Source organism: Cryptomeria japonica, chromosome 5 (assembly GCF_030272615.1).
Source record: "Cryptomeria japonica chromosome 5, Sugi_1.0, whole genome shotgun sequence".
Taxonomy (NCBI): Eukaryota; Viridiplantae; Streptophyta; class Pinopsida; order Cupressales; family Cupressaceae; genus Cryptomeria; species Cryptomeria japonica.
In genome coordinates this window covers 127,534,194-127,606,282 of record NC_081409.1, presented here as the reverse complement: position 1 = coordinate 127,606,282, position 72,089 = coordinate 127,534,194, and the positions used below count along the sequence as shown (strand labels likewise).

The 72,089-nt window shown below is 36.1% G+C and overlaps 1 protein-coding gene across 1 annotated transcript; it reads left to right on the top strand.

Moving 5' to 3' along the window:
• Positions 1-42,321: 42,321 nt before the first annotated feature.
• Positions 42,322-45,754, top strand: LOC131076633 (wall-associated receptor kinase 2). Its single transcript, XM_058013932.2, has 3 exons — positions 42,322-43,901; positions 44,005-44,193; positions 44,320-45,754. Exons 1-3 carry the CDS (start codon positions 43,013-43,015, stop codon positions 45,522-45,524), a joined length of 2,283 nt encoding a protein of 760 aa, XP_057869915.2. The 5' UTR covers positions 42,322-43,012; the 3' UTR covers positions 45,525-45,754.
• The last annotated feature ends 26,335 nt before the right edge of the window (positions 45,755-72,089 follow it).

Sequence of the window (72,089 nt, the reverse complement as noted above, 5' to 3'; positions counted from 1 at the left end):
CAAACTGCTTGGATTTGTTGCAGGAAATTTTTTGTGCAAGTTTGGAAGACCATCAAAAATCTCCAGTAAAAATTTTAGATTTTTTGGATCGATTTTGCATTTTATATGAATTTTTTATGATTTTTCATAAAAAATTAATTTTTGGAGAAAATTAAATTTTTTTTTGGATTTTCTTACATTTCTGGAAATCTCTTAAAATTTTACAGGTGGTCTTTTTTTATGATGAATCAGGTCTTTGAATTGGTCAACAAAACGCATTGTTGAAGGCACCTAGTTCACAAAGTCTTTTGGATCTAAAATTTACCTAACTTGTGTGCTTGCAGGAAGGGGTGATCATTTGAAACAATCCAAACTACTAATAAATCTTTGTTGCAGGTCCTTGGCAAGGGTTTTTGGATTTTTATTGTGTGCCTTGTTTTCATAGACTAGCAAACACTTCAATTGGTGCACTAAAATTGAATCATTATCTTTTGTGTCTTGAGCAATAGGCTCTTTTTGTTTAATCTTTAGAGGGCCTGTCTTCCCGTGTGGTCATTAGGACTACTAGTGAGAAGAGAACGACCCAAGTGGTAGCGAGGAAAACCCACCTCATCCAAACCACTATAATCAAATGTATTCACGGTGAAAACTATGAATAACGTGTGCTGATTAGTTCATACCGACACTATGTCTCCCCATAAACCCGTTTGATCAAATTTATTTGATCATTTGTAGGGCGTAACCCCTACCCGCTGGGAGCCTTCTGTATTTACAGAGCTGAAAGTGCCGCATGTATGGCCACACGAGCGGATGCCCTTACTAGCACCTCTTTGTTTTAGATGCCCAAATCCTTCTAGTTGTTGAGGCAGGAGGTCGGACCTCTGGTAGCGGCCCACACACATACGGTTCTTAGTAGAGATACAAAGTTCGCCATGGGGAGTTTTCATGGGGACTGATGTTTGGCTGACCCGAGAAGTGAGTGCCGAGGTTGGAGCCAGTGAGGTCAAGCATCTAAGTATCCGCTCTGAATAGCGTAGCCTCGGGGGTAAAACCCCATGTGGGATCAACAACTATTGTCTTGGCCAGCCATAAGAATTGTGCTTGACTTATGTTAAACATTCAAACAATCAAGACCAAACAGCAAAACATTGTGTCTTTTGTGTCTTCAAGTGTATGCAAAACAATTTTACATCAAACAACACACTTTTCTTGGAGTCATTGTCAGTCTAAACACTTGCAAACACTGAGTCCTCATCAACATTGTGTCCTCTTGTCACGAAAAATAGTCAAACATTCAGATTTGGTCACCACCAAAAACTTCACAAATTGGAAAAATTTTACAGTCCAACAAACAAAAGAAATCAGTTTCGGCATACTTGAGCTTCCTAGGTTGTCTCTTCAGATTTCATCTAGCATTCAGCCTGTTCTAAGGTCTCACATAGTCCATCATTGCTTCACATCTCATTTTACATTCATACTTGTCTAAACTTGAGTCAAAAGGTCACTTGCTTGTCCTCATCATACTTTGTCAACACACTACATACAACTACACTTTGCTAAGTGGTCCCTCATCAAGGTTTCTTACCTTTGGGTCTCATTTGGTCTTACTTAGAGTCAAGGTCAGCTTACCTCATCAAGAGAAACTATCCTCTCTTTGGAAGTCACACCTACTCTACTACTTACATACTTGGTCTTACACTTTGGACATTGCAAGTACACCTAAGATTCATTTACACTCCATACAACTCTTGGTCTTCCATACTCTTTTCATTTTTCATCTAGTCTCTCACATCTTGGTCTAACACCTAGTTCATGGTTGAAACCCGCCTTCAAAAATCTAGGAGAATAGCTAAAGAAGCTCAAGAATCCATAAACATGAGTTCTTATGAGTATGACAATGATCTATTCTACAATCCTGAGCACACTACATTACCAGACATGAATGTTTATAGAAACAATCCAAATGTGGAAAGCGCAAACGCTATAAACAACAATACTACACACAATGACAATGTTGACAACTCTTCAATACTATCAGCAGACATACAAGAATCCATAATGGATCCTCAATTCAATAGATTGGTTGAAGAGATAATGAAGAGAGATCGTCAATACTTTTTAAACATGATGGCACAAAGTGGAGCTAAAATACCGCATGATTTTGACTTATCTCAACTTATGGAAAGTCGACCCTCACAGCAAACTCAACCCAACGTGGATCAAAGGAGACCAAATAGTGGAGGAAATAGAGGACCGAATATGATGCCTGAGTCACCATCAGTTTTGCTTCAAAAACCAGCAATCCCACATACACAAGCTCAAACATATGATACTTACATTCAAAGACCATCATGGAGGCCTTATGCTCAAACACATGCTCAAGGTATGGATCAATCAAGACAAGTGGATACTCAAGGACATCCTCAAAATTTTGACACAAGGAGACCTCATGTCAAAATTGGGGGCCACACAATGGAAAATGAAAGACCTGTTGAATATGGTTTATACACACAAAATAGATATGGGGTCCCTCAACATGAAGTTATGCCAAGTGCTCCATATATATCGCATCAATATAGACCTCCATATGGACATGTCTACGATCAGTATCATCCATACATGCAACAAGCTCCTCCTCAAATGGGTGTTTCAAACATGGGGTATGCTACAAGAAATCAATCTCCTCCCAAAAATAATTTGGAGCAACAAATTAGAGATCTACAAAAGAAAGTGGAGGACATGAGTACATCCAAACCTACATACACTATGAGAGATATATGCCCTTATCCCTTCGATAAGAGCATTCCAATGCCTCCATTTCCTCCACACTTTGTAACACCAAAATTTGACAAATATAGAGGGAGAGGAGACCCCAAGGCACACATAAGACAATTCTTCACAGCTTGCATTGAGGTAGCGGCAGAAGAAACATACTTGATGAGGTTGTTCCCACAGAGCTTAGGCGACCAAGCTATGGAATGGTTTTCTCAATTACCTCCCGGTATTAAGTCATGGGGCGACTTAGCAGAGGCATTCATTCAGCATTTCTCTTACAACATTGAAACAGATGTCTCAGTTACTACCTTGTGCAATACGAAACAAAAGGAAGGAGAATCTTTCGCAACATTTTTACAGAGATGGAGAAACCTAGCTAGCCGATGCTCTTGTGAAATCCCGCAAAAACAGATGATGGAGATGTTCACACAAAACGTTAATAAAGCTATTGGCTATGATCTCAGAAAAGCTTGTTTGTCTACATTCAAGGATGTCATTGAAAAGGGCCTAGCAACAGAAAGAGTCTTAATTGAACAAGGAGTTATCAGACTATTCAAAGAAAACAAAGAGGACTTCAAAGGAAAGGACAAACCAAAATTTTGGAACAAGAATAAGAACACAGTTAATGATGGTGTTGTTGATGCCAACACAGTGAGACCCAAGGTCGTCTTTTCTGGATCAAGTTCTACCAACAATCAAGTGAACAATCAAACAACTTCTAAACCACGAAGGAAGTACACTCCATTGGGAGAACCACTTGAATCAGTATTCAAAAAGATTGTAGCAAACAAAGCGATCACGGTCCCAGATTTTCCTCCATATGAACCAAAGGTAAAACCGAATTGGTGGAATGATGATGAATATTGTGAGTTTCATAAGAGCAAGGGTCACAAGACAGGTAATTGCCATCGATTGAAAAACATTGTGCAAGATCTCATTGACAGAGGAGATATTGAGATTGAGGGACATTCATCTAACCAAGAGCATGAGGTGTTTAAGGAACCATTCCCAAAACATGACAAGGGAAAAGGCAAAGTCACAGATGATCAAGCCAATTATACTAGAGCACCTTACAATTATGATTCTACTATCAATCACATCTCAATGGACAATCATATCTCTACCATTACTATCAAAAATAAAAATCCTGAGAATCCTCCTCAACGACCTAAAATTGTCCTAAAGGGTGTGGGATCTTCATCCGAAGCTACCTCCGAATGTCATGTTACAACCCGTCGAGGTAAGATTACATTGCCAGGTGCCTCCACTAAGAATACCAATCCTTTATCAATCAAGCCTGAGTACGACCTTGTAGAACAGTTAGGGAAGACACCCGCGCTCATCTCCATTCTTGAGCTCTTACGTATATCCCCTGCACATAAAGCCATCCTTGACAAAATCTTGAGAGACACTGCTGTCCCTACTGATCTGAACGTGGACCAGTTTCAAGCCATGGTGGGATACCTATCCGTTCCACATTCCCTCACATTCACAGAAGCCGATGATGCCTCCATAAGTCAGCCTCATAATGCACCTTTACACGTTGAAGCCTTCATACATAAACACCGAATAAAACGAGTCCTGATAGATGGAGGAGCAGGTCTTAATATTTGTACATTGAGCACCATAAGACAATTGGGATATTCTGACAAAGCTGTGAATTCTACAAACCAAATCACCATTAAGGCCTATGATGACGAAGAGCGTTCGTCCAAGGGCACGGTCACCTTACCATTAAGAATAGGGCTAGTTACAAAGGATGTGGTTTGTCAAGTACTTGATCTGGATCTCACATACAACATATTGCTAGGGCGTCCATGGATTCATGAGATGAGAGCAATACCTTCTACATATCATCGATGTATCAAGTTTCCACACAATGGAGTTGAAGTGACCGTCAAAGCGGATCCAAATCCATTCATATATTGCAACAATCTACAACCTCGATCAGAAATAACAATCCCAGTCAATTGCGAAGCTATTCCTTCATCGGCATATGTGGATCCTGAATCCTTGAAAGCTTCTACAACCAAACAAGCAGAGATCAAGGAAAAATTCAAGTTTAAAGACATGGGATGTGGTGAGTATATCTTTCATGTTGATCAACTCCCACTATCTGCTAAGGTATTAAGTCAACAAGAACAATCTACAAACAATTTACAAGGAATTGGGTGTGAACCACCTATTGTTGTGGCTACTAAGTCTGAATGCAAATCTCCTTTAGTGGTGCAAGCAACTCTTGATATCAATAGTCCTAAGAGTGGTTCCAACAAAGAATCTATTGAGCATATCACCAACCCTCTTGAGAACTCACATAGCCTTACCATATCATCCACTCATTCCATTTCCACTCCACTTCTAGACTTGGATCAACAAGAATCACAAAAGCCCTTACTTATTGGGGATCAAAAATCAAGCTTTGAAAAGAAAAATCTAAAAGTCAAAAATAAAGAGAAGTCCTTTAGTCCAAATCAAAATCAAAAGCTATTGGACTCTGCAAAAATCAAAGTCAAGGATAAAAATCCTATGAAGCAAAAAGAGCAAGAGTTGATCTCCCCTAACACCAAAATAACTGGGGGCAAAAGTTCTACAATTTTAAGTCAAAAAGCATACTTGTTGATCCTAAGTCTCCATCATGCTATCGTACTTTCACTTCTTTTCACAATCATAAGCCTTCATAACTCTTCCACTTGTTCCACACATCCATCCCCTTCTAGCAATACATCATGGACTTTTAATGGAGCTTCCTCGAAGGACTTTGTTATCAGGGATGCCCAAACTTCTTCAGGTGACACGCATATGGGCCTGTGTAGTCCACACACTAGTAATCTTATCTCAGTTCCTTTATCAAGGAAGACAGACACTCAAGCTACACATCATTCAGTCAAGAAACAATGCAACTACAATCACAAAGTCAAGCCTCGCACATTTGAGGTAGGTGACTTGGTTCTCTGAGAAAACCCCAAGAATCAGCAAGACAGAGAGAAGAAGGGCAAGTTTGAACCAAACTGGCTTGGTCCTTACATTATTACAGCAGTATATGGCTCTGGGGCATATCAACTCTCAACTACAGAAGGTGAACCTTTGGAGGATCCTATCAAAAGCATGCACCTTTGTAGGTTTTATACATAGCTCTTCAGAGTATCCTAATTCAAAAAATACAAAAAAAATCAAAAATTTCAAAAATACAAAAAAATTATAAAACAAAAAAAATTGTTACTTGGTGAAAACCTGGCAAACAGGCGCCTTGTGATACAAAAAACATTGAAAAAATCGAAAAAAAAGTAAAGAGAAATAATTTCGTCCAACGGTGAAAACCATTTCGGTGGCGCCCTGGGCAAGTACCATGGTGAAAACTGGGTCACCAGCGCCATGCGTAGAGACATTGCTCCTCCCTCCTTCAGGATTCACTTTCATCATTTCACTTTGCACACACTCACAACCTATTCGTTCATAATAAACTTACCCATTCCCATCATGGCTTGTTATTGATCTACCCAAGATTGGTTAGCCATTCATAATAAACCTCCCTTTTCACCTCCCTTTCCATCCATAATAAATCAGATCCTATCTGTGACTACGGCCAAATCCTACGTCTAGTGATGGGTGTGGAACTGAGAACATCACATGTTTCGAGGAGTACAGTTTCTTCCAGCTTCCTTCAAGTCTATCCACGCACAATCCGCAATAAAGCAACATCTGCATCACAGATCCGCAATAAAGTTTCGTCTTCTCCACAATAAAGTATCAGTTTCATGGATTCAGTTAGTTTCAGATGAGACACAGCAGCAACAATGAGCTTCAACAAAATCAAATCTTTCAACAGACTCAGACAACATATGGTTCAGTGCTATCTATCCTTTTTGTGAAAGTAAACATTGTGACCATAATCAAATAAGACTTATACAAGTGACAAGAGACACTAAACTTGAGGACTACAGTGGATGTTGGTGTCGAGTCTTGGTTTTCTTTTGATTTTATCTTTTTTGGTGACATGTCTTTTAGCTTTTCCAGGATGTCTTTGACTAGAGATTCTATCTCCAGGATGTCTTTGACTAGAAAGGCGAGGATGGGGTATCGTCACCTATTTGCATTTGCTGTCTGTCGATTGTCTTTTAGTAATGCTATGACTTGTCCAAGGATATGAGGACACTGTGAGTCTAGTATGAACTGGGACATTCCTTGTTTGTGACTGTCTTATCTCCATGGAAACAGGTACAATGACTTTCTGGGCCGAACAAATGCCTCGATTGTCATAACCTATTCTGCCATAATAAAGCTCAATGATGATAACGCACAAGAAGCTCTTTCACGTTCATATCTTCTGTCTTCCATCCCCCTTTCTTGATTGACTTCCATTGTCCTTCTCGAGTCTGTGTAGCCCGCTATCACATGACTGAGTATAATGACACACCAAAAACATTTGCATTTCATGTAGCTACACCTACATTACCACATATAAGCATTTCATACATACATATAGATATCACAACTGCATCACATCCTGCACACAACACCTATTAGCACAATTTACATTTGCATTATCATATTCATCTGCATTACATACATTCACATTTGCATCATGCATCACATATACAACATAAAAGAACAAAAATATTGCATTGCATCATGTACATATTTGCATCATATAAGCATCCATATCATAAAACATGTATCACATAAGAACATTTCATCACATAAGGTACACATGCATATAGCTGCCGCAAAAATGGATCATCTCTCATATATAATCAAAAGTGTCATGATACAATGATGTTAAAAGAATCATATGGCTACAAAATCACCCGCAGGTGTCTACAATACAAAAATGGTACAATACTGATACATAGGGAGCCCTCTAAGGCTATGATGAACTCCCTCCCTCGGAGCCGCTTGGCCTCGATGGAGTTTGAGCCCTAGAAGGACCCACCCCAAGATCAACTCTCCTGGCCCCTGTGTCCCCTGCAGTCACCCCTCATGTCGTCCTATCCAGACAGAGGAACCCACTGATAACTCCTGTCAACACTGTTGGTAGTGCTAATCCTATCCATGTCATGGTATCCCATGCCACATGTCCCACCCTCATCCCTAGTCTTGGATCCTAGAACACTCGTCTCAGTGCATCCCTATCTCCGTCTCGATCATAGGGTACTAACTCCCCATCGATCGGTATCCGTAGAATCCTATATACATCCTCCAATGTCACTGTCATTTCACCCATCGGCAGGTGAAACGTGCACGTCTCCGAGTGCCATCTCTTGGCCAACGCAGTCAGCAACCCCATGTTTGCCCGAAACTCAGGCACATAGAGCACATGTGTGAGACCCATCTCCTCAATGGAAATCATGTCCTGGATCGACAACTCTGGTCGCAGTCTCTGAGTCGACGGGAATCTCTCCCGTGACTCTAACATCGACAAATACTCCTGCAGTCACACAATCAATCTTGTCAGTTATCGTGGCATTCACTGTTTATCACAAAATGCTACTTGCTACCTAAATGCATCTGGTTATCTATCCTAGTGACACTCACTGTTCATCACAAAGTGTTGCTATCTACCCTAAGTAGTGCTCCCTGTTCATCACAAAGTACTACGTGTGTGACATTCCCTGTTCATCACAAAGTGTCACTCACATTCGCACTCCCTGTTCATCACAAAGTGCTGCCTATCTTGGTGCTCCCTGTTCATCACAAAGTGCCTTGATCTATCCTAATCTTCCTAGAGGACCTGCTTGAGTGTATCCTCTTAGCAGCTTATCCAATCGACAGCGTATGTTCATCACAGAACTGCCGATTTGACCTAAAAGACTAAAACCATGCATTTAAACACACAAACGCACTTTTAACACACACACGCGCTTTTAACTCATAAACGCGCTTATAGACTGCACAAACGCGCTTCTGCGACACAGACGCATTTTCTGAACACAAACGTGCCTATGCCAGACACAAACGCGACCAGGGAACACAGACGTTCCTACATTACATAAACGCTCTTATAAAGCACAGACGCTGCTACATTTCACAAATGCGTCCGCATTCAACACAAACGCGGTTCCAGGCACAGACGCGCCTGGACCCGACACAGATGCGCCTGCCCGACACAGACGCGCTTGGCACTGACACAGACGCGGTTGCGCATTTTTGCACTTTTCAACTATCCTATTCCTAGCGCATTTATTGCTCCTAAACATGCATTTATGACAAAACTCGAAATGCGTGAAAATACGAGGAGGTTTTGGGGTACTTACCGGCTCTCATGCATCGGCTGGTCGCTGGAATCGGCGAACACGATCGAATCTATGAATGAATGCCATCGCTGCTGACTGCTGCTGCTCTTTTCTCGCTCTGCACTGTGATCTTCTAAGGGTGTGGATGACAATGAGGATGTCTTTTGCCCGTGGCCTATATTATAGCCTACCCTAGCCCTCGCCCTCATTTCCCGAGTCAGTATTCTTCATCCCGTGACTTTGTCACTCTATCCGATCAACCCATTCTATCTCATCTTTCTTATCAAGAGATTGTCTGCAATCTTTTCAGACATTTTCATCCAATCTCTCGAGGGGGCATATAATTCCTTATCCTGGGGCAACTTTGTATCAGTTCATCTTATCTTCTTTGAAACAACGCGACAAGCCGCATTGTCTCAAAGAGGGGCAAAATGTAGACACTCAAAATTGTCATGTCTAATTAAATAAATATTTTATTTATTTAATTATCTAAGCCTAATTCTTCTATTAATTAAATAAATCTTTATTTATTTAATTAATTCATTTATCCTCTTCTAGCCTTATTTCTCATTTAAATAAATACATTTATTTATTTAAATTATCCCTTTCCTAAATTAAATAAATATTTTATTTATTTAATTGTCCTACTTCTTCTATTAATTAAATAAATCTTTATTTATTTAATTAATTCATTAGCCTTTTCTACACATGACACATGTCATTCATCTCTTAATTCATACACTACCTACCCCTTACATTATTTTGGTATTTCTTTTACCTACCCTCTAATCCTAGCCGACCTCTCTTTTTACACCTCTCAATCTTAACCCTCCATTTCTTATTGTGTCTTCTATTTAAGAAGATGCTTTCTTCATTGTCAAACCCTAATGCCTAATGACACATCCTAATGATCTTTCATGCAACTTGGCTACACTACAATTCCACTTGCAACCACATTCCGTTCTTTATTGAGCTCTTGTGCATACAAAAATCTGAGAGCAAGCATATCAAACAAGATCAATGGAGATAGGAAGAATGGAGATCAAAACCCTATTGGACATGTGATGGTATAATCTTTATGATTTTGAGTTATTTTGCATTGTCTTAGGTTATCTTCATATGTTATGGTGGATCTTTGTTGTTGTTAGGCTAGGGTTTGGTGGTTGAATCCATTTTAGTCTTTCAATATTGTTATTATTGTATCCATTTTCACCATATACATTTTTAATAACAATAATAACAAAATTGAAAGACTAAATGAATCCAACCACTAAACCGTAGCCTAACAATGAACAAAGATCCACCATAACATATGAAGATTACCTAAGACAATGCAAATAACTCAAAATCACAAAGATTATACCATCACATGTCCAATAGGGTTTTGATCTCCATTCTTCCTATCTCCATTGATCTTGCTTGATATACTTGCTCTCAGATTTTTATATGCACAAGAGCTCAACAAAGAACGGAATGTGGTTGCAAGTGGAATTGTAGTGTAGCCAAGTACTCCAAAATCAGTCATTAGGGTTTGTCATTAGGGGTGACAATGAAGAAAGCATCTCCTTAAATAGAAGACACAATAAGAAATGGAGGGTTAAGATTGAGAGGTGTAAAAAGAGAGGTCGGCTAGGATTAGAGGGTAGGTAAAAGAAATAATAAAACAATGAAAGAGGTAGGTAGTGTAGGAATTAAGAGATGAATGACATGTGTCATGTGTAGAAAAAGATATTGAATTAATTAAATAAATAAAGATTTATTTAATTAATAGAAGAAGTAGGACAATTAAATAAATAAAATATTTATTTAATTTAGGAAAGGGATAATTTAAATAAATAAATGTATTTATTTAAATGAGAAATAAGGCTAGAAGAGGATAAATGAATTAATTAAATAAATAAGGATTTATTTAATTAATAGAAGAATTAGGCTTAGATAATTAAATAAATAAAATATTTATTTAATTAGACATGACAATTTTAAGTGTCTACATTTTGCCCCTCTTTGAGACAATGCGGCTTGTCGCGTTGTTTCAAAGAAGATAAGATGAACTGATACAGAGTTGCCCCAAGATGGGAATTATATGCCCCCTCGAGAGATTGGATGAAAATGTCTGAAAAGATTGCAGACAATCTCTCGATAAGAAAGACGGGATAGAATGGACTGATCGGATAAAGTGACAAAGTCACGGGATAAGGAAGACTGACTCGGGAAATGAGAGCTAGGGCAATCTATAAGATAGACCATGGGGGAAAATACATCCTCATTGTCATCTACACCGTCACAAGAGCATAGTGCAAAGCGAAAATAAAGCAGCAACAGTCAGCAGCGATGGCTTTTGTTCACAGATTCGACCGTGTTCGCCGATTCTAGAGGCCAACGGAGGTAGGAGAGCCAGTGAGTACCACAAAACCTCCTCGTACTTTGATGCATTTATTATTGTCATTAATGCATACTAGGTAATGTAATAAATGCGTATTTATGTCTTCCAGGTCAAATCGGCAGTTCTGTGATGAACATATGCTGTCGATTGGATAAGCTGCTGAGAGGATACACTCAAGAAGGTCCTCTAGGAAGACTAGGATAGATCAAGGCACTTTGTGATGAACAGTGAGTACCAAGATAGAGTACTTTGTGATGAACAAGGAGTACTAAAATATGAGTAGCACTTTGTGATGAACAGGGAGTGCAAATGTGAGTAACACTTTGTGATGAACAGTGAGTGTCACACATGTAGTACTTTGTGATGAACAGGGAGTACTACTAGGATAGATAGCAACACTTTGTGATGAACAGTGAGTGTCACTAGGATAAATAGCTATGTGCATTTAGATAGCGAGTAGCATTTTGTGATAAATAGTGAATGCCACGATAACTGACATGATTGAGTTGCTTGACTGCAGGAGTATTTGCCGATGCTAGAGTCAGGGGAGAGATTCCTGTTGACCCAGAGGTTGCGACCGGAGTTGTCGTTCCAGGATATGATTTCTATTGAGGAGATGGGTCTCACACATGTGCTCTATGTGCCTGAGTTTCGGGCAAACATGGGGTTGTTGACTGCACTGGCTGAGAGATGGCACTCAGAGACTTGTAGTTTGCATTTGCCGATGGGTGAGATGACAGTCACCTTGGAGGATGTATATAGGATTCTATGGATACTGATCGATGGGGAGTTAGTACCCTATGATCAAGACGGAGATAGGGATGCACTGAGATGAGTGTTCTAGGATCCAGGACTAGGGATGAGGGTGGGACATGTGGCATGGGATACCATGACATGGACAGGATTAGCACTACCAATAGTGTTGACAGGAGTTGAAGCCTTATTTCTCATTTAAATAAATACAATTATTTATTTAAATTATCCCTTTCCTAAATTAAATAAATATCTTATTTATTTAATTGTCCTACTTCTTCTATTAATTAAATAAATCTTTATTTATTTAATTAATTGATTATCTTTTTCTACACATGACACATGTCATTCATCTCTTATTTCCTACACTACCTACCTCTTTCATTATTTTGGTATTTCTTTTACCTACCCTCTAATCCTAGCCGACCTCTCTTTTTACACCTCTCAATCTTAACCCTCCATTTCTTATTGTGTCTTCTATTTAAGGAGATGTTTTCTTCATTATCAAACCCTAATGACATATCCTAATGACACATGCTAATGACTGATTTTGGAGTACTTGGCTACACTACAATTCCACTTGCAACCACATTCTGTTCTTTGTTGAGTTCTTGTGCATATAAAAATCTGAGAGCAAGTATATCAAGCAAGATCAATGGAGATAGGAAGAATGGAGATCAAAACCCTATTGGACATGTGATGGTATAATCTTTATGATTTTGAGTTATTTTGCATTGTCTTAGGTTATCTTCATATGTTATGGTGGATCTTTGTTCATTGTTAGGCTAGGGTTTAGTGGTTGAATTCATTTAGCCTTTCAATATTGTTGTTTATTGTTATCCATTTTCACCATAAACATTTTGGCACGTCCCGTGGGACATGGATTTTTCTTAGATCTATGTTTTTTTTGCAGATTTTTCTAACCCTATATTGCTATTTTGTAAAACAATTTGGAGAATAACCTTGTGCAGCTAGGGTTTTGGACACAAAATCAAGATCTTGGAGAGATTCGATCATATCTCATAAACGGCTTGGAAATTTTGCACCAAATTTTTTTTGCAGGTTGAAGAAAGTATCAGGAGATCTCAATCCAAAATTCAGAAATTTTGGAGCAAATTTTCAATTTTTAAGAATTTTTTATGATTTTTCATAAAAAAATTATTTTGAGAGCAAATGAGAGAATTTTTCAGATTTTCTTACATTTTTGGAAATATCTCATAATTATACATAGGATCTGTTCTTTGTGAATTTAATTTTGATGCAAAATATTTCCCTAAAAATCAGATCTTTAAAAATTAGGGTTTTTATTTATTTTGATCAGATCTCACAAACGGATTTGAATTTTTCCATAAAATTTTTTGCACAGGTCAAGAAAAGTATCAGAAAAATTCCATAAAAATTTCAGATTTTTTGAATCTATTTTTCATTTTATATGAATTTTTTATGATTTTTCATAAAAAATTAATCTTGAGAGCAAATTAGCGAATTTTTTGGATTTTCTTACATTTTTGGAAATCTCTCAGAATTATACATAGGATATATTCTTTGTGATTTTAAATTTGATGCAAAATCATTCTTCAAAAATTAGATCTTTGAAAATTAGGGTTTTGTATTATTTTACTCATATCTCACAAACTGCTTGGATTTGTTGCAGGAAATTTTTTGTGCAAGTTTGGAAGACCATAAAGACTCTCCAGTAAAAATTTCAGATTTTTTTGATTGATTTTTCATTTTATATGAATTTTTTATGATTTTTCATAAAAAATTAATTTTTGGAGCAAATTAACAAATTTTTTGGATTTTCTTACATTTCTGGAAATACCTTGAAATTTTACAGGTGGTCTTTTTTTATGATGAATCAGGTCTTTTAATTGGTCAACAAAACGCATTGTTGAAGGCCCCTATTTCACAAAGTCTTTTGGATCTAAAATTTACCTAACTTGTGTGCTTGCAGGAAGGGGTGATCATTTGAAACAATCCAAACTACTAATAAATCTTTGTTGCAGGTCCTTGTCAATGGTTTTTGGATTTTTATTGTGTGCCTTGTTTTCATAGACTAGCAAACACTTCAATTGGTGCACTAAAATTGAATCATTGTCTTTTGTGTCTTGAGCAATAGGCTCTTTTTGTTTAATCTTTAGAGGGCCTATCTTCCCGTGTGGTCATTAGGACTACTAGTGAGAAGAGAACGACCCAAGTGGTAGCGAGAAAAACCCACCTCATCCAAACCACTATAATCAAATGTATTCATGGTGAAAACTATGAATAACGTGTGCTGATTAGTTCATACCGACACTATGTCTCCCCATAAACCCGTTTGATCAAATTTATTTGATCATTTGTAGGGCGTAACTCCTACCGGCTGGGAGCCTTCTGTATTTACAGAGCTGAAAGTGCCGCATGTATGGCCACACGAGCAGATGCCCTTACTAGCACCTCTTTGTTTTAGATGCCCAAATCCTTCTAGTTGTTGAGGCAGGAGGTCGGACCTCTGGTAGCGGCCCACACACATACGGTTCTTAGTAGAGATACAAAGTTCGCCATGGGGAGTTTTCATGGGGACTGATGCTTGGCTGACCCGAGAAGTGAGTGCCGAGGTTGGAGCCAGTGAGGTCAAGCATCTAAGTATCCGCTCTGAATAGCGTAGCCTCGGGGGTAAAACCCCATGTGGGATCAACAACTATTGTCTTGGCCAGCCATAAGAATTGTGCTTGACTTATGTTAAACATTCAAACAATCAAGACCAAACAGCAAAACATTGTGTCTTTTGTGTCTTCAAGTGTATGCAAAACAATTTTACATCAAACAACACACTTTTCTTGGAGTCATTGTCAGTCTAAACACTTGCAAACACTGAGTCCTCATCAACATTGTGTCCTCTTGTCACGAAAAATAGTCAAACATTCAGATTTGGTCACCACCAAAAACTTCACAAATTGGAAAAATTTTACAGTCCAACAAACAAAAGAAATCAGTTTCGGCATACTTGAGCTTCCTAGGTTGTCTCTTCAGATTTCATCTAGCATTCAACCTGTTCTAAGGTCTCACATAGTCCATCATTGCTTCACATCTCATTTTACATTCACAATTGTCTAAACTTGAGTCAAAAGGTCACTTGCTTGTCCTCATCATACTTTGTCAACACACTACATACAACTACACTTTGCTAAGTGGTCCCTCATCAAGGTTTCTTACCTTTGGGTCTCATTTGGTCTTACTTAGAGTCAAGGTCAACTTACCTCATCAAGAGAAACTATCCTCTCTTTGGAAGTCACACCTACTCTACTACTTACATACTTGGTCTTACACTTTGGACATTGCAAGTACACCTAAGATTCATTTACACTCCATACAACTCTTGGTCTTCCATACTCTTTTCATTTTTTCTAGTCTCTCACATCTTGGTCTAACACCTAGTTCATGGTTGAAACCCGCCTTCAAAAATCTAGGAGAATAGCTAAAGAAGTTCAAGAATCCGTAAACATGAGTTCTTATGAGTATGACAATGATCTATTCTACAATCCTGAGCATACTACATTACCAGACATGAATGTTTATAGAAACAATCCAAATGTGGAAAGCGCAAACGCTATAAAAAACAATACTACACACAATGACAATGTTGACAACTCTTCAATACTATCAGCAGACATACAAGAATCCATAATGGATCCTCAATTCAATAGATTGGTTGAAGAGATAATGAAGAGAGATCGTCAATACTTTTTAAACATGATGGCACAAAGTGGAGCTAAAATACCGCATGATTTTGACTTATCTCAACTTATGGAAAGTCGACCCTCACAACAAGCTCAACCCAACATGGATCAAAGGAGACCAAATAGTGGAGGAAATAGAGGACCGAATATGATGCTTGAGTCACCATCAGTTCTGCTTCAAAAACCGGCAATCCCACATACACAAGCTCAAACATATGATACTTACATTCAAAGACCATCATGGAGGCCCTATGCTCAAACACATGCTCAAGATATGGGTCAATCAAGACAAGTGGATACTCAAGGACATCCTCAAAATTTTGACACAAGGAGACCTCATGTCAAAATTGGGGGCAACACAATGGAAAATGAAAGACCTGTTGAATATGGTTTATACACACAAAACAGATATGGAGTCCCTCAACAAGAAGTTATGCCAAGTGCTCCATACATGTCGCAACAATATAGACCTCCATATGGACATGTCTACGATCAGTATCATCCATACATGCAACAAGCTCCTCCTCAAATGGGTGTTTCAAACATGGGGTATGCTACAAGAAATCAATCTCCTCCCAAAAATAATTTGGAGCAACAAATTAGAGATCTACAAAAGAAAGTGGAGGACATGATTACATCCAAACCTACATACACTATGAGAGATATATGCCCTTATCCCTTCGATAAGAGCATTCCAATGCCTCCATTTCCTCCACATTTTGTGACACCAAAATTTGACAAATATAGAGGGAGAGGAGACCCCAAGGCACACATAAGACAATTCTTCACAGCTTGCATTGAGGTAGCGGCAGAAGAAACATACTTAATGACGTTATTCCCACAGAGCTTAGGAGATCAAGCGATGGAATGGTTTTCTCAATTACCTCCCGGTATTAAGTCATGGGGCGACTTAGCAGAGGCATTCATTCAGCATTTCTCTTACAACATTGAAACAGATGTCTCAGTTACTACCTTGTGCAATACGAAACAAAAGGAAGGAGAATCTTTCGCAACATTTTTACAGAGATGGAGAAACTTAGCTAGCAGATGCTCTTGTGAGATCCCGCAAAAACAAATGGTGGAGATGTTCACACAAAACGTTGATAAAACTATTGGCTATGATCTCAGAAAAGCTTGTTTGTCTACATTCAAGGATGTCATTGAAAAGGGCCTAGCAACAGAAAAAGTCTTAATTGAACAAGGAGTTATCAAGCTATTCAAAGAAAACAAAGAGGACTTCAAAGGAAAGGACAAACCAAAATTTTGGAACAAGAACAAGAATACAGTTAATGATGGTGTTGTTGATGCCAACACAGTGAGACCAAAGTTCGTCTTTTCTGGATCAAATTCTACCAACAATCAAGTGAACAATCAAACAACTTCAAAACCATGAAGGAAGTACACTCCATTGGGAGAACCACTTGAATCTGTATTCAAAAAGCTTGTAGCAAACAAAGTGATCACAGTTCCATATTTTCCTCCATATGAACCAAAGGTCAAACCAAATTGGTGGAATGATGATGAATATTGTGAGTTTCATAAGAGCAAGGGTCACAAGACAGGTAATTGCCATCGATTGAAAAACATTGTGCAAGATCTCATTGACAGAGGAGATATAGAGATTGAGGGACATTCATCTAACCAAGAGCATGAGGTGTTTAAGGAACCATTCCCAAAACATGACAAGGGAAAAGGCAAACTCACAGATGATCAAGCCAATTATACTAGAGCACCTTACAATTATGATTCTACTATCAATCACATCTCAATGGACAATCATATCTCTACTATTACTATCAAGAACAAAAATCCTGAGAATCCTTCTCAGCGACCTAAAATTGTCCTAAAGGGTGTGGGATCTTCATCCGAAGCTACCTCCGAATGTCATGTTACAACCCGTCGAGGTAAGATTACATTGCCAGGTGCCTCCACTAAGAATACCAATCCTTTATCTACCAAGCCTGAGTACGATCTTGTAGAACAGTTAGGGAAGACACCCGCGCTCATCTCCATTCTTGAGCTCTTACGCATATCCCCCGCTCATAAAGCCATCCTCGACAAAATCTTGAGAGACACTGCTGTCCCTACTGATCTGAACGTGGACCAGTTTCAAGCCATGGTGGGATACCTATCCGTTCCACATTCCCTCACATTCACAGAAGCGGATGATGCCTCCATAAGTCAGCCTCATAATGCACCTTTACACGTTGAAGCCTTCATACATAAACACCGAATAAAACGAGTCCTGATAGATGGAGGAGCAGGTCTTAACATTTGTACCTTGAGTACCATAAGACAATTGGGATATTCTGACAAAGCTGTGAATTCTACAAACCAAATCACCATTAAGGCCTATGATGATGAAGAGCGTTCGTCCAAGGGCACGGTCACCTTACCATTAAGAATAGGGCCAGTTACAAAGGATGTGGTTTGTCAAGTACTTGATCTGGATCTCACATACAACATATTGCTAGGGCGTCCATGGATTCATGAGATGAGAGCAATACCATCTACATATCATCGATGTATCAAGTTTCCACACAATGGAGCTGAAGTGACTGTCAAAGCGGATCCAAATCCATTCATCTATTGCAACAATCTGCGACCTAGATCAGAAATAACAATTCCAGCTAATCGAGAAGCTATTCCATCTTCAACATATGTGGATCCTGAATCCTTAAAAGCTTCTACATCAAAACAGGCAGAGCTAAAAGAAGACAAGTTCAAGATTAAAGACATGGGATGTGGTGAGTATATCTTTCATGTTGATCAACTCCCACAGTCTCCTAAGACATTCAATCGACAAGAACAATCTACAAGCAATATGCAAGACCAAGGAATTGTGTGTGAACCACCTAGTGTTGTGGCTACTAAGTCCGAATGCAAATCTCCTCCAGCGGTGCAAGCAGCTCTTGATATCAATAGTCCTAAGAGTGGTTCCAGTGAAGAATCTATTGAGCATATCGCCAACCCTCTTGAGAACTCACATAGCCTTACCATTTCATCCACTCATTCCATTTCCACTTCGCTCCCAAACTTGGATCAACAAGAATTACAAAAGCCCTTACTCATTGGGGATCACAAATCAAGCTTTGAAAAGAAAAATCTAAAAGTAAAAACTAAAGAAAAGTCCTTTAGTCCAAATCAAAATCAAAAGCTATTGGACTCTGCAAAAATCAAATTCAAGGATAAAAATCCTATGAAAGAAAAAGAGCAAGAGTTGATATCCCCTAATATCAAAATAACTGGGGGCAAAAATTCTACAATTGCTAGTCAAAAAGCATACTTGTTGATCCTAAGTCTCCATCATGCTATCCTACTTTCACTTCTTTTCACAATCATAAGCCTTCATAACTCATCCACTTGTTCCACACATCCTTTTCCTTCTGTTGATACATCATGGACCTTTAATGGAGCTTCCTCAAAGGACTTTGCTATCAGTGATGCCCAAACTTCTTTAGGTGACACGCATATGGGCCTGTGTAGTCCACACACTAGTAATTCTATCTCAGTTCCTTTATCAAGGAAGACAGTCACTCAAGCTACACATCATTCAGTCAAGGAACAATGCAGCTACAATCACAAAGTCAAGCCTCGCGCATTTGAGGTAGGTGACTTAGTACTCAGAGAGAACCCCAAGAATCAGCAAGACAGAGATAAGAAGGGCAAGTTCGAACCAAACTGGCTTGGTCCTTACATCATCACAGCGGTATATGGATCTGGGGCATATCAGCTCTCAACTACAGAAGGTGAACCCTTGGAGGATCCTATCAACAGCATGCACCTTCGCAGGTTCTACACATAAGCTCTTCGGAACATCCTAATTCAAAAATACAAAAAAAAAAAATCAAAAAATTTCAAAAATACAAAAAAAAATTATAAAACAAAAAAATCGTTACTTGGTGAAAACCTGGCAAACAGGCGCCTTGTGACAACAAAAAAATTGAAAAATCGAAAAAAAGTAAAGAAAAATAATTTCGTCCAACGGTGAAAACCACTTCGGTGGCGCCCTGGGCAAGTACCATGGTGAAAACTGGGTCACCAGCGCCATGCGTAGAGACATTGCTCCTCTCTCCTTCAGGATTCTCTTTCATCCTTTCACTTTGCACACACTCACAACCTATTCACTCACAATAAACTTACCCATTCCCATCATGGCTTGTTATTGATCTACCTAAGATTGGTTAGCCATCCATAACCCTCCCTTTTCACTCCCTTTCCATCCATAATAAATCGGCTCCTATCTGTGACTAAGGCAATTCCTACGTCTAGTGATGGGTGTGGAACTAAGAACATCACATGTTTCGAGGAGTACAGTTTTGCTAGCTTCCTTCAGTCTATCTATGCATAATCCGCAATAAAGCAGCATTTGCATCACAGATCCGCAATAAAGTTCCATCTTCTCCGCAATAAAGTATCAGTTTCATGGATTCAGTCAGTTTCAGATGAGACACAGTAGCAACAATGAGCTTCAACAAAATCAAATCTTTCAACAGACTCAGACAACATATGGTTCAGCGCTATCTATCCTTTTTGTGAAAGTGAACATTGTGACCACAATCGAATAAGACTTAAACAAGTGATAAGAGACACTAAACTTGAGGACTACAATGGATGTTGGTGTCGAGTCTTGGTTTTCTTTTGATTTTATCTTTTGGTGACATGTCTTTTAGCTTTTCCAGGATGTCTTTGACTAGAGATTCTATCTCCAGGATGTCTTTGACTAGAAAGGCGAGGATGGGGTATCGTCACCTATTTGCATTTGCTATCTGTGGATTGTCTTTTAGTAATGCTATGACTTGTCCAAGGATATGAGGACAGTGTGAGTCTAGTATGAACTGGGGCATTCCTTGTTTGTGACTGTCTTATCTCCATGCAAATAGGTACAATGACTTTCTGGGCCGAACAAATGCCTCGATTGTCATAACCTATTCTGCCATAATAAAGCTCAATGATGATAACGCACAAGAAGCTCTTTCACGTTCATATCTTCTGTCTTCCATCCCCCTTTCTTGATTGACTTCCATTGTCCTTCTCGAGTTCGCGTAGCCTGCTATCACATGACTGAGTATAATGACACACCAAAAACATTTGCATTTCATATAGTTACACCTACATCACCACATATAAGCATTTCATACATACATATAGATATCACAATTGCATCACATCCTGCATACAACACATATTAGCACATCTCACATTTTCATTATGTAAATAATCATTTGCATTATCATATTCATTTGCATTACATACATTCACATTTGCATCATGCATCACATATACAACATAAAAGAACAAAAATATATTGCATTGCATCATATAAGCATCCATATCATAAAACATGTATCACATAAGAACATTTCATCACATAAGGTACACATGCATATAGCTGCCGCAAAAATGGATCATCTCTCATATATAATCAAAAGTGTCATGATACAATGATGTCAAAAGAATCATATGGCTACAATCACCCGCAGGTGTCTACAATACAAAAATGGTACAATACTGATACATAGGGAGCCCTCTACGGCTATGATGAACTCCCTCCCTCGGAGCCGCCTGGCCTCGACGGAGTTTGAGCCCTAGAAGGACCCACCCCAAGATCAACTCTCCTGGCCCCTGTGTCCCCTGCAGCCACCCCTCGTGTCGTCCTATCCAGACAGAGGAACCCACTGATAACTCCTGCCAACACTATTGGTAGTGCTAATCCTGTCCATGTCATGGTATCCCATGCCACATGTCCCACCCTCATCCCTAGTCCTGGATCCTAGAACACTCATCTCAGTGCATCCCTATCTCCGTCTTGATCATAGGGTACTAACTCCCCATCGATCGGTATCCGTAGAATCCTATATACATCCTCCAAGGTGACTGTCATCTCACCCATCGGCAAATGCAAACTACAAGTCTCTGAGTGCCATCTCTCAGCCAGTGCAGTCAACAATCCCATGTTCACCCAAAACTCAGGCACATACAAAATGTATCTCAATCCCATAACCTCAATCGCAGCTCAGTCCTCGACTGTCAACTCAGGTCGCAACCTCTGAGTCGATGGGAATCTCTCCCGTGACTCCAGCATCGGCAAGTACTCCTGCAGTCAAGCAACTCAATCATGTCAGTTATCGTGGCATTCACTGTTTATCACAAAATGCTACTTGCTATCTAAATGCATACGCTTACCTATCCTAGTGACACTCACTGTTCATCACAAAGTGTTGCTATCTATCCTAGTAGTACTCCCTGTTCATCACAAAGTACTACGTGTGTGACACTCACTGTTCATCACAAAGTGTTACTCACATTTGCACTCTCTGTTCATCACAAAGTGCTGCTCATATTTCAGTACTTCCTGTTCATCACAAAGTACTACATGTGTGACACTCACTGTTCATCACAAAGTGTTACTCACATTTGCACTCCCTGTTCATCACAAAGTGCTGCTCATATTTTAGTACTCCCTGTTCATCACAAAGTACTCTATCTTGGTACTCACTGTTCATCACAAAGTGCCTTGATCTATCTTAGTCTTCCCTAGAGGACTTTCTTGAGTGTATCCTCTCAGCAGCTTATCCAATCGACAGCGTATGTTCATCACAGAACTGCCGATTTGACCTGGAAGACACAAATTCGCATTTTTGGACACAAACACATTTTCTTGACATAAATGCACATTTATTACATTACCTAGTATGAATTAATGACAACAATAAATGCATCAAAGTACGAGGAGGTTTTGTGGTACTCACTGGCTCTCCTGCCTCCGCTGGCCTCTAGAATCGGCGAACACGGTCAAATCTATGAACCAAAGCCATTGCTGCTGACTGCTGCTGCTCTTTTCTCACTCTGCACTGTGATCTCGTAAGGGTGTGGATGACAATGAGGATGTCTTTTCCCCCGTGGTCTATCTTATAGATTGCTCTAGCTCTCATTTCCCGAGTCAGTCTTCCTTATCCCGTGACTTTGTCACTTTATCTGATCAGTCCATTCTATCCCGTCTTTCTTATCGAGAGATTGTCTGCAATCTTTTCAGACATTTTCATCCAATCTCTCGAGGGGGCATATAACTCCCATCTTGGGGCAACTTTGTATCAGTTCATCTTATCTTCTTTGAAACAACGCGACAAGCCGCATTGTCTCAAAGAGGGGCAAAATGTAGACACCCAAAATTGTCATGTCTAATTAAATAAATATTTTATTTATTTAATTATCTAAGCCTAATTCTTCTATTAATTAAATAAATTTTTATTTATTTAATTAATTCATTTATCCTCTTCTAGCCTTATTTCTCATTTAAATAAATACAATTATTTATTTAAATTATCCCTTTCCTAAATTAAATAAATATCTTATTTATTTAATTGTCCTACTTCTTCTATTAATTAAATAAATCTTTATTTATTTAATTAATTCATTATCTTTTTCTACACATGACACATGTCATTCATCTCTTATTTCCTATACTACCTACCTCTTTCATTATTTTGTTATTTCTTTTACCTACCCTCTAATCCTAGCCGACCTCTCTTTTTACACCTCTCAATCTTAACCCTCCATTTCTTATTGTGTCTTCTATTTAAGGAGATGCTTTCTTCATTGTCAAACCCTAATGACATATCCTAATGACACATGCTAATGACTGATTTTGGAGTACTTGGCTACACTACAATTCCACTTGCAACCACATTCCGTTCTTTGTTGAGCTCTTGTGCATATAAAAATCTGAGAGCAAGTATATCAAGCAAGATCAATGGAGATAGGAAGAATGGAGATCAAAACCCTATTGGACATGTGATGGTATAATCTTTATGATTTTGAGTTATTTTGCATTGTCTTAGGTTATCTTCATATGTTATGGTGGATCTTTGTTCATTGTTAGGCTAGGGTTTAGTGGTTGAATTCATTTAGCCTTTCAATATTGTTGTTTATTGTTATCCATTTTCACCATAAACAGTTTCAAGCACCTTGCATCAAAGATGAATTATATATGTACCTTGGATCCAAAAAAATGTATGCCATCATTGTCAAAAACCTCCCTTGCAATCAAGTCATATGAGTTACTCATTAGGAATTCTCATAGAGCACAAGTCATCAATATACTATCATCCTTGTATTAATAGGATATTAATAATATATAAATGTAAGATTCAAAGGTTATCAATTCTTATGGATATAAAGGTGGATAAGATATCAGCACTTTATAGTCAACAAGAAACCATAACAAGAATATGACAAGTGCATATTTCCATATAATAATCAGTCATATATAATATGAGCATTGAAAAATCACTTTGACAAATACCATATGAAATAATAATCTGTTGATAGTATCACTGTGAGTGAGAATGAATGTTCATATGCCTCATCAGATATGCAAGTATTATGTCAAGGTAAAGAAAATATCACAAACACCATCATCAACGTCTTGATATAGGAACATACCAATGCAAACATCAATGTCCTATATAACTTGTACTTGTATCCCATCAATATAAAAAAGGTATACCAAAAATAATGTCTCTAAAACAAAATCAAGCCAAGTGCTAGAGATATAATCCCAAAATAGTAAAAACCCTTCTATACTACACAAACCCTTCTATACTACAACAGATAAACTAAAACTGCTAAAGCATGGAAATACTAAAAATATGGCCACAAATAAGTGCTGCAACAATGGAAGTACGATATACATTGTAGCGTCGTAAATTGTACGCACTTGCTAGGGTGGTACAATTTCACACCTAGTTTAGCACCCGCCTTGGCGCATTTTGCATTTTGCATTGCATTTCCCCTTTAGCACTTAATTAATTAAATTAATTAGGTCTAAGGTCCTATTTTATCATCTCCCATATCATAAAGTTGGGCCCTTTCATTAAAGTGTGCCCCTTTCATTTTATTCTTCCAATACATCATTTAATCAAAAACCCTAATTAGGTCCTATTTTGAACTTGGGGGCTAGATTTCGGGGGTCAAAACATCTCGAAATCACCTGTAACTTCGGGATTCTCTCTAAAATCATCATATCTGACGGCCCTGAAAATTTGGTGAAAAGTTGTCGGGACCATGGCGCCCGTGCAACATGGTCCCGGACATTTTTCCTGAAATTTTGGGAGCACGATCCAATCATAAAATAAAGCTTAACCCCAAGAAATTGGCGGGACATTCAATCTCTAGGTCGGCCAAAATACGAATTTACAACCTAGGGTTTCATACATAAAAGCTCTCTTTCCTCATTGGAAAGGATCCGATTTTGGATTTTCAGGAACTTCATATGCAGCGAAAGAGCAGATCTTTGAAGACTTCAACAACATTCAACATCCTTCTATCAAGAATCTATCAATTTCATTCCTTCACTTAGGGCTTGGAAGACATTGAAGAACAATAGGAGACTACCGACTGAAGATTGGCTTGTGCTCCTCCCTTGAGGGTTGGGTATGATTTCATGTTGTTTTCATGTCTTTGCATAAGCTTCAATATATCATTTATTCATACTTTAGATCACTTTGCATCTTGATTTAGAGCATTTACATTATCATTTACAAGCAATTAGGGTTTACTTTCTAGGTTGCTCTAGTTTGCTTTCTTGCATTTAAGGACCTTGCACACACACTAGGTCTGCACACACAATACATTTTACAATACAACTTGGCTATTCGTGGAGGTGGAAATCACCGAAGCGGGGGTTTGACTAAGGCAAAACCCTATATAGCCGCCCAAACACCTTTTCAGATATAAGTGCAGGTTTCGGGACTCGGACGACGCCGCAGGTTGCAGATCCGGGAGAAGCAGACTGAGACTGACCTTCCCACCAAATTTCAGAGAAAGAGACCAGGACAGGGGCGTGGGGCGCCTTGGTCCTGCCAGGACAGGGGCGCTGGGCGCCCTGGTCCCTTCTGGGTGCCCTGGTCCCTACTGGGCGCCCTGGTCCCTGGGACAGGGGCGCTGGGCGCCCTGGTCCGACAGCATTTTCAGCATTTTTGACAGCTTTTTCCAAAGTGCAAAAACAGCAGTTTCTGGAGCAGTTTCAGGGGCAGAATCAGGACAGTGGCACCCGCGCCCCCGTCCCGAACATTTTCAGTCAGATTTTAACTCCGGGTACGCATTTTCATTCTTGTCTTATCCTTGTGTTTACAAATTTCCATCATTTAAGTTCAATTCTGCAATCTTGTCATTAGTTCCTACTTGCATTTTGAGGTTAGGGATTGAACTTGCATCATTTTATCTTTCAATTTCAACAAGGGAATAGAAATCCTAATAGATATCCCGTGGCTCTCTCTTTCACAAAAAGAAGTAGCCAATTGTGCGATATCTCTAGGCTCTTTCGTATTCCGTAATGTGTGTCAAAAGGTAGGATTAGGGCATGTTAACCTAGTCTCGCTTTTTCCCCTACACATACACATGAGTTCATAAGCACCAAGAAGAAAGTACATGCTGAAACAGGCATATATACTGAGTCTACAAACGTCCAAAAGATCTTGTAGCAACAAATGTCTCTTAGAGTATATAACCCTGCTATACATCAAAGCATGAAAGGTAACAATTGACTATTGAAATTGTAAATTCTCTGCATCATGAAGACTGAACTAATCAGCTATATATACAAGAGAACAATAACTCAAGGGTCTTAAGATGTCCATTGAAAAGCAAAGAGCATAGATAAGCATGAAGAGCTTTAGCTTCCCTTGACTGGATGATCAAGAGTAAATTACTGAAGATTAATTCTAGAATAACTGCAACAAACCACACTGAAAATATACTGACTAGAATATCAAAGATATAGTAAAAAGAATCACATTGATAATGCATAGCAGTAATCAAATGTACCAAAGATGCCTATTAATTCACCAACTATTCGAATATGCAATCCCTGATTCAATGTCTGTGTAATTGCAAATGCAATATATAATGAATCACTGTCAAATGTATGTTCAGAAATGAAATCACCAAAGTGACATTAGATATGTCAAGGCATTGACAAAACTAAATATCTATGTTTCTCTCAAAATCACCCAATATTGTAAGAGGAGCATCAACCACTATTAGAACACCGTCAACCACATCTTTATAGTCCAAGATTTTAGTAAGAGCTCACTATCATTTTTGACATGGAAAGTTGGAAACATTAACTTCACTCAAACACATATGAATATGAGTACCAGTCATTTGACTTTTAAAATAACTATCCTCGTGCAATCATAAATCAATTCTACTATTTGAGCAACTATCAAGCAATCATTAGCAATGCATAGAGCATACCCACTATTCCCCCAATGTGAAATGACGAGTTCAAGATTCACATGACTACTCAAGCCATCTACTTGCTACTGTTATACTTGTAAGTGTAGATCTTGAATTGTAGCAAATTCTTGTTCATATTCATACTACTCAAGCCATTTTCTGAGATCTATGTTGGAAAATCAAAGTGAGAGACTGAGATATCATTCCAATACAAGCCTAAAAAGAATCTTAAGAATATCTACTCTGAAAGACACTGATCTCAGAGTCAATATACTACATTTTGAAGGACCATAATATACTGACAAATATTCCTGTTAACGTGAGTGTGATTTAAAGGCAATGACAAGATATTCTCAACACATTGAATGTTTCTACCAACTTATGAACCTATCAAATATATATCTCAAACTAAGGATATCCGATAGATACATTGTACTCCTCTTGATTGTATACCAATCTATGCTTTTACTTAAGTTTCTGGTGCAATATGCACAAGATTAGGTTCTTGTTTTTTTTGTTGAGATTTCTTTCTCCAAAACTTCCTAGGTTCTTTCTTTTGCTTTCTCAAAGTATCTTTTTGCTTACGTGATTTCAACAATTTACTTCTATAAAATTTGGGTCTATGTCGAAAACCATTACATCTATCTAGCACATGACTTTTAGTAGTTCTCCTACATCATCAATATGAAAACCATTGAATTTTCAGATGGGTTCTAAATTCATAGGCCCTATATAATGGACCATAATAATTTATCAATATTATTCATTATGAATATTCAAAATTGATTTTACATTTTATAGAATTATTCATTAGTCAGAGAGTTTTTTTTTATTTTGTAAAGGTGATTTACTTCTATTGTCACATGGTAGAAACATTCTTTGGGTGAATAAGAAAATAAATAATGATATTCTATTTTGTTTAATTACTTGATTTTAAGTTTTGTGAATTTTATTAAATTTTTGCCATTAAACATATGTTGAAAATGAGAGTAATCATATTACAACACTTTATTTGAAATATATTTCACTATTTTCTTAGGGATCACATGCTATCAATTGTAATTAGTTCACTAAAATAGAAAAACATGTAATTATTTCTATATTAAATAGAATTCTAATTCATTAACCTTAAATGAAATTGATTTATATGAATAAAGATTGTTTTATCTAAGATAAATTAACCTATCTATAACTACATTATCTTACCTTTCTTGATACCTTGTTTAATAACACACATATGTCCCTTTTGTTTGTTTTCAAACGGGAAGCTAATTGTCTTTTACTTGTTTTGAGATGAGGAGCTAATAATTCCTATATAATCCTTGGTGCATCTTACTAAGCCTGTCCTTCAACCTTTCCAAGTCTCCTCTTTTTTTTTTTCCCTTAAGATAGGGATTCTAGCTATAACATGGCTCTTGTTTATGGACTATTCACATGTTTTAGAACACATTTCATAGAATATATATATGTTATTTTGGACATACATTATATATATGGACAACATTATGTGGACTAGATGTATATGTGTTTTTGGAAGTTACATTATGTGAAATATATATAATTTGATAAGAATATATATGACATGTATATGTTGCTACCCTTTATGAAAATATAGTGTGAAATTAAATATAATTTAATAAGATGCATGCAATCTTTTTAATAAGTCTTTGAAAATGAATTTAATAAACTTAATTAATTTAATGATTCAACTTAATGAACATAATGAGTCATGTTATCATCTTGATGAGCTGAATAGCAAATGAACAAAATTTAAACTTAATCGAACATATAATGAGTTGAATGCTACGATCTTAATGAACATAATGTACTTAATTGAACATAATGAGTTGCATGTTACCATCTGAATTCAAACATAATAAGCTTAATTGAACATAATGTACACAATAAATTAATCTAAGAAATCTATTGGTCATTCATTAGTCACAACTTCATAAAATATTAAAGAGACACATTAGTCACATTTACCATGAATTAATATAAAAGATCCATTATATTTAACAATATATGCATATTGAAAAATGAATCATTCTTTTTTATGATTATGAAGCATATCAGACAAAAAATGGAGATATAGTGGTCATCATGACCAAAAGCCTATCAACTCACATAAAGAGTTAAAAATATGTGTTCAATAAGATATTATCATGACGAAAAGACTATCAAGCCTATCAATTAGATATTACATAAAGAGTTAAATCCTATCATGACCCAAAGCCTATCAAGCCTATCTATAATCATTGGGATATTCTTGTAAGAGACCTACAAAAAACTTACATTTTTTGAAATAAGTTATCATAACTCTAGATCATGTGCAAGAAAATTATAATTATTAAAATAAAGTGAGACAATTGGATCCTACCATCTTAGGGAAATAATTATTTATTGTATATCATTGAATGCAAAAACATTAGTAGTCATTGATTCCATCTAGATGTGGGAGACTTGAAACAAAAGTGATCCGATTAGCTTAAATTATAATTAGGATCTATCCCTCAAAATACAACATAAAGTATGCATCATGACTTAAAGGGAGATGGCTTAACTCTAGATCATGTGCAAGGAAATTGGATTTATTAAAATAAAGTTAGACAATTGGACCTTTTCATGTTAGACAAATAATTCTTTATTGTATATCCTTGAATTCACAAACAGTATCAGCCCCTGATGCCTTCTAGTTGTCGTAGACCTGAAACAAAAATGATTTTCTTAGCTTTTATAATTAGGATCTATAAATTAAAATGAAATATAAAGTATACATCATGGCTTAAAGGGAGATGGCTTAAAGGTAAAAAATTACAAGTTACTTGTATTTATTGTATATCCTTGAATGCACAAACAATAGTAGTCACCCATGCCTTCTAATTGTGGGAGACATGAAACAAAAATGATCTGATTAGCTTTTATAATTAGGATCTATGAAGTTTAAAATGCAACATAAAGTATACATTATGACTTAAAGGGAGATGGATTAAGGGTACAAAATTGTAACTTAACTGTATTTATTCATTTTGGTGTACCATTTGCATCCTCTATCTTTTGCAGTGCATCTATGATTGTCTCGTGTTCTTCCATAGAGAGTGTCCATAACTTATTATTAGTAGGCCTCCCACGATATCTATAAAATTTAATATTAGTTGCCACTACCAAATGCAAGTAGTGTATAATCTTATTCTTTCATAATCTTCAAATGCATGCAAGCCATTCTTTCTTATTAGATACTTGCATAGCTAGGTGCCAACAATAACGAGAAACAAGGGACCGTGAATAAGGAGAATTAAGGTGATAAAAAGGGGGAGAAGGTGTTGGAAGACTTGATTTTGGAGGTCACTAGGGGCCAGGAGATTTGCTGGAAGTGGGTGGATAAGGAAATTGGAACCCCGAAAGGTGGGATTAAGGGAATAGTTGAAACTTTCACGGAATCCCCTGGACCTAGTAAAACTAAGAAAATCATGAGCATGATTCAGAAGATATCTCAGGATGTTGAAACTATGAAGATCTTCCACGAGTGCAAAATTGAAAAGATGGAAGAGTATGTGAATTACATCAAAGATAGCCTGAATAATCTGGTGGAAATTAGCATGGAGGTGATGAGTAATAGTGTTGAAGGTTTGGAGAAAATCAATGCCATGATGACCTACTATAGAACTAGACCCATAGCCAATGATCCTCCCTTGGGGGAAAAATAGAAAAAGAATACTTTAGAGGGTGGCCAGAGTGCTGTTGGAGGGAAGACTAGTTCGGGTCCCAGTACTAGGACCAGTAGCCAGAGCGAAGACCAGACCTCCAGATTCATCGTGGAGGATCTGGAGAAAATCAACAAGAAGATTATTCAGAGGAATACTGAATTGGTGCACTCTCTCAATTGAGTGCCTTTTCCTATTTTTTTAGAGACTTTTCATTTTGTTTTTTGGTGTTGGGTCTTTGTGGGGTTTATCCCCTGTTTCACTTATGTTTAATGTCTTTTTGGTTGCTGGCCTTGGTCTGTAAAACTTTGGGTTTCAAGTCCCTGTAAAACCTATTTATCTTTATCAAAAACAACCATAGATCATGTTGGATTGTCATAGCCATCATCATCTACTTGAGAATGAGTTAACATATGTTTTGGTTCTACACATTGAGCCAACCAATACTCTATCCCCTCTTCATTGTCCTCAGGTGCAACAACAACATACATAGGTCCTGCAAACCAAGTACAATTAAATGTTTAGTGAGAAATAAAATTCACATATACACACAAGCATTCATATACATATTGTTTAATAAACTAAACTAAATTGAATTAAATTACCTTCTTGTATGAGATCTGAAACGAGGTCATAATCATCTGATGCTAACATATTATCATTGTCTTCATTTGTTATTTCATGTTGATCATGTCTTTGTGTGGGTGTCAATGATCTTTGTTGCCATTCCTCAACCCATTTTGCATTGCCACATACTTCCCAATCACCGACAACACAAAAATGGAAAAAAACAAGCAAGCTCCCTTGTCCATATAGTCCATGTTTTTGAATTAAAACTCTTAAACGAATGCCATTGAGATGTCTACAAACCTAAAGTTTACATTGATGAAGTTTATTAGAATTTTTATCTCTAGTGATTTGTTGCATATTCTCTAGTAGACCCAAGCTCTTGTATATAACATGATTCATCAATAGTTTGTAAGTTTATGCTGAAATTCTTGTTTCATGTCCAAAGGTGTGAGTCACAAGCCTAGAATTTTTATTTTGAAAGAGCAACAAGAAGCCTCACCTTCAATAGAAAATGCAAGTTTTTACAGATAAAATAACTGACATTAGACAAACGACATTTTAATTCAAATTTCATTGATTTTTTAAACAAATTTAAAAAATCATAATAATAACAATATACTTCAATTTCTTTTTCAATACCTTTTGCATAATATACTATAATTAAATTTTTTTAAAAATTGTATTTGTTTAATTTTTAAGTTTAATTTGTTAAAATATGTACTAAATGTATTTATCTATTGACATGCTCATTGCACATCAAGATGTTAACCATACCTTGTCTTAACATTTGATGGGCAACTTTAAATGCATAGGTACCATGAACATATTTATCCTCTCATAGCATTCACGATGGCGAGAAGAAAAGGATAGTGCCTAGAAACTCGTTTGTTTCAGATTCTCAAAAGATTAGGCGGGAAAGAAAAGCATGTCGATGGCCTACCATTGTGAGCATAAAGCAGTTCAGTGTCCACCCTTAATTGACTCAACATAGACTTTCATCAGAAAAATAGAACTACTGCAGGTCCACATGACCCCCATTATCACAACAGTCTTTCTAATTTCCGTTGGGATGAGGAAAAAAGTGAGTCTTTGGCGAAAAGTTTATTCGTCCTACCAAAAAAAGTGTACGTTCTTACAGAGTAAAAGATATGGAAATTTGCGCGCATATCATTCTACTTCTTTTATATTGAACAATGCTCATAAGATCTGAACTTAAGACCCTTTATCGCATTCAGTAAGGTGATTCCAAAGTAGACTATACTAACATTTAATTTCTTTTAGTACAACGGATTGTATAGGAAGCTATTTTTTTTTTTAGGGAAATGGTAAAATAATAAAAAAATACAAATTTGCATAATACAATTATTTTTCATTAGTTTTTTTGCATTTTTAAAGTATTGAAAAGGGAGATTAAGGGGAGTGAACCAATAGAAATTGTGTAAAAATCCATTGTGATTTGGAAATTTTCTGTTTTTTCGGGTGTTGTTTTGTATGGAGAATAGCCATCTCCATTTTTTAAGGGATGGTCTTGTAGCGTCGTAAATTGTACGCACTCGCTAGGGTGGTACAATTTCACACCTAGTTTAGCACCCGCCTTAGTGCATTTTGCATTCTGCATTGCATTTCTCCTTAAGCACTTAATTAATCAAATTAATTAGGTCTAAGGTCCTATTTCATCATTCTCTACATCATAAAGTTGGGCCCTTTTACTAAAGCGCGGCCTTCGCATGTTATTCCTCTAATACACCACTTAATCAAAAACCCTAATTAGGTCCTATTCTGAGCTTGGGGGCTTAATTTCGGGGGTCATAACATCTCGAAATCACCTGCAACTTCGGGATTCTCTCTAAAATCATCATATCCGACGACCCTGAAAATTTGGTGAAAATTTGTCGGGACCGTGGCGCCCGGTGCACATGGTCCCGGACATTTTTCCCGAAATTTTAGGAGCACGATCCAATCATAAAATAAGGCTTAACCCCAAGAAATTGGCGGGATATTCAATCTCTAGGTCGGCCAAAATACAAATTTACGACCTAGGGTTTCATACATAAAAGCTCTCTTTCCTCATTTGAAGGGATCCGATTTTTGTTTCCAGGAACTTCATATGCAGCGAAAGAGTAGATCTTTGAGGACTTCAACAACATTCAACATCATTCTATCAAGCATCTATCAAATTCATTCATCCACTTAGGGCTTGGAAGACATTGAAGAACAATAGGAGATTACCGACTGAAGATTGGCTTGTACTCCTCCCTTGAGGGTTGGGTATGATTTCGTATTGTTTTCATGTCTTTGCATAAGCTTTGATACATCATTTATTCACGCTTTAGATCAAATTGCATCTTGATTTAGAGCATTTACATTATCGTTTACAAGCAATTAGGGTTTACTTTCTAGGTTGCTCTAGTTTGCTTTCTTGCATTTTGGACCTTGCACACACACTAGGTATGCACACACAATACATTTTACAAAACAACTTGGCTATTCGTGGAGGTGGAAATCACCGAAGCGGGGGTTTGACTAAGGCAAAACCCTATATAGCCGCCCCTCCCCTTTTCAGATATTATTGCAGGTTTCGGGATTCGGACGATGCCACGGGATACAGATCCGGAGAGAGAAGGTTGGAACAACACTCTGTGTGAAATTGCAGAGCAGGAGACTGGGACAGGGGCGCTAGGCGCCCTGGTCCTGCCAGGACAGGGGCGCTAGGCGCCCTGGTCCCTGGGACAGAGGCGCTGGGCGCCCTGGTCCTCCGGACAGATAGTTTACAGACAGTTTCCAGACAGTGTTTCAGAGTGCAGAACAATGGTTTCCGGTGCAGTTTTCAGGACAGTGGCGCTCGTGCCCCCGTCCCGAACATTTTTAGTCCGATTTTGACTCCGGGTACATATCTGCATTCTTATTTCATCCTTGTACTTACAGCTGTTCATTGTTTAATCTCAATTCTGCAATCTTGTTATTAGTTCATACTTGCATTTTGAGATTAGGGTTTGAACTTGCATTACTTGATCTTACAATTTCAACAAGGGAATATGAATCCTAATAGATATCCCGTGGCTCTCTCTTTTACAAAAAGAAGTAGCCAATTGTGCGATATCTCTAGGCTCTTTCGTATTCCGTAATGTGTGTCAAAAGGTAGGATTAGGGCATGATAACCTAGTCTCGCTTTTTCCCCCCCACAGGTCTAAAAATTGGAGAGAAGGACAAATGAGAATTATCATTGTGTGTTGGAAGTGCAAAGTTGGTGGAATACATTTTTGAGTTAAAGAATGAGGATGGGGATGTTTTGGTTTCATATTTGCTAGGGTTTGAATATCTTATTGAATTTATTATAATGATAGGTTTTTATCTACAATATTACCTTACATCTTTGAGGGCCAATTTCACTCTCGATGGCATTAGGAAGAGACAAAATTTTGAATTTATAAAATAGTTAACTAGGAGAATTCTATCATACTAGAATTTAGCAAATGAGTTCACAAAGGTTCAAGGAAATAAATTACATAAGGCCATGAGGGAAACATTTAAGATTTTCAAGATGACTTACCCGAGAAGAACGCCTTAAAGAGATGAGGGTAAAGAATGGGATAAATTGATTCTAACCTATCTCTATGCTTCTTTGCAACCTCCTTTTTGATGTAGAAAACTCATAGCTCTTGTTGTTGCATGTTTGAGATGGAAAATAAATTAGAAACATGATGAGTATTTTAAAGATTAAGACATTAAATGCATTTAATTATGCGGCTAAGGTATTGCAACTTCCCTTGAAAATTGTGCTAACATGCTTCTTATGTCTTTTATCGGCTGGCCATAAATGAACTGAACTAGCTGATATCATGAAAAGAAAACACCTCAAGAGTTGAAAATGCTTTGAGTTGAGTTGTTGAAAAAATGTTGAATTACTGAACTAGGTTAACGAAGGGTGCACGGGTTCCAAAATTTCCCAATTGAATTACTACAAGATACACCATGGGGAACGATAATGTTTTAAGAAGAGTCATATGGTCGAGGATTCTCTAAACTTGCGAACCCAAAGGAAAGGTTCAAAGACTTATTTACTTTATGACTGGCTCAAAATCTTAATGAAGATTCGGCTGCAAACAAAGCTTGGCAACATTAAGTAACCTGTTAAGACAAAGAGTGACTTTTGAATCAAGATTTTAAGCCTAGGGTAGGAAAATTAAATTTTCAAAAATTAAGGCAATAGATCTTATCCCGTTTCTAAACAATTTGGGCTGAATTGTTAGAATTAGGGTGGCAGGTCACCATAGTCTTGTAACTATTGGATAGACAAGTGGGATCTTTTCTAGATCATGGATATACATCGAATCCATTGTTAGAAGACCAAGAAAAATTCTCAAGACCAGGGTGGTAGTTCACCTTGGTCCTTTTCTTTTCACTCCTTCAAAGTCTAAATTTATTCATTATCGTCAAGTCTGTCAAAAATCTTCAATCATAGCTCTCGAGTCAATTTATAGCACATAGAGAGAGAGAATAGGGGTTGTTGATAGGGGTTTGCCTTGGGTCAAACCCCGATTTAGGAATTAACCTTGAAATTGAAATGATAATTGAAATGAAAATAGAATTGAATCGCAATGATATGCTTTCCTTTTGAGGGAATGGTTAGATTTGAAATTGAATTCTTGTAATTGAATTTCATACCTTGATGAAGCTTTCTTTAATACACACACAAGGGTTTTAGGATATTATATAGAATGTCTTCATAGAAGTTTGATCATGGATGCCATCTTGAATGCTTGAACTTGAATTCACTTCTTCCTCAATGCTAGATGATGCTTGATTGCTTAATCAAATGAATTGAATTTGCTAGAGTGTAATTGAATTTGCTAGAGTGTAATTTGTACAAATCCAAATTCTTTTCTTAATCTAAGATATATTAAAAAGGTAACTCATTGAACACTAAACATTTTATAAATATATAAGCAAAAATGAATTTACAACCATATCTCACATGTTGTCTAAAAAAACATGTATCCTACTTTCTACCTCTAACAACCTTTGGATTTGTCATTATCTGCTCTAAAATTGCAATAATTCAATAGCTATTTCAATTTTATGTATTAAGTATTCTGAATTCATTTAACTAAAAATAAATATTATTGCCAGGTATTATTTTCACATTTTAATTCTTTGATGGACTTCACTACTAAAAAGAATGACCTTGAAATGAATACCTGCCTTTAAATATTAAATACTAAGACCCAAAGCTAAATGGAATTTAGCTACGTATGACAATTTCACCATTACAACAATAAAATCCTATCGTCCAAATTTGTTAATAAACTAGCGCTTGCATCTAATTGAGGTGCAATGATAATGCCGATAGTAATTTATATCATGTCTATAAGAGCAATACCAATTACAATATTTGACAAAACTTCCACTTCTATTAAGCTTTGCTGGTGTGTGAAGCAAATATATATACATGCAAAAATATCATAATTAAGCTACTAACAGTGATCCATACCAAATTCATTGGTGTGCTCAACAAGTGGACTTCGCAGGGAAGCCACCTTTATTCTCCTACTTAATGAAAATTCAAAAGCATTTTAGCAAATGCAATGTTAGCAGTTTACGTAGATTGTAGGATTATTGTTTCTAGTCTTATTCACAACTTGAGAGTTGTGTATAGATAAAGCAAAAATCTAATCATCCAATTTTTGGAGAACAATATATCATATAAATGAATTGATTTTGAAATGTGGAAAACTAAGCATGAATGAATGCAAATTAATTTAAATCCCTAAATTACATTAAATATTTTTATAATACATTTTTTTCATGATTTTGATAGGTGTAAAGAAAATAGCCCAATAATCAACAATAAATGTATTTAATGTAATTAAATTTGTAAAGTTAATCATTTTCATAGATTGTACACCTTGAAATCAATCCCTAGAATCAATGGTGGTTTCTGACTTTTCATGGTGGAGGGTAAAAAATCATAAAATGTAAAAATTGTATTTATTAGTGGTAATAATTTGTAATATAATTAATTTGATTTTAAAAAATTAAAATTTTGATATTTTACTTGCCGTAGTTTCAATGAGATTTGTATTCACACAATCAATCAATTTTTGTTTTATTTTATTTAATTCAAAAACTATTCCATTATTAGATGTTAAATGAAGATATTGGTTCTATGATTGTATCTACAAAAACAATTTACTCATTTTAATGTTGTTTCCTAGTTGGTGTAAGATTTTTCTTTCCCAATTTGTTGGACTCTTATGAAAAAGACAAATGGAAATTAGAAATAAAAATAATGGAGACCAAGAAAAATGATAGGGCGAATGACCACTAGAAATTTGTGAAAGGGATTGACAAATGTTGTGATATATTTAGGTGTAGTTTACAATTGAAGTTATCATAAATTCTAAATAATAGATAATATACAATGTTAACATCACTTCCAAAATTAAATTCACGTATCTATCATACTTAATTTTTAAATAATTATTTTAATTATTCAAATATACTTGATCTATTTCTTTTTTTCTTTTTTTGACGACATTTATTTAATTAGCCTTGATCATCATGTCATTAAGACAATTCCATTCACTCCACTGTCAAGATGCAAAACAATCGATAAATAGTCTTACAAATTTCCTAAGCATGTCCAAGACAAAAATTAGAATATTTTTTATTGACTAATTAAAATGAATTTATATATTTATATTTAAAAAAAAAAAAAATTATAAATATTTTTCAAATATAAAAAACATAATCCAAATAAAACAAACATATTATCTAATACTTTAAATAAATTAGATTACTTTTCAATATAAACATAAATAGAATTATTATAATTATTTATTATACATTTATATATAATGTTATAAAACAATTTGAAATTAATTGAAAAATTATAAAATATAACTATATACCTTAATTTTATTAATAATTATAGTTATAATGTATAATGCAAATAAGGTTAGCAATATTAATAAAATATAATTATAAAATTTAAAAAGTTTAAAGAGTGAAAGTTTTGAGCTCTCGAAAACAAGGCAATGGCTACACAACAGACAAAATGGCCCGCCCCATGCCATGCCTTCTCCATGCCCCTCATGTCTGATGCCAATCACCATGCCCTATGTAGCTATAATCATCTAATCAAACCGCACACGTCCTGTGCTGATAAGTTGATCGTGGTGGATTTGTCCGTTATATCTGCCATCTTAATTTGTTTTTTCTATTTATTATTGTTTTTATTTTTTGAAAGTTACAATGAGTAAAATAATAAATGTTATAAATTATTAATAAATTATATATTCAATTTTTTTTAATAATATTTATATTATAATAAATGTAAGATATATATTATATATACATTTTAATAATATTATTTTTTTAACTTTTTAAATATATATAAGAATAATAGTTTATTTTATATAAAAATGTTTTCTTTTTAAATTAAAATAATTAAGTCATTTTAATATCAGAAATAACTAAATTATTTATATATTGGAAAAGGGAATTGAGGTTTACATTTTTTTTTTTTTAATTTGATCTAATCAATTTTTTTTGTGAGTTTTAAAGATGCAAAGTGAGGAAATTTTATATTCACTTCGTTATTTCTCATGTTAAGTAATTTTTTATTTTCTATGTTAAGTAATTTTTATTTTTTATGTTAAGTAATTTTTATATTCTATGTTAAAACCACTTAATTATTCTTAGGTTAAAATCAATATATTTATTTTGATAATATTTTTTGTTTAAATAACTATATGTATATTTCTAAAGTTCAATATTTACTTAGTATATTTTCTTTGAATGTTTTTAAGTTTTTATAGTTTGAATTAACTTTTTACTTAAAGAATGACATCTTGTAAAGTTCAATCTTCTTTCATTCTTAATATTTTTAGAATAATTAAACATATAATATATGATACATAAGTAAAAATTGCACATAAGTAAAAATTTAATTCAAACTATAACTTATTGCTCAAATTTACAAAATAAAAAGTATATAAAAATTAAATTCAAACTATGTAAATATTGTATCTAGATTGACAATTTAAAATATATTTATTCAAAATTTCATTTGATAGGTGTATTTTTTTTTTATATTAAAAATTGAGGGAGAACAGTACAAAAAGATAGCTGTCATCGCCACATGACAACAGAAACAAAAGCTATACTAGGATGAGAGTCTAAGATTGCGCCATAGTGCATGACCCCAAAAAGATAAAAAGGTCGAAAGTATACAACAGGGAGAATATAAGAGAGACAGGCTGCCATCTAGAACAGGATGCCATCAATGGCCTCCACCCAAGCCATCCACCCCTGCGGTCCTTCCATCCAGACAATGTTCTTATGGCTCAGGGTGTGAGATAGAATTGCCACCTAGTCGTAGGAGGGCTTCCTGTTGTCTCTAACTTCATTGTTCAACCTCTTGAGCACCTCTTCGAAGGATGAGAGGTTGTCCATGTTGCGTCTCCATTCGTACCCATCTTTCATTTCATACACGAACATGGTTGCGTGCCGATCTTTCAGGAATCTCAACAGCTTATTCCTTTCAATGTTCATGGTAAGAGTAACTTGCATAGCAATTTTAAAAAAAGTGAGTCTTCGGAAAGATTCAGTAAGGGCCCTGGTTTGAGCTTCAAACCTGTCAGCATTCCTAACCTTCCATAAATACTAGAGGATATTAGCAGATAGAATAAACCAGAAAATATTAGCATCTTTTTTTGAGCCATGAATATAACCAGAGATAACTTCCATCGTGTTTATAAGGTCAGGGATAGAAAAACCAAACATTAACCACATCTCCCTAGCAATGGAGCAGTCAAAGAAGATATGCCTTCTAGTATCAGGGAGTTTACAAATAGAACAAAGCTCAAAATCATCACAACTCCTTTTTAAAGGAAGCCTATTCAGCAGCAACAACCATTTAAAGCACTTGAGTTTGGGCTCAATTGGACTTTTCCAAAGCCTGCTAAAGATTTTCTGCCACTATAGATCAGAGAGGTCAGAGTACCATAACATATTAGCATGAATGATAATAAAGGAATCAAAGTTCAGCTTAGCATATACATTTTGTGCCTTAATTTTAGACAAAGGAATATCATCAACCCATTTAAATGAAAGGAAACTATGCGAGTCCACACAACACTCCTTAGGTAATCCAAGATCCGCACAAGCCCGCTTAATCAAGTGGTAGGTTCTTTTTTGAGAGGGAGGAAGGTTGAATTTCAAGCTGAGTTCTTCCCACGACGGAATATTCCCATGCTCCAGAAGATCAATGAAGAGCTTAATGCCTTTGCTGGCCTAGGCCCTAGCCGAGCACCCCTGTGTGAGAGCCAGAGGCTTGCCCGCATGATAAAGGTTCCACCAAATAGACCTCTCACCATGGATAAGGTCACCACTACTGGCACTAGTGTTTCCTAAAAATCCTCTAACATGTTCCCAGGCCTTCCAAATAGACCTAAACACACAGGAGCCTTGGACAGAGATAGGGAAATTATCGGCCACGAGATCGGCAAAAGGTAACCCTTTCCAGGTGTTGGCCTTCTTCGGAACAACCCTCTCAATGTTGCTTTTGATTAGAACTTTCCAGGGCTCCTGCCCTTCCAAGGCATGGAAGATCCACTTAGCCGCGAGAGCAATACCTTGGGTCCTAAGATCTTTTAACCCAAGGCCACCAAGAGTTTTCTCAGTGTGACACCACTTCCAATTAACATGTAATTTCTTATTGCCTTTACCATCTGACCAGAGAAACCGTCTAATAGCCTTTTGAATATCGAGGATCTGGTAATTGCTAAACATCCAAGTAGGGGAATAGTAGATATTATAAGATGAGAGGATTTTTTGGCAAACTTGAACTCTACTAGCTAGGGAGAGGAATCTATTGTTCCATTTGTTCAATTTCTTTTCAATTTTCTCTTTAGCCCAGAGCCACATATCCTTCAGGGAGGGGGATACAGAAAAAGGAGCACCAAGGTATCTAACAAGCTTGGATGGGCCACCCCATTGATATTCAAAGTTCTCAAACCAGTCCGGGGGACACTCCTTCCAACTAAGGAATGCTGATAAATTTAAATACACCTATATTTAAATTTAATTTAAATATAGGTGTATTTTAGATTAATGTTTAATATCGCATATCAAAAAAATTGTTAAAATATTTGATTAAATTTATATATTATTAGATTAAATAATAATAATAATAATAATAATAATAATAATAAACATACAAAGAAAATATACTAAGTAAATTTTATTAATTAAATTACAAAAATTTAAATAAATAAACAATTAATAAAACTTAAAAACATTATAACTTAATAATGTAGGTTAAAAAGATTAAAAATTAATAATAAAACTTAATAAACTTAATAATTTATAATGTTTTTAACTTAAAATTTAATATTATAATTAACTATTAATTTATTTTATTTATTATTTCACAAATATAACTTAAAAAATTGAAAAAATATAATAAATAAAAAATTATGAAAAAATATTAAAATAAATTATTTCAATTTTAAAAATATAATCAAACATAAAAGAAAACAATAACTTATTATTTAAAAACTTTAAATACATTATTAATTATTAATTTATTATTTTACAAATATAACTAAAAAATAAAAAATTATAAGAACATATTAAATTAAATTATTTCAATTTAAAAAATATAATCATACATTTAAAAAAATAAAATAAAAAGTAAATTGATTATAAGAAAGTTTTTTTTTTTACATTTAAAATATAATCATACTTCAAAAAAAAAAAAGAAAAAACGAAAAAAAGAAAAAAAGAAAAAAAGTCCGGAAAGGACTGGAGATGGCACAGAGGGTTTGATTGGACGTCATCGCATGGGGCATGGTATGGCATGGGGTGGGCCGTTTTGTCCGCTGCGTAGCCATTGTCCGAAAACAATAGGTAGAGAGTAAAAGGAAAGAGTAGGTTTTAAATAACATTAAAATAAAAATGATTCATCATGAGTCCTTCGAAAAACGAGAAAAAAAATGGCAGAAATAAATGGCGCTCTGTGGCAACGACGGGCAATGGCACCGCAGGGTTAGAAACAGAATAAATGGTGTTTTGCCCCTCCTATCGTATGTTTTTCAATAGAAATAGTATTTATTGAAGCCTTGACGAAATAAAAAATTGTTGACAAAAATGAATAGTCAAGATATGAAACGCCTTACGTTTTAAGTGAAAGGTTTGGGCTAAGTCACGTTTCCTTTACTCAAGTTTCGAGATTATCAGAATGAGCCACGAAATAGGAGGGATGGAAATCGGTGAACCGAAAAAATTAAATTTAATGTGTGTTTAAGACAGTTTAAACTCGAAAGCAATTTTTTTTGTCTCGGAAAGTTCATCTCCGTTTATTGCAATTCTCTTTCTTAATTTACAGTCTTTGCAAAAGCTACTTTAACATGAAATCGTTACGAAGCTACTTTAATATCGTGAAGTTCGTATGTTTGTAGTAAATTACTTTAGTACAGATTTTACACTTCACAAATCTATTTCCTTCTTAATTAATCATCTTGAAAGACCTGTCAGCGTTGAGGGGTAGGTATTTGGCAAATTCTTCTGATGTGTTGCTATTTATGTTCAGGCGCCTTTTCATTTGTTTTTAATGTTGTGACGATTGAGTAGCAGAGTTTGCAGAAACAGAAAATGTCGGTGCAAATGCAAATGCATTGCAGAGTTGTGATTCGATTTCTAATTTGTGTCTGTTTGGTGGGCTTGACTACTGCTAAATGTGTTCCTGAAAAGTGTGGTTCCATGAATGTGAGTTATCCCTTTTGGATTAATTCTTCAAAATGTGGATACCCTGAAAATGATTTTCAGATCACATGCAAGGAGGACGAAGATACTGGGATGCTCACTCCGTTCTTTAGAGCTGCTGTACTTAATTCTTCAGATGGGTTTCTTTATAGCCACTATTTCAAGATTATGAAGATCGATTATGAGGGTCATCTCATCATAAACTCTTCTTCTCTAAGGGCCAATTCGTGTGATACACAGACTACTAAGAGAAATTTATTTTGGCCATATTGGTCTTTCACTCTTTCCAAGTCCAATAGATTGGTAGTTGTTGGCTGCGAAACAGTTGGCACCTACAGTTATGGGGATATGGGAGAGGCTAGATGTGTATCAATATGTGCTTCTCAAAGCGATCAACCATACTGCCGCCATGGCTGTTGTGAAATTAACGTTCCAGATAATTGGTCATTTATAAATTTCACGGGCGGAGGTGGTGTGTTTAATTTGACCGACTATAACGAATCCGTGTGTGGCTTCTCCACCATAATGGACCCGTCCACCTTCACCATTGTGGACAATAAAACAAACCTCTTTTGGGGAAAAGGCAGGAAAGCTTATTACGGTCTCCGCCTTAATTGGGGTATTGGCAGTCAGAGTTGTTCAACAGTTAAACCAACGGCCAATTATTCTTGCTCCATCAAAGCAGAATGCATTGAATCACCCTCAGGAGATGGGCACGTATGCAGATGCCTTCCTGGATATCAAGGAAATGGTTACTACAATGGCACTGATTGCACAGGTAAGACCTCGCCACTTCTCTTAACTGTAATCATGTTTAATGCTTTATAATCATTACTCTTTGAAATCTCAAGATCCTAATGACAATGATGATAAATCTTCAGACATAAACGAATGTACCAGTTATACAAACCGGAGTATGTGCATTGAAACAGAGAAAGGGGGAATATGCCATAATTTGGCAGGTTCCTACAATTGTTCATGTGCTAAAGGTTATGTGGGAGATGGCTTTAGAAACGGGACAAGATGCATGCGCACACATTCAAATCGGGTTGTCTTTCCTGCAATCATAGGTAACGAAATATCAAATATACTGCGTGCGTTTGTGTTATTTTAATTGTTTGCTTTAAACATATTCGAAAATAGGTAGAACATAAACTATATTTTGTTTTCAACGTCTGATCTGGTAAAATACACAGGATCCGTCTCTTCGTTTGGGGCTGTCTGTTTAGCAGCGTGTCTTTTGGTTTGGTGGCTAAGGAAACGCCACTTGAAACTTGTGGAGGCCAAGTATTATCAGCTGTTACAGAAACACATAGCTTCTACGGTGGGGAGAGAAAGCCTGACAATTTTTCCTGCCAAAGAAATGGCAAGATCTTCTAATAATTATTCAAGTGAAATGGTATTGGGAACTGGTGGGTTTGGAACTGTGTTCAAGGGTACTCTGTTAGATGGTACTCTTGTGGCTATTAAAAAGTCCAAGCAAGCTTTAAATCTGGAAGGTGACCATGAGTTTCTTAATGAAGTTGCTATTCTCTCCCAAATAAATCATAGAAATATAGTGAAATTGTTAGGGTGCTGCATCCAAACTAAATTCCCTTTGTTGGTATCTGAATTCGTTCCGAATGGAACGCTCTTCGAACATTTACATTACAAGGAGGGGTCTTTAACTTGGGCTTCACGTCTGCAAATTGCAATTGAGACGGGGGAGGCTTTAGCATATCTACATTCTGGAGCATGTCAACCCATTTTCCACCGAGATATAAAATCGTCTAATATTCTTTTGAATGAGAGACTCTCTCCCAAAGTTGCAGACTTTGGGATTTCTCGTCTCATCTCCGCTTCCAATAACACACATGTAACCACTAATATAATGGGGACAACGGGTTACTTAGATCCTGAGTACTTCCAAACATATCAACTCACCGAAAAAAGTGATGTATACAGTTTTGGTGTAGTCCTGGTTGAGCTTTTAACATCTCTCAAACCCTTCTCTGCGGAAAGGGGGAGCGAGGAGATGAGTTTATCTAGTGTTTTTCTATCCAGGCTCAACCACAATCGCCTCAGAGAAATCTTAGATAGCAAAGTATTGGAGGAAGAAAACCTGCAAGAAATGGAAGATATGGCAAGGATAGCAAGAGAATGCCTCCATATAGAAAGGAAGAAGAGACCGTCAATGAAAGAGGTGGTGGAGGAACTTATTTGTGTAAGAGGCAAGACAAGAAAGATGAAATTCCATGACAGCGTAAAGTGTGACAATGCAATATTTGAGCAGACAAATATTTTCAGAGAAGCATCACAAACGTCACATGAATTCAGGAGTTACACCTTTCCATCTACAGTTGGAAGTACATCAGAGGAGCCATTCACTGAACCAGTTCCGATGTCGACACTGAGTAAATGATTAAGGAAAGGAGATGATAAGGCTTCATCTTTAGATTAGAAATCAAATTTGTTTAGTATAATAGAACTGTCAGTTTATTTGTTTTGTAATTTGTTTTTGAAGTCTTCTGTGATGCTTTCTTTTTAGATACTTTCTTATGCTTATTTTAAGAAAGTATTGTCAGTATATTTCAATAGATTATGCGATGTACATATTTCGATGTACAATTATAAAAGAATATTTTTGAAACTGCATACTATATCTTAGTGATGTAAGGTTAAGTATAATAGATGTTATGTTAGAATATCTACAAAACGTTTTGAGTTCAATTGTATATTATTTTATTTAATAGATGAGACATGTATTCAAAATGAGACATGTTTGCTATTCATAATAGAATACTTTGATTTTTGAAAAGTCTTCATTAATTTATTATTTATTTTATTAATTTTGTATTTTTGAGAAGTTTCACAATTACATATTTTGTTGAGTTCACATGAACAAGTTAAGAATTCCATGAAACTAATTTTAGTTTATATTTATATTTCGTATATAGAAGAAAAAGTTGATAAATGAAATACCTTTGTTTTTTATTAAGATGAGTGGGAAAGAGCCCCAAACCATGTAGATCAATACTTTAAAGATTGAACTAAAAAACGGGCTTGGAGAGCAAGCTCCCAATTAATGAAATTCCTTTGTTAGTCTAAATGTAATATAGATTTTTGCTTATGGTAGTCAACAATTATTGAGTTTTTAGAAGAACTTTTATCTTTATACATTAGCAAAACTACCCACATTGACTTATATCTTCATTTGACTTCTCATCACCACCCTAGCCAGAAAGGTGGGATCCTCAAAACCCTGGCTTTAAGAGCCCATTGGATTTGTGATGAGGATAACTTAGACCAAGAGCTCTCCCATCTTCATCAAGTCTTCAAATGGAATGGCTACTCAAACAAGCAGATCACTAGGGCCTTCCTCCAAGCCAAATCTCATTTCCTTTCCATCTCTAATCCCTTGCCCTCTTTGCCATCTCTGGCCCTGTTTGTCTCTCTCCCTTATGTTGAAGGCATATCTCACAAGATCTCAAAAATCCTTGTGAAAAAAGGTCTCCGTTGTGCCTTCAAACTTGTTTCCATCAAGAGGCATGCCCCACCGCTTAAGGACACTAGGGATGCCTTTTCAGAGTCAGGTGTCTACAAGATTGTATGCTCATGTGGAACTCCATACATTGGAGAAACAGGTCGTTAGTTCATGACTCGAATAAAAGAGCATAGTGTCGACATTAAGCATGAACGTGCCCTCAAATCAGCCTTAGCTGAGCATTGGTCAACTACCAAGCATCATATTTGTTTGGAGGACACTCAGATATTGTGTAGGGAGAACAACTTTTTCAAGAGGAAAGTTAAAGAGGCCATTGCTATTATTCATCACCCCTCTAATCTTAATCGAGACAATGGGTTAAACCTCAGTACCTCATGGCAACCTCTACTTTCTATCCTCCAGTATCATCCCCGCCCCCCTCCTTGACTTCTCCCCCTCTTTCTTTTTCCTTTGTGCGTCTCCCTCTCCCCCTTTGGTTTATTTACATATTTGCATATTTTCAATTATATATGCGCATATAGACATATACATATGTATATTTTTATATGCACATGTCTATTGGTATATGTAAATATTTATATACATATATGTTTTTGTGTATTTGTCTTTTGGTATATGTATATGTTTATATATATATATATATATATACACACACACACACATTTAGTTTTATATTTTTTTACCCAATTTCTTTTCTTCTTTTTTGTTTTTTAGTGGTTTTGATTGTGTTGCTTGGCTTTCCTTTTTTCTTTTCTTTGGGTGGTTATTCCTAGGAGTTTTTTGGGTCTCCCATCCTTCAGGTGGTCTTTTTTCTTTTTCTCTTTCCTCTCTCCTTGTTCCTCGTGCCCTTCCCCACCCCACTCCTCTTTATATTTTGTCTCAAATCTGCAACTCAACATCTTTCATGTCTTTGGAATTGTTTTCATCCTGATGATGAATCACAGAGTGTGATTCGAATTGTTGATGGAAAAAAATACACACAATCGAATCCAGAAAAATACATTAGAATAGTAATTATTAGTTTTGGTAATTGTAAAAATAGGTATTTTTTTGTTACATTTTCTAAGTGTATATATATACAACATTTATTTCCATAATGAAAACATTTAGCATAACCATAAAGATTTCTCTATCTTCAATTCGTATTTAAGTAGTAAGAAGGGCCTATGAGAGAATCTAAAAATAATTGTACGTGTTTGTTGTTATGTGTGAAAGTATGGAAGAGATATATGTTGTTGAAGTATTGAAGGACATGTATGTGTATTATAGAAGTTAAACACAAGAAAAAAGAAGAAGTAACTATTGGTATATTAATTCTAACAATTTGCATGAATAGTTGCATGAGGAGAACCGCTTGTGTAGTCTCGTATGGAGATAAGAATAAGTGTTCTAAGTATAGAGATGGAATATTAATTTCTCCCACTTGCATGGAAATAATTGTAATTAAAGATAATGTTTCTATAAATATAATTTGCATAAAAAAGCTAATTGTAGTTGTGCATGAATATGCATGTTTTTTTTTTTCTATTTTTATCTTTCATCCAATGTGTCAAAGACCTCTATTTATTGAGGTATACTTGTATTATATAAATCATAAATTTTTTTGTACACATTTGAATTAACTTATTCTTTTTGTGTTGAAATGAGGATATTAATACCTAGGGAAAAGTTATTTGTCAATTTTTTTTTTCTATTTTTCAAAATTTTCACATGTGTGAAACATAATCCTTAATGTTCCATGAAAAACCTACATTCATAAGAAATTAAAAATATATATATTAATGAAATTAATTATATTAAAAATTATACTTTTTGGAAAGCTTATAGTAAGGATTACATATTGTCAAAAAAAAACTTATAAATGAATTCATTTGACCCCCCAAAATCTAATGTAAATGTGGTTTTTTGTCAACATTTTTATACGTGCAAAGGAAAATCTATTGCAGATATGATATAAGAGTAGAGAGTTTCTATCCAAATGATTTTCATCTAAGAGTCTTTGATCTAACTCTCTTCAATTAATTATGTTGAAAATGGGACCTTGCAAGGCTTAAATCAATATATTTTCTAAAAAAATGTTTGGTTTCAATAAAGTCTAAGATGTGTGAAAGAGTGTCACCCAAAATTGCGAGATCACCCAATGATAGAGTTTGTTGAAGATTGCTTTCAATTTGAAAAGGTAGAACTACTACTCAACTCCATTTTGTAGAATCCATATTCACAAAAACATTTCTAACTTAGATTTCTAGTGCAAGAGCACCATGGGATGTGATCGAGCAATATTGCATCAATAAAAAATATTTATTTTAATTTTTGCAATAGTTTAGTTTTTCAATGTTTTGATGAATATTTTTTTATTATAAGGCCTAAAATATATGATAAATTATTTGGCCAAATCTTAATTTTTCAGCTTGCATAGGAGATGGACACATGTCGATAGCAACTATATGGCATATTATCATAATATTCCATTTGGGAACCCATGTTGAGAGTGAAAGTTATCTAATATTCCTTAATGTCATTTGTAAATGCAATCTCAACATGGGATTTGGTTGGGTTACCCAAAAATGGGTTGCAGTAACCATAGTGGGTGCATCACATTTCATAAAATTAAAGATAAGAGTTGGAGGATTTAGTTTTATAGTTGTAGGTTGAAGAATGGGTAGCTAGTTGAAGGCAAAATGCATACTGGTGTTAGAGCATATTTAGCTATTAGTTTTTTTTTTACAACTAGTTATGCTTTTTTTTCTTAAGTTCACTTAGGAGTGCTTATTTTAGTTGTGCACTTGGTTTAGATTTTACACATCTAGTTTAGCAAGAGTTGAGTTTTATTTAGCTCCTCATGCAAACACTTTACTTCTCTTAAATTTAACTATGTGCTTTCTTTTTAAGCACCTCATTATACAATTGTAACTTATCCTATAATTCTATATTCTTTGCTTTGGAGTAATATAACATTCATTTGTGCAGCTCTCTCTTGTGGAAGGTGTTTTGTTTGGCATTTGATCTTGCAAGCTTGTGTTGCAATCATTTATGTTGAAAAATTCAAAATGGTATCAAATATTTGAAACTTAAACATGGTATCTAAGCGTGGGTTCGGCAAACCCCTTCTCAATTTTTGAGGGTTTCTTTACTCAAGAGCATTGCAGGGTCCTAGATTCGCTTTTTTCTAGATTTGGTCATGGCTAATTTTTTTTATTAGCTTTGGGATCAAATGGAAGTTATCATCATGTATGTGGTGTCCACAAATCCTAAGATTGACTATTGTTTTGTCAAAATCTGAAAAGTTAAAATTTGGGGTCAAATTGGCAAATGCCACATTTTTTGAGGTGATATATGTAAGTAGTTGAAAAATCAAGACAATTTGGTGCAAAACGAGCATCACCATCGTGCTCAAGAGGCTAAAAAACCTTACGATTTCCTATTAAATCATTAAAATAGGAGATTAGAGAATTATTTGCATTTTTTTTTTGAAAAAAAATTCATTTTCGAAAAGTTCTAATTTTTGACAAGTTTTTCATTTTCAAAAAGTTTCTATTTTCAAAAACTTTCTAGTTTTGGCAAATTTATATATTTTTTGGAAACTTTCTATTTTTGGAAACTTTCTATTTTACGAAAATTACTATTTTCAAATACTTACTATTTTCAAAATGTTGCTATTTTTAAAAAGAATTCATTTTTGGGCTCCCTTCAAGCCTCCCAAACCCTAAAAAGTAGGCTTTAGTGTTTTTATCTTAAATTATCATACAAAGTCAAAAGCAGGAAAACAAGATATTGTTGAAAAGATAGTTCAAAGAACTATATGATTCTGTAGGTGGTTTGATTAGATTCTACACCAATGTTTCATACTATGCCTCCAAAGTAAGCTACATTTTCAGTCTTTTGGAGCCATAACTTGAGCAAATGAACTCTTTTTTTTTCACTTCTACACATTGACAAAAAGCTCTCAAAGTCAACTATTCAAATCTTAATGTTTTATAGATATCTCCCTATGTAATTTTTATTTAGTCTTTTGCATTTTTCACTTCATGGTTGATTACTTGGTCATTTTGGCTCTTGGTATTATTTGCCTTAGTTTGTACATGCTCTATATTATACAGTACCATGAGGGGTTGTGTAGTTCCTTTTATTGCCTTTGTCTAGTGAGTATCCCTCCATGTTAGCATTCAATCCTAGAGATTCTTGTCCCATGCATGTTTAGTTGATTGCCCTTTTAGTTGCAGGTACTTTCTTGAGCACATTCGGATTCTCCTTCATGCACTTGATGGTGACACATAGTTTCAGTGGACCTGTCATACCTCTTCCTTGTCATCATTATGAGGGTGTTTCTACTGTTGGTGCCAATGCTTCCCTGGTTTTCGTTTGGAGTTAGTTGCTCTAGAATTCTAGTCTCTTGGATGTGAATTTCCATCTTTAGTTGATCAGAGTTCTTCAAACTATTGGCACCTATCTTTTTGACTAGCAATGTACTTTTCCATGGTTGAGTAGTTTCATTGGGGTCACTGATGCAACTTTATGTGCCATCTGTATCTTCAACTGATAGATGCTTTGCCTTTATTTTCCATCTAATTGTTTGAGTAGTGTCGTTGGGGACACTCATGCAGATTGTTGTCTTCTTGATCTCGATCATCATATTAGATTCAAAGGAGGTTCTTCAATCAACACTATAGTAGTTTTCATTCAAGAGTTGTTTGCAACTTCTTTGTGCTTCGAGGATGTTCTTCATGTGCTTATTCTTTAAGGACATCATTTTCTTGGAGCTTTCTTAGTCCTTATTTTAGCAATTCATGTTTCTTTTTGTGCATTGCATCTCTCACTTTTTCGAAAGGGGTTTTTTCCCATGTGGTTTTCCCATTTTATCCTCTTAGAGAGACTTCATTGATTCATACATGGGTACCTAATTAGGCCTTTTGTTGTTGAACCCATTTTTGCATTCATGCATTTAGAGTTTTTCTAGTTACCCTAAGTTTCACTTAGAGGGGATGTTAGAGCATATTCAGCTATTAGTTTCTTTTTTGCAACTAGTTATTCTTTTTTTCTTAAGTTCAATTAGAAGTTCTTATTTTAGTTGTACACCAAGTTTAGCTTTTGTGCATCTATTTTAGCTAGAGTTGAGATTTATTAGCTCCTCATGCTTGCACTTTTCCTAAATTCAGCTCCATTCTTTCTTAATAAGAACCTCATTATACAATTATAACTTATCTTGTGATTCTATATTCTTTTATTTTAAGTAATATAACATTCATTTGTGCAACTCTCTCTTGTGGAAGGTGTTTTATCTATCGTTGGATTTCACAGGATTGTGTTGCAAAATTCAACATGATATCAAAGCTTTGAAAATTCAACAAGTAGATGGAAATAGTTTTACTAGTTGAAGTGTGGGAGAGCTTTACAAAATATTTTTGAAGTCATATTTCTATTGTATAATCTTATTGCAGGTTTATATCATCTTGTAATTAGATTTTCACATTTGAATTGGAAGCCAACAACCTTTCCTGAATCTATTTCAGTTTTATTTCAATATGTCAATAAAAGCCTCCTATATATTTCTTACAATTTTTGTGAGCTATTTGCTTTGATTTTTCTATTCTAAATTAGATTTGTTGAAGGGAGAGTATCCCTTTGCATCATATTGCATTGTGAATGGGATAAACCCACTCTTTATTTTAGTTTGAGATAGCAATACAATGAGAAGATATGTCATTAAAGAGAAAATCTACCTCGATTCTATCCTAAGGACATTACTACTTGCTAGTGCAGTATATCAAATGTCTTGATGTGAAAGTGAAGCTAAACTTGTTGTAGATTGTATTAAGGAGAAAAAGAAGTGTCATTTACCAAGAGTAAGGCATCTGTTGTTAATTCTTTTTTTTTTTCAAATTTGTTGCTGTCAAGTAGAAGTTTATATTAAAGAAACATGTTGGTAAGTAGATTTATACAATCATAAGAGTTGAGAGGATGTCAACCATTCTTGAAAAACCATATGATGTTGATACTTATGATAACATCATTGAAGATGACGAGTTTGTTCTATTTTGAAGAGGCCAACACTTTGAAGATAGGGAATGATTCAATGGAGAATAGGCAATTGCTTAATAGTTTGAGGTGTGTGTGTGGATCGAATAAACTATACTTCATTATGGTTGTGAGACATACATGTGAGGATTGGTGTCTAATAATTTTGAGAAAGATCTAAGATGTTGAAGTTCAATATTATACCTTTATGAGGGTGATGAGACATTTCATGTATAAATGGTGTCTAATGATGTTGGGAAATTGGACGATATCAAGATGACTATACATGCAACTAGGGAGTAGCTTGAAGAACTCTTACCAATCCAAGAACTCTTTTCAAAGAAAAACTTGTACATAATGTACATTATTTTATGTTGTTAGCTAATTGAATGTTGTAGCATTAAGACGGGTGTCGAAATATATGCTCCAACATAATTGTTGGTTATTAGAAAAGTTTCTATAAGAAAATATAGATCTATGATCACTCACCAAAGTATGAATAATTTATAAGTTACAATTGATCAAGGACCTTAGAAACTAAAAAATCTAAGTAACCTTCCTCTACTAATATAAGAAACATAATTCATCATTACAACACATGAGGTGGAACCAATGCATATTGGGAGGTTATTTCAAGTACATGAGTGGAGCCACTAATTGAGAAGAAAAATGATAGATATATAAAGAAATCCCTCTCAGCATAAAACAATTTCCTAACTTTGTTAAGATTCCAACAAAATAATCATGTGAGGCACTATTTGGAATAATGAAATTCAATTTGAAGCATCTTGAATCAGGCATGAAATCCTTTAGACCTATTGAAGGGATATGTAGAATTTAACATTTGAAATCCTCAATCATCTAAAATGATTTTAGCCTCTTATTGCTAGACATTTAAAACTACAATATGCAAAGAATTATTACCTTTCTTACTAAATCCATATTGAAATAATTTTTATGTTTCTTTCAAATTTCTATATTTAGATAATGCACTCATTACATATGCCTATCAATAAAATCCATGCCTCTTATTAGGATATAATTGTATCATGTGTCAAAGTCATTATTATATAAAAGTGACAAGGGATAGATGTAAGAGTGTAATTTTGGTTCAAATCATCTTTATTACAATACGATAACTTATGTCTAATATTTATTGTGGCTTTGGATGATTTAGTCAACCTTGATTAAATCAATTTCTCATCTTTGATATTATCTAGCTTGGAGGTTTGCGAAGATTGTTAGATAGACCTAAAAGCATCTTAGATCAAAATTAATATTAATTCCATGTCTACGATATTAAAGCCATAAATTTGCAAACAATAGCTCACCCATACTAATCCAATCAATGAGATTCCATCTACTCCCACTTAACAATCATGGAACTAAGAGTATGAATTTTAGGAATATGATGCTACTCATTAAGCTCTATTACATATGTTTGTGTGTATTTGGAGAACATATTCATTAAGGAAACTTAGTTTTGAAGATAAAGCTACCTCTAGAAGTTAAATAAAGAAAGTGTTGTGGCCGCCAAACATGGGCCCAATGGACTTCAAACATCTACTCAACTTATTTAGGTCTACAAGATACAAGACATGTAAATACTAGAATGTAAAAATTCTTGTATATTTCACTTATAAAGAATATTTATAAAGTCAAGAAGGTTTAGATGCCTACATACCCAAACTTTGCATTGGTGAAGTTCACCACTTTATTAGGTTTTCCATGTCTAGTGATCTGTTGCATATTCTCCAGTAGATCCAAGCTCCTATATATGTTGTGACTCATCAACAATTGTAAGTTCATGGTGGCATGTTTGTTTTGTGTCCAAACTTGTGACTCACAATCTTAAAATTTTATTTCGAAAGAGTTCATCAAGAAGGTTGACATTCAATAAGAAGTACGAGTCTTTAGGTACTAAAATATTCACATTAGACAGATGACGCTGGCTGTGTCTATTCTGCCTTCAAAACAGACCTTTTGTACAACGTGTTAGCGACAGGTTAGTCAATCACAACCATTAAATGCAAAATCGACAGTGTAAAACATGCAACTAACACGTATATTAGTCAATCCGTACTGTCGTTTTGAAACCAGAATAGACACGTCTGATGACGCTTTGAATATATTAACCATACCTTATCTTAACATTATACGGGCAACTTTGCAAGAACATACTTATCTCCTGATAGCATTCGGGATGGCCAGAAGAAAAGGACTGCCTAGAAATTCGTTCATTTCAAATTTTTAAAAGATTAGACGGGAAAGAAGGTTTGCCCACCGTTAAGTGACCAAAGGAGGACCCAACATAGACTTTAAGCAGAAAAATAGAACTACTGGAGGACGACTTGACCCCCATTATTACAGCAGTCTTTTTAATTTCCATTCGGATGAGAAAATAATAGTGGCCTTTGGCAAAAAGTTTATTCGACGTACAAAGATGATGTGCAGGCTGCCATCCACTGAAAGATACGGATCTTTACACGTATATCACTCTACTTTTATCACATCGCTATAAATTGACCACTTTAAATTACAGTACTTCAACAGACTGAGCGCGTTAATAATTGCAAATGGCATAATGAAGGGGCATTCATGCTATCAATGAAATAAGTGAGGCATCAAAGTAGAAAGGAGTGCAATTATTCTGGTTTCAAAAATGTCAAATCGTATATCATGTTAGTGACATGTTAGTCAATCGTAGCTGTTGTTTGCAAAATCTATGGTATAAAATGTGTAGCTAACTTGTGTGTTATGCACACCTACTGCCGTTTTAGCCAAAATAACTGTATCAGTTATAAATATTATTAAGAATTTTTTTGTTTTTATATATAATTAAAATATTTCTATAAATCACTAAATGTTGGAGTAATCATTATGAATGTTATTTGACAAAAAATAAGATAACAATGGAAATATCTATAAAATAAAATTTATATTAATTAATTAAAATTATCAAATAAAAAGAATTGATATTAGACAATGATAAAATTATAATGAAAAAATAAATAGTTATGAAATTACTGGTCACTAGATGTTGGACTATTCATTATGAATGTTATGACAAATAATAAATTAACAATGAAGATATCTATTAACATTATTTTGTAATTATGTCACTATTAAATTTTTTACAAATAATCTATTTTATTTTATTTAATATAATGAAAAAATTAATTCAAAAAATTCTAATATTTGAAATATGTTATACCTTATTTTAATGGAATATGAAACCCCTTTTCATTTTATGTAATAAAAATGTTATATAGATTTATAAATAAAAAATATATTTTTTAAAAACGTTATACCTTATTTTAATTGAATAAGAAAATTTAAAAGGTTATATATATTTGTAAATAAAATATAATAAAATGCATTTTAAAATCCTACATCTTAATTTACTAGGATATAAAAACCTCATATACATTTTCATTTTATGCAATCAAAGTACCATACATATTTGTAAATAAAAAATGTATTAATATTTTTTTTTAAATGTTACATCTTAATTTAATTAAATATAAAAATTTCATCTACATTACTATATATATATATATATATATATATATTTATAAATTGTATTAATATATATAAATTTTTTTTAAAATTTTTTATACATTTTTATTTTATGAAATGAAAATGTCATACATTTTTGTAAATAAAAAGTATATTAATAGATATCAATTTAAAATAACAACAACACAACTACGTTTTATATACATTGTACTATCATGATCTCAATACATTTTAAATAAATCATAATAATTTATACCAAAAGAATAATAATAATATAATTAATTATTTATTTAATTAAAAATACATGTTATGGGTAAGAAAGGCTAATGTTGCCATACATTTTGATTAATACCCTGATATCTATAAAAAGATCTCTTTGTAAATGACCCCATGTTAAAGATGAAACTAGAAGTTTCAGTGGTATCAAAAAATTTATGGTGGTTTCATTTGAAACATGCCAAAAAACATTTGAATTGTTTCATGTATCTTGGTGATCTTGCATTTTTACATATCTTGCATGTGAAATAAATCTCTATCCATTAGGTTTATTTGTCTAGAGGAATGTGTCATACATAGACATCCATATGACATGCTAGTATCATTGGGATGTCATGCTTGTTGCATTTCTATAATGTAACACTTTTGTCAACTTGCACTTGCATCAAGAATCATTTTCACCTTACTATTTTTGAACAAAAACCTTCCTTTTTACCTACAAGAACAATATTTGAAATCTATTCTATCTATTCTTGACTAATTCTACACACTCATATTCTTGAACAATATTCTAGCATTCTCACTTAGCTTTGCACACCATTTCTTTGTTATTTATTCATTACAATAATATCTTGAAGCTCCACTATCATCATACGAAGAATGTTATTATGGTCTTGTAGATTGTTGCTACTTCCTCATTTCACTTGTAGGATTCTTGGCTTCATTTTCTTGAGGAATGATATATCTTTGAGTTTTATTGAGCATATATCTTGTTGTCTTTTATAGCTATTGATTCTTAAATTTGCACTCTACAAAACAACATAATGGGAAGTTTAGTGGATAGTGACCTAATGCATTTCAATAAACAACCACTAGGATTTTAAAATTTGGCTCTTCAAAAAATGGGGAGGAAAAGGGGAAAGAGTAAATATTCAAGTAGTAATCTAAATCTAAGGTGATGCACTCAAACTTAAAGCGATCTGTAGTATTAAACAAAGCTGAAGGCCCCATAAAAAGGGCACATAACAACATACCCTCTTTATAGTTAGAAAGAGCAAAGCATAAAGGCCATTTGAACACTTTACACAACATTCATATATTTTTGTGAGATGTGTGTATTAAGGCTACATAGAGTAACATACACCTTACGAACTTAGTGTTTCCTATTGATATTATAGATAAGCATGATATTACATCCATTTAATCAATATAAGTGAACGAAGGAGTGGATACACATCATTCAAACAACACATAGTCAAATGGAAATTACAAGAACTACACAGTATCTAAGGAATTCGTCATATTCACTTGCATATAGAATTTTAATCATTCACTAAGATTGAAACACACGTCAAAGGTAACCGTTCTTAGATCTCATTTCCCTACATTGCATTTTAACAGGCCGAGCTCACCATATATATAACCATATAAAATTCAATGCGTTGGGATACATGAATATTTAGTTGCTAATCATTGAGTTTCCCCAAAGCCCATTCCATTTGTAATTGTCAATTCCTAAATTGAGGCTCATAAATATTAAATTTAATATTTAGTTTCTTTCTTGATATTGCAAATAATTGGATAATAATAAATATTAAATCAATTACTATTTATATTCTTTCTTCATGATTAACCCACAAAATAATAAAATGGATTAATATTAAATAAAATCAATTTAACAAAAGGAGACATGACAAATCCTCCCAAAATTGCTTTCATTTTAATCTCTTTGATGTATTCTATCTCATAATCTAACTGATCTACATCCACCCGCAAAGATTTATCAAATGTTGTTTTTCAATTTTCTTTATTCGAATTTAGAAATCTCTTTGAGTAGTGTGTTGTTATATGGAGCCTCATCAGACTCAGAGGTTAAATTTCCCCTACTTCTATCGGTGCGGTTTCCCTCCATATTTTTCGACGGGGGTTTGGAGGCAATGCTCCTTGTCGCGATATAGGGTAGGGTCGAGGGGCAGCGCCCTACGAGACTAAAAAGACTTATTATTTTATAAACGCGTTGGGTGTTATTTTTCTATTGGTTGACATGTTGTAACCCTAATTTTGTAACCGACATAAGTCTTGATAAGGGTTATGGGTTTTTTCAGTAGAGAATTTTGTAGCATTTTGCAGCACTATTGAGTTGCAAGGGGATTGCTGGTTGTAATCAGTTTGATTTACTGGATAATAATATTGGACTCTCTATTTGGTGGACGTAGCCTGAGTTTGGGTGAACCACGTTAAATATTGTCTCCTCTTTGTTGTTATTTCTGTGTTTTTAATTCATGTGTCTAATATTTATTTGCATATAATTGATATTTTTTGCATGCAATTCCTAACATAGTGAGCTTGAGATGAGTGATATTGATGTAGCACTCAACAAGGTGCAACCAACTTACTAATTCTATCAGCTGGTATGTGATATGTCATCATTCATTTCCAATCAATATCCTTTTCATAGCTTTCTTTTTTAACCGTGTATATGCACTTATGTTAAAATTATATTTCATTGTATTGTCTTAGTCCCTACAGAGGCATGTTTGATAGGATAATTCTTCCTTATTTTCATATTTTTTCATTTAATCAAAATTAATTATTTTGTCTTGTATAAATATTTATATGGTGAAATATGTTTATGTTTTAGAGGTTATAAGGGATTATGGATTTCAAACAACATTACTCAAAAAAATTCAATGGCAGGGTATATGCACGAAGTTGTGGTACCAAAAAGGTGCCACACTTTAAAAAAAATGGAAAATGCTCATAAGGCGCACGCCTTATAAGGCACGCGCACTATAGGGCGCGTGCCTTATAGGCTTGGTGTGCCAAACCTAAGGCTTGGCACACCATGCCTATAAGGTGCACACCCTATAGTGGGTGCGCCTTATAAGGCGTGCGCCTTATGAGAGAATGTGGGCTTGGATCATGGGTCAAGGGTCCCATATAACCATTTTTTAATGCAGCTCATTTGGCTAGCGCCAAATGACTTCCATTGAAATATTTTAACCTTTGATAAATTTATACTTTATACCCTATAATCTATACTCTATACCCTATAGTTTGATAGCCACAACCATAAAAATTAACCCAATATGCTAAACAATATGAGGTTGTTATGGGTCATATGGTGTCCTATAACAAAGACCCTAGATCGTATGACCAAATATGCTAAATCCTCGAACCTATACAATAACCATAAACCCTATAACCCAATATGCTAAACAATATGAGGTCGTTATGGGTCATATGGTGTCTTAAGGGGTCATATGGTGTCCTATGACCCCTTAGGACACCATATGACCCCTTAGGACATAATGTAAACCCTAATGACACGTAAGGGGTTATATGGTATCCTAAGGGGTCATAGGACACTATATGACCTGTTAGGACACCATATGACCCCTTAGGACACTATATGACCCATAACGACACTATATGGTGTTCTAAGGGGTCACATGGTGTCCTAAGGGGTCATATGGTGTCCTATGACCCCTTAGGACACCATATGACCCATAACAACACTATATAGTGTTCTAAGGGGTCACATGGTGTTGTAAGAGGTCATATGGTATCCTAAGGGGTCATAGGACACTATATAACCCATTAGGACACCATATGACCCCTTAGGACACAATATGGTGTCGTTATGGGTTGTATGGTGTCCTAAGGGGTCATATGGTGTCCTAACACCATATGACCCCTTAGGACACCATACGACCCATAACGACACCATATTGTGTCCCAAGGGGTCATATGGTGTCCTAACGGGTCATATGGTGTCGTAACGGGTCATATAGTGTCCTATGACCCTTTAGGATACCATATAACCCCTTACTTGTCGTTAGGGTTCACAATGTGTCCTAAGGGGTCATATGGTGTCCTATGACCCCTTAGGACACCATATGGTGTCGTTATGTGTTGTATGGTGTCGTAAGGGGTCATATGGTATCCTATGACCCCTTAGGATACCATATGACCCCTTAGGACACAATATGGTGTCGTATAGTGTCCTAAGGGATCATATGGTGTCCTATGACCCCTTAGGACACAATATGGTGTTGTTATGGGTCATATGGTGTCCTAAGGGGTCATATGGTATCCTATGGGGCCATAGGACACCATATGACCCCTTAGGTGTCATTAGGGATCATATTGTGTCTTAACGGGTCATATGGTGTGTTATGACCCCTTAAGACACCATATGACCCCTTAGGACACCATATGACCCATAATGACACCATATGGTGTCCTAAGGGGTCATAGGACACCATATGACCGCTTAGGACACAATATGAACCCTAACGACATGTAAGGGGTTATATGGTATCCTAAGGGGTCATAGGACAATATATGACACGTTAGGACACCATATGACCCGTTAGGACACCATATGATCCCTTAGGACACAATATGGTGTCGTTGTGGGTCTTGTTGAAATGTGGCATGTTATAAGCGGCTGGGATGCTTAAGGCATTGTAAGGTTGATGTACTATTTTTGTTGGATAATAAGAAAGATTGGACGGCTATGTATGGTGGACGTAACCCATTCTGGGTGAACCACGTTAAATCTCTGTGTTATCTGTGTCTTGTTTTATTTCTTTATCTTTTGTATTTAAATATGCATATAATTGTTAGTTCATATTTGCTTCGGATCTACTTGAAACCCTAACAATTGGTATCAGAGCGAGGTTTTCTGTAAATTGGCAGGACTTTCAGATTTGAGTGGGAGCAATGGAGGATTCCAAATTCAAGGTCAAAAAATTTAACGGCCCAAATTATCAGTTATGGAAAATGCAAATGGAGGATTACCTGTATCAAAAGGATTTGTGGCGGCCATTGGAAGGAAAGGCAAAGAAACCGACCACAATATCAGATGAAGAGTGGGACATTTTAGATAGAAAGGCATTGGGATCCATTCGATTGTGCCTTGTGTTGTCTATAGCATTCAATATAACAGAAGCAAAAATGACTATAGATTTGATGTCAACATTGGCTAAGTTGTATGAGAAACCCTCGGCTTCGAATAAGGTATTTCTTATGAAGCGTTTGTTTAATTTGAAAATGAGTGAGGGAGGATCTGTAGCGGAGAACTTAAATGAATTTAATACAATTACCAGTCAATTGTCTTCGGTAAAAATTACCTTTGCAGAAGAGGTTAGGGCTCTCTTGATTTTATGTTCTTTGCCAGAAAGATGGAATAGCTTGGTTATGGCTGTAACTCTGTCTCTGGTAAAAATACTTTGGTATTTGATGATATTGTTGGTGTTATCCTAAGCGAGGAAATACGAAGGAAAAGCACAGGTGAGACTTCAACATCATCGGGTAGTGTTTTGAATGTGGAGAACAAAGGAAGATCAAAGGAAAGAGGAAAAGGCCCTGGGAATGAGAAGTCACGAGGGAAGTCAAAGAAAGGACGCTCTCAATCTAGAGGAAAGAAAGATTGCTGGTACTACGGAAAGCCTGGTCATCTAAGGAAAGACTGTTGGTCTCGAAAAAACAAAGAAGGAGACAAAAATGAAAATGACAGTAAGGAAGCTAATATTGCAAGTAATACTTTACAAGATGCTTTAATCTTATGTTTGGATAATGTTAATGATTCCTGGGTAATAGATTCTGGGGCTTCATTTCATGCTACACCCCATAGAAAATATTTTCTAGATTATGTTCAAGGTGATTTTGGACAGGTATATTTGGGTGATGATGAGCCCTGTCAAATTGTTGGAAAAGGAAAGATAAAGATCAAGTTGCAGAATGGTAATGACTGGTTTCTGCAGGAGGTAAGAAATGTTCCTAATTTAAGAAGAAATTTAATTTCTGCAGGGCAACTAGGTAGTGAAGGTTGCATAGTTACCTTCTCAGATAGTATGTGGAAGGTCACTAAAGGATCATTAGTAGTAGCTAAAGGTGCGAAGGTAGGCACATTATATCTGTGTACTGGTAACACTTACTCTGCCTTAGCTGCTACAGATAAAGTTACTGCAGGGACAACAACAATAAATATTGCAAGAACAGATTCGATAATGTGGCACCATAGGCTTGGGCACATGAGTGAGAAAGGGATGAAAATCCTTCACTCCAAAAATCTATTGCCAGGACTAAAGAAGATTGATTTAGAGTTCTGTGAAAACTGTGTTTATGGTAAATAGAAAAGAGTCAGATTTCTCAAGGTTGGAAAAGAGAAGAAGAGTGAGAATTTAGAGCTTGTACATTCAGATGTATGGGGACCGGCTCAGGTATCATCTCTTGGTGGCTCTTGTTATTATGTTATTTTTATTGATGACTCAACCAGAAAAACATGGGTATATTTCCTAAAACAAAAATCAGATATTTTTGAAACTTTTAAGAAATGGAAAGCTTTGGTTGAGAATGAGACAGGAAAAAAGTTGAAGTGTCTCAGATCGTATAATGGAGGTGAGTATTGCAGCAAAGCATTTGAAGATTACTATTCCTTAAATGGGATTCGAAAGCAGAAGACAGTTCCAAGAACTCCACAGGAAAATGGTGTGTCAGAGAGAATGAATAGGACCATCATGGAATTTGTGAGGAGCATGAGATTGCATGCTGGATTGCCCTTACATTTTTGGACAGATGTTGTACATACTGTTGTCTATTTGATAAATAGAGGACCTTCAACCCCTTTGGATGGTGGTATTCCAAAGGAGGCATGGACTGGTAAAAAGGTAAATTATTCTTTTCTAAAAACTTTTGGTTGCGAAGCTTTTGTCCATGTTGATAAAGAAAATAGAACCAAGCTTGATGCTAAATCTCAGAAATGTACCTTCATTGGATATGGGATAGATGAATACGGCTATCGGTTATGGGATTTTGAAAATAAGAAAATAATTAGAAGTAGAGATGTTATATTCAATGAGAAGGTTGTGTATAAAGAACAAATGCAGGAAAAGAAGTATGAACAGGACAAACAAGAATATGTGGTGTTGGATGAGATTCCTGAAAAATGAAATGCCACAGGTACCTGATGCTCAGCAACAACAGATTGTCCCACAAACTCTTGCAAGTGTTAGACGTTCTACGAGGACAAGTAGACCCTCTGAAAGATTTTCTCCTTCTTTGTATTCTATTTTATTAACGGATTCTGGTGAACTCGAAGAATATGAAGAAGCAATGCAGGTGGATGCCAAACAATAGTGGCAGCTAGGCATGAAAGAGGAGATGGACTCCTTGATGAAAAATAAGACTTGGGACTTAGTCCCTTTACCTGCAGAAAAAAGAGCCTTGCCTAACAAATGGGTTTATCGGCTGAAGGAGGAGGAAGGAGGTCAAAAAATATATAAGGCCAGACTTGTGGTAAAAGGTTTTGCACAAAAAAAGGGTATAGATTATGATGAAATATTTTCTCCATTTGTAAAAATGACTTCAATTAGAACTATACTTAGTCTTGTGGCTGCAGATGATTTACATCTTGAACAATTAGATGTCAAAACAGATTTTCTCCATGGAGATTTGGAGGACGAAATTTACATGTTGCAACCACAGGGATATGAGGTCAAAGGTAAGGAGAACTTGGTGTGCAAGTTGAAGAAAAGTCTGTATGGCCTAAAGAAAGCACCCCGATAATGGTATTTAAAATTTGATAGTTTCATGGCTGAACACGGTTATCATAGATGTCATTCTGATCATTGTGTATATTTTAAGAGATTTGATAATGGCAGTTATATTATCCTGTTGCTTTATGTTGATGACATGCTTGTTGCTGGGTCTAACATGCAACATATAAATGATCTTAAATAGAAATTAGCCAGGTCATTTGCTATGAAGGATTTGGGTGCAGTTAAGCAAATTCTCGGTATGAGGATTACACGGGACAGGAAAAATAGAACCTTGAATTTGTCCCAAAGTGAGTATATAAAGAAGGTGTTGAAAAGATTTAACATGCAGGATGCAAAAGCAGTTAGTACACCTTTGGCTAGTCATTTCAAATTGACTAAGGAGATGTGCCCAAAGGCACAGGAAGAGGTTGATAAAATGCCTAACATCCCGTATTCATCAACTGTTGGCAGTCTGATGTATGCAATGGTATGCACAAGGCCAGATATTGCACATGCAGTGGGAGTTGTGAGCAGATTTATGAGTAATCTGGGTATGGAACATTGGAATGTTGTGAAATGGATTCTTCGGTATTTGAAAGGAACTACTACGAAGGCATTATGTTTCAAAGGATCTAATGCTGCTCAAAGTGGATTTGTTGACTTTGATCTGGCGGGTGATATTGATTCACGGAGGAGTACTACAGGGTATGTTTTTACTATAGGGGGAACTGCAGTCAGTTGGATTTCTAGGCTGCAAAAGGTTGTTGCACTTTCAACCACTGAAGCTGAGTATGTTGCTGCTACAAAAGCCAACAAAGAGATGATTTGGCTGCAATGTTTTCTGAAGGAATTGGGTCAGACACAAGAGGATAGCCCATTATATACTGATAGCCAGAGTGCCATTCATCTTGCGAAGAACTCTGCTTTTCATTCAAGGACAAAGCACATTCAGCTCAGGTACCACTTCATCCAGACTATTTTGGAGGAGGGTCAGTTACGGCTTGAGAAGATTCACACAAGTGAGAATCCTACCGATATGTTTACAAAGGCAGCTCCACAAGAGAAGCTGATTTCTTCATCAGTTTCTGTTGGTCTTCTTGATTGATAATTGTGGAATTTATACCAGTCAAGTCCTAGTATTTTATCCAGCGGATGTTGCATGTACAGTGGTGTCGTGTAGTATCAGTCTCCAAGTGGGAGATTGTTGAAATGTGGCGACTGATTAGCAAAGTACTGTACACTCAGCATGTATCCTCGCCAGGGTCCGGGGCTGGGCTGGGCCCCGGGTAGGGGTTCAGGGGCGGCAGCCCTCGAGAAATTTTTTTTGCCGTTTTTCGTTGATGAAAACCGACATTGTAATAAAACCCTAAAAAGGCCGACTTTGTTTGTTGCCCTAAAAACGCATGTTATAAGCGGCTGGGATGCTTAAGGCATTGTAAGGTTGATGTACTATTTTTGCTGGATAATAAGAAAGATTGGACGACTGTGTATGGTGGACGTAACCCATTCTGGGTGAACCACGTTAAATCTTTGTGTTATCTGTGTCTTGTTTTATTTCTTTATCTTTTGTATTTAAATCTGCATATAATTGTTAGTTCATATTTGCTTCGGATCTGCTTGAAACCCTAACAGTATGGTGTTGTAAGGGGTCATATGGTATCCTATGACCCCTTAGCACACCATATGACCCCTTAGGACACAATATGGTGTGGTTATGGGTCATATGGTGTCCTGAGGGGTCATATGGTGTCCTATGACCCCTTGGGACACCATATGACCCCTTAGGACACAATATGGTGTCGTTATGGGTCGTATGGTATCCTAAGGGGTCATATGGTGTCCTATGGGGCAATAGGACACCATATGACCCCTTAGGTGTCGTTAGGGATCATATTGTGTCTTAACGGGTCATATGGTGTGTTATGACCCCTTAAGATACCATATGACCCCTTAGGACACCATACGACCCATAATGACACCATATGGCATCCTAAGGGGTCATATAGTGTCCTAAGGGGTCATAGGACACCATATGACTCCTTAGGACACAATGTGAACCCTAATGACATGTAATGGGTTATATGGTATCCTAAGGGGTCATAGGACAATATATGACCCCTTAGGACACCATATGACCCCTTAGGACACAATATGGTATCGTTATGGGTCGTATGGTGTTGTAAGGGGTCATATGGTATCCTATGACCTCTTAGCACACCATATGACCCCTTAGGACACAATATGGTGTGGTTATGGGTCGTATGGTTCCTAAGGGGTCATATGGTGTCCTATGACCCCTTAGGACACAATATGGTGTCGTTATGGGTTGTATGGTGTACTAAGGGGTCATATGGTGTCCTATGGGGCCATAGGACACCATATGACCCCTTAGGTGTTGTTAGGGATCATATTGTGTCTTAACGGGTCATATGGTGTGTTATGACCCCTTAAGACACCATATGACCCCTTAGGACACCATACGACCCATAATGACACCATATGGTGTCCTAAGGAGTCATATAGTGTCCTAAGGGGTCATAAGACATCATATGACCCCTTAGCACACAATGCGAACCCTAACGACATGTAAGGGTTTATATGGTATCGTAAGGGGTCATCAGACACTATTTGACCCGTTAGGACACCATATGACCCCTTAGGACACAATATGGTGTCGTTATGGGTCGTATGGTGTTGTAAGGGGTCATATGGTATCCTATAACCCCTTAGGACACCATATGACCCCTTAGGACATAATTTGGTGTTGTTATGGGTCGTTTGGTGTCCTAAGGGGTCATATGGTGTCCTATGACCCCTTATGACACCATATGACCCCTTAGGACACAATAAGGTGTCATTATGGGTCGTATGGTGTCCTAAGGGGTCATATGGTGTCCTATGGGGCCATAGGACACCATATGACCCCTTAGGTGTCGTTAGGGATCATATTGTGTCTTAGCGGGTTATATGGTGTGTTATGACCCCTTAAGACACCATATGACCCCTTAGGACACCATACGACCCATAATGACACCATATGGTGTCCTAAGGGTTCATATAGTGTCCTAAGGGGTCATATAGTGTCCTAAGGGGTCATAGGACACCATATGACCCCTTAGGACACAATGTGAACCCTAACGACACGTAAGGGGTTATATGGTATCCTAAGGGATCATAGGACACTATATAACCTGTTACGACACTATATGACCCCTTAGGACACCATATGACACCTTAGGACACAATATGGTATCGTTATGGGTCGTATGGTGTCCTAAGGGGTCATATGGTGTCCTATGACCCCTTAGGACACCATATGACCTCGTAGGACACAATATGATGTCGTTATGGGTCGTATGGTGTCCTAAGGGGTCATATGGTGTCCTATGGGGCCATAGGACACCCTATGACCCCTTAGGTGTTGTTAGGTATCATATTGTGTCTTAGCAAGTCATATGGTTTGTTATGACCCCTTAAGACACCATATGACCCCTTAGGACACCATATGACCCATAATGACACCATATGGTGTCCTAAGGGGTCATATTGTGTCCTATGGGGTCATAAGACACCATATGACCACTTAGGACATAATAAGGTGCTGTTATGGGTTGTATGTTGTCCAAAGGGGTTATATGGTGTCCTATGGGGCCACAGGAGACCATATGACCCCTTAGGTGTCGTTAGGGATCATATTGTGCCTTAACAGGTCATATGGTGTGTTATGACCCCTTAAGACACCATATGACCCCTTAGGACACCATACGACCCATAATGACACCATACGGTGTCCTAAGGGGTTATATAGTGTCCTAAGTGGTCATAGGACACCATATGATCCCTTAGGACATAATGTGAACCCTAACAACACGTAAGGGGTTATATGGTATCCTAAGGGTTCATAGGACACTATATGAGCCGTTAGGACACCATATGACCCCTTAGGACACAGTATGACCCATAACGATACTATATGGTGTTCTAAGGGGTCACATGGTGTCATAAGGGGTCATATGGTATACTATGACCCCTTAGTACACCATATGACCCCTTAGGACACAATATGGTGTCGTTATGGGTCGTATGGTGTCCTATGACCCCTTAGGACACAATATGGTGTCATTATGAGTCGTATGGTGTCCTAAGGGGTCATATGGTGTCCTATGGGGCCATAGGAGACCATATTGTGAGATTTTGCCAAAATCAAGAGGCAATGGAAAGCACAAATAAGAGAGAACAAAATAGATGATAGAAATAAACTGTATTCTATCAAGATGAAAAATATGATCAACTGGATCATTAAGCATTACATACAATGAATATGAGCCTGCTTATATAGGCAAGGCTATATGGATATGTGAGCACACAAACATGACATGTGGCTCAATAAGAAACAAGGGTAGGTAGGAAATAGGTGAGGGTAGGTAGGAGAAATAATATAATAGTCCACATGAGGTGGATCACCCACTGAATGTGGAGTGTAACAACAAGATCAACACCATAAAGGGTGGAATTTCTCCTACACACACTATCCCAATGTGGCACAAACACCCAAGTGTCTCATACCCAAACTATTATGAAATGCATTTCCTAAGTAAACTTAAGTAAGTGTAATAATATCCAAGATGAATAATTATTTACACCAACACCCCCCCTTAAGTGCAACTTAGGGGAATGCACTTAAGTCTACAATGCAACTAAGCAATGCAAGATGGGTCCCGACTACTAGGCCATGTTAGGTACCCATGTACAAATACAAATGCATGAAAACCAATGCAATGAAATCTCTCACAAAGTGGAGAAAGAGAGAAAAACCCAATGGGAAAAACCCCTCCCCCAAAAGAGAGATGAAAAACATACAAGAGAACTCTCATAGAAGAATGTGAGGAACAAAACCCCATGTGAGGAAAAAGTCCCCCCCATATGAGAGAATGAGAGAAGCTAGGAAGCCCCCCCTCAATGTGGATTCTGCACCAATGATAGAAGCTTGATGTATGAAGAAACTGCTCCATGAACGATGAACAACATTCCTCCCCTTAGGAAGAAACAAAACCAAAGGTGTATCCATGAACTCTCCCCAATCATGAAGGGAAGATGTATGAAGAAAACTCATGATGAAAGGAATCTCTGAAAATTGCTCAAGTGTCCCCATGTCGATGCTGAAAGATACCCCCTCCAAAGGTGGTAAAGTGTGCCACACTGCTGAAAAAGGCACTCCAAGATCTAGTGGAGATGGATGTAGAACATGTCCCAAAGAATCACATGTCTCCTTAAAAAATAAAGAGACCTCCTCCAACTGCTGTACATAAGTATCCACAATCATGTCAACCTCGAAAGAATGATCATGTAGAGAATGAACAAGAGGGTCAGAGTATTCCCTCACAACAATCAAAGAAGGATCATCTTCATCAAAGAGAAGATGAATGTCATCAATGATGTCTTCCAAATCTGCAATGTAGGATTCCACAAACAAACCTGCAATGCCTGTCAAGTAATCATCCCATGAATCTGAAGCTGGAAGACAATGAATATCCTGCTGCACTGAATCACATGAAGGCAAAACTGTCACACTATCTGCATCATCAGGTGCAATAGGTGATGTGATATCAATATGAGAAGATGAAATACAAGACTCAAGAATGGGGTCACATGTGAGAATCCCCATGTTCAAGTGTCCAAAGTGTAAGGAAGTTAAGTAGCGGAAACAACTTCCTACACTAACGTTGAGAGGAGGGTAATGCAAAACTTTTTCAGATCATTACAACAGTTACATAAAATAGAAATAGATATAATAGCAATCATACCACAACACAATGATTTACGTGGGGAAAACCCTTTCGGGAGAAAAACCCCACCCTCCAAAAGCAGCTCAATATTTTATTCAGCAATCAAAAACAGATTACAAAATACTTGCAGAGCAAGCTCTTCGTAGGAGTAGCACTAATCAGAGATTCAGAGGCAACTCAATAGCCATAAGACTCTTACACACAACCTCTATCTCACACACCTCATAAATAGGAGATACAATACAAGAAACCGTCAAACGGTATTACAAAACCATGGGCTAAAACCACCCAATAAGGTGTAGCCGACCTTATCTCCCTTCTATGACATGTTAAAGCACACATCAACACGTGTCGCTCCCTTTTACAGCTCATTTATGTATTCGATACAAATTATTTTTCCTATTTCAGGAGTACAAACTTCCGGAGGCCATAACTTGAGAACCGGGTGTCCGATTGACGAACCGTTTGAAGCGCCGGAAAGCTCGCGAAGTGCTCTATCACCTCGTAACCTGCTTCGCCGGTTACGGCAACTTTTCAAGGCGTTTCAGAGCCTCTAAAGTCCCCAAAATTAAGTTTAAACATTTTATTGCACCTCTCCAAGACGAAAACTTTAATATCTTCAAAACTAGCTGTGACCTTGCGACGCAACTTTACCGGAATGCTTATCTAGCCAACCAGAAGCTTCAGGGAGAGTTTCGCACCATTTCGTGCTCAAATAAAAACTTACTATAAATAGTAACCTCGCATAAATGCAAGGTTAAGACACCATTTTTCCCAACACAAAGTTCTCCTCAAAATTTGAACCATCACAAGAAGTGTGATCAACATGTGTAGAATCATCAAATGTGAAATCATCATCATCAACAAAATCTGAAAAGGAGTATAACCGAGATGCATGATCAACCACCCCAGTCGCAATGATATCTCTAGTCTCCAAATCTCTAATGAAAACTGACTCAGGTGTGAACTCCACAACTCTCTTAGTTGCGCCATGTGTGATTTGATAGATGGAAAGGAGATTGTTTGTCAAGTGGGGTACACACAACACATTATTGAAGGAGTTATCCCCAATGTCAATAGATACTTTCCCAATCACATCCATGTATGTATGATTGCCCATCAAAATCTACAGCATGGTGCAAGGCTCAAATGTAGAGAACATAGACTGCAAAGATGCCATATGATGAGAAGCCCCTGAATCTAGAAGCCATCTCTTTGAATCATGACTAATAGTAGCACATAGAGCTTTTCCTTTTCTTGTTCCAAAAGAGTGAGTCTTCCCACTTGTAGAAGCCATGAATGCTTTCCCTTTTCCTTTTGAATGTGAGGAAGTGGAAGTTGATGAATCATCCTTCTTGTAGACATTAGGCAAATCAATGATATGCTTTTTGAGGATATATGTAAGCTCATCAATCTTCTTAGAATGGCAACGACGCTCCTCATGACCAAAATTTTTACAATAGGCACAAGTAGTTCTCTCCCTCTTTGGTGAATTATCTCTCTTGGAAGAGGATGTATCTCCTTTTTGTGGAGAAGATGGTGCTTTGTCCTTAGGATTTGATTGCCATTTCTTTTTGTTTGAGTTGTCCTTTCCTTGACTTCCTTTGTTCCCTTGATTTGCCACTAATGCTTGAGACTTAGAAGCCTTAAGAATTCCCATTCTTATCAACTTAGTTTGTTCCATCATCAAAATTTCATTGAAAGCATCAAATGTAGGCATTGTGTAGCTTGAACCCATTGTCATCCTATGGGTTTGGAAACTAGAAACAAATGCTGCATATTCTTGTGGAAGCTTGCCTATCAAGTTGAATATCAATTGAGTATCCTTCTTATCAATGCCACAATCTTTGAGTTGTGCCCTCAACTCATTTGCCTTAGTGACATAATCTTGTATAGTATCAAAGTTCTTGGGATCTAACATGGTGAGATCACTATCAATTTGATATCCCCTAATCTCATCAACTTGACCATATAAGTCTTGAAACTTTTGCCAAGTATCCTTGATTAGAGTACACTTCTCAATATGAAAAATGAGATCCTTTGATACATACTTTCTTAAGGTACCAATTGCCATGATATTTTTATTGAGCCAATCCAAGTGACCAACTGGATCAACCTTAGGATCAACGGGAGCAACAATAGTTCCATCAATGTAATGAGTTAGTCCTTTTTCCATAAGTTTACTCCATGCATCAATTTTCCAAGTAGCATAATTATGAGGAGTTAAGAGAGGAAACTTAGAAGAACCCATAGCAGCAAAAAGGAAGGAACACAAGAGCACAAAAGCACAAGAGACACCCCCCAAAATTCACTCAATCAAGAAACCCCCCAAAATGGTGATTTTGGCACTTTATACTTAGTGCATATACAATGGGCCACTTGCAAAACAAGGTAAAGTG

Excerpts from the sequence above, each read along its gene's own strand:
- LOC131076633 (XM_058013932.2), top strand. The coding sequence starts at position 43,013 with ATGTCGGTGCAAATGCAAATGCATTGCAGAGTTGTGATTCGATTTCTA. Across the intron at positions 43,902-44,004 it reads CAATGGCACTGATTGCACAG|ACATAAACGAATGTACCAGT; the intron begins GTAAGACCTCGC and ends ATAAATCTTCAG. Across the intron at positions 44,194-44,319 it reads TGTCTTTCCTGCAATCATAG|GATCCGTCTCTTCGTTTGGG; the intron begins GTAACGAAATAT and ends TAAAATACACAG.